At 57.5% G+C, this 60,948-nt stretch overlaps 1 long non-coding RNA gene across 1 annotated transcript; it reads left to right on the plus strand.

The window, feature by feature from the left end:
* Positions 1-43,381: 43,381 nt before the first annotated feature.
* LOC128799315 (uncharacterized) lies at positions 43,382-46,073 on the plus strand. Its single transcript, XR_008434696.1, has 3 exons — positions 43,382-43,510; positions 44,584-44,854; positions 45,921-46,073. It is a non-coding gene; the product is annotated as an uncharacterized LOC128799315 (long non-coding RNA).
* Positions 46,074-60,948: the final 14,875 nt, after the last annotated feature.

The raw sequence follows: 60,948 nt of genomic DNA on the forward strand, positions 1-60,948 counted from the left end.
CAGGAAAGAGCCTCACCTCCATGCCCGACTCTGTGCTCACCTCAGGGCTTCCTCGCTGCCCTGTGGTCTCATCCAGAGGAATGGCTGCAGGTCTGCCAGCAGCCACCTCTCTGCGGCCCTGTTATCTAATACTGCTAAAAATATCCCTTCCTCAGTGCTCCTGCCCTCCCTGCAGCACTCAGAGCTCCCCTGGGCACTCAGAGCCCCGCTGCTCCCAGCCCAGACCTCTCAGAGCCACGGCAGGGCCGGGCTCCTGCAGCCTGCTGCAAATCCTGCTCGTGGCAAACAGCTGGGCTCCTCCAGCAGCCGGGCTGCCCTCGGCTCCTGAACGCCCTGCAGGGCACGCAGGCTGTGCCAGGCATGGGGTACAGGCTGTGCCAGGCATGGGGTGCAGGCTGTGCCAGGCATGGGGTGCAGGCTGTGCCAGGCATGGGGTACAGGCTGTGCCAGGCATGGGGTGCAGGGTGTGCCATGGATGGGGTGCAGAGTGTGCCATGGATTGGGGTACAGGCTGTGCCAGGCATGGGGTACAGGCTGTGCCAGGGATGGGGTGCAGGCTGTGCCAGGCATGGGGTGCAGGCTGTGCCAGGCATGGGGTGCAGGGTGTGCCAGGGATGGGGTGCAGGGTGTGCCAGGGATGGGGTGCAGGGTGTGCCATGGATGGGGTGCAGGGTGTGCCATGGATGGGATATTGGGCTGTGCCAGGCATGGGGTACAGGGTGTGCCATGGATGGGGTGCAGGGTGTGCCATGGATGGGGCACAGGCTGTGCCATGGATGGGATATTGGGTTGTGCCATGGATGGGATACTCAGCTGTGCCATGGATGGGATACTCAGCTGTGCCATGGATGGGGCACAGGGTGCGCCGTGGATTGGGGTGCAGGCTGTGCCAGGGATGGGGTACTCAGCTGTGCCAGGGATGGGATATTGGGCTGTGCCAGGGATGGGGTACTCAGCTGTGCCAGGGATGGGATACTCAGCTGTGCCAGGCATGGGGTAGAGGGTGTGCCATGGATGGGGTGCAGGGTGTGCCATGGATGGGGCGCAGGCTGTGCCATGGATGGGATACTCAGCTGTGCCATGGATGGGGCACAGGGTGCACCATGGATTGGGGTGCAGGCTGTGCCAGGGATGGGGCGCAGGCTGTGCCATGGATGGGATACTCAGCTGTGCCATGGATGGGATATTGGGCTGTGCCAGGGATGGGATACTCAGCTGTGCCATGGATGGGATACTCAGCTGTGCCATGGATGGGATATTGGGCTGTGCCAGGGATGGGATACTCAGCTGTGCCATGGATGGGGTACTCAGCTGTGCCATGGACTGTCGCCACGGCAGCAGCTGGCAGCGGCAGCAGCAGGGTGGGGGCCGGGGGTTTCAGTGCCGGTTTCTGGCGGGGTGACAGCTCTGTGGGCTGGCAGCTCAGCTCAGCTCCTGCCTCTCGGCCCCGGAGCAGAGCCAGAACGCCGCTGTCGCTGGCACGGCCGCGCGTGCTGCAGACAGAGAAGCTCCCCGAGCGCGTCCCGCCCGACGCCCCGCGGGGAATCAGCTGCTGGGGCTGGCTTTGATCCATCCCCCGAGAGCTGCTGCTCCCCACGTCAGACAAAACAGACGGGAAGAAGAGGGAAAAATTCCAGAACTCAATCACTAGAGGCAACTCCCCCTAGAATCATTAACGGTCTCACCAAGAAAGCACCAAAAAAAGCCTTGTAATTCCTGAAGCCTGGACTCCAATTAATTTTTTTTTGAGTTGTCGTAAGCAAGAGGAAAAAAATCTGCACAGGCAGGACAAATGTTCTCCTAATTACCTAAACACTTTATTAACCAACGCTAATTAAAGCATTTCTTGGAGTCTGACAAATGTCTGGAATTACTCAATTTAGAAGTTAGTTTTGTCTCCTGTAATTTATACAGCAATGGAAAGTTGGGAAGGGGGGGAATATCTTTCAACTAATGTTTTTTTATTAAAGCTGACAGCAATAATTAGTTATTTGCTACTAATGGGGTGGCCCCTGGAGGGAAATTTGCTGAGATGGATGGCTTGGGCTCACGCCAGCAGTAATTGGTCTGAGCCTTGGTCAGGCGCTGGCAGGGCGTCCCGAATGCAGCCAGCACCGTGCTCCAGCCCGGCCCCGGAGCCCCAGCTGCTCTGAGGATGGAGCCTGGCAGGGGGGGCAGCAGGAAGAGAGGCTGGAAGTTGGGAATTGCAGCTGGGGTTTACAGGGAGCTCCCATTCCTCTGGGAATAAGGGGTTTGTGTTGTGCCACCCTGGTGGACAGTTGCTGGTAAGTAGATCCACAATAAAAACTACATTTGTTTTCTTCCAGAGAATATCTGGTGGTGTTTTTCAGGGGCCAGTGGGAAAACGCATTGGGCCTGGATGTAAAACTGTGCCTGATAATGAGAGAAGAGAAGAGAAGAGAAGAGAAGAGAAGAGAAGAGAAGAGAAGAGAAGAGAAGAGAAGAGAAGAGAAGAGAAGAGAAGAGAAGAGAAGAGAAGAGAAGAGAAGAGAAGAGAAGAGAAGAGAAGTTTAATGCTGAGCACTTACCACAAGCTTTTACTTCACTGTTTCTCATCACTGAAGTCAACTGACTACAGCTCTTCTTAAAAGTAGGTTTCTGGTTTCCACAGACAAAGAAAAACCCCAATCACAGGAAACTAATGAGCTCTGCAAGTTCAGAAATCAGAATGCAAAGAAAGAGGATCCAGATTTTCTTTTCATCTCCTTTTTTTGAGCTTGACATATAATTTTGAATGCTCACGTTGTCAATACCTTTTGTTTCTCATCCTTCCTATAAACTGCAAATGATCCAATTATAGAGCAAAAGGAACCGAAAAGGGGGGAAGCAAGAGGAATAGAATAATCTGTGGGGGAAAGAAAGTAGCTGAGATGAAAAGCTAATGAAACAACAAATCCAAAGCAGTGTGGACAAAGTAAAGGTGGTTTGGAGTCAGGCAGGGAGGGGAGGGCAAGGCAAGGATCCCTTGGCCGCCTGCATCTCCACCTGCTCCGGGCTCCTGGGCCCCCCCTGGGCTCCATCACACAGAGGGGGCTGCCCTGGCCCCCCCTGGGGAGCAGCTCTGGCCGTGCCCGGGATCCAGGGATGCCCTTCTGTGGGCTCAGCCAGACGTGCCGTGGGCAGCCAGGGACACTCTCTGCAGCCTGCCATGGAAAGATCTATTTTCCTTCTCTTTTTGTCCCCAGGAGGAAGAGGAGAAGCAATTCACAGGCTGAGGAAGGCGCTGAAACTGCGCCGGTGGAGAGGTTAAGTGAGGAGCCTCGACAGGCGCACTGATGGGGCTGCTCCTGCAGGGACTGACAGGAAAAGCCCTGGCTGCGGGCAGAGCTCGGCGCTGGAGCCGTGGGACGAGGTGTTCCACATTGCCCGGCCCTGCTGGAAGCACCGCGGCTCCCAAACGTCCCAGGCGGGTGCCCCGCGGTGCGGCCGTGCTGGCAGCCCTGGCACCCAGAGCCCTGGCACCCAGAGCCCTGGCACCCACAGCCCTGGCACCCACAGCCCTGACACCCAGAGCCCTGGCACCCAGAGCCCTGGCACCCACAGCCCTGACACCCAGAGCCCTGGCACCCAGAGCCCTGGCACCCACAGCCCTGGCACCCAGAGCCCTGGCACCCAGAGCCCCAGCACCCAGAGCCCTGACACCCAGAGCCCTGACACCCAGAGCCCTGGCACCCACAGCCCTGGCACCCAGAGCCCCGGCACCCAGAGCCCTGGCACCCAGAGCCCTGGCACCCAGAGCCCTGGCACCCACAGCCCCGGCACCCACAGCCCTGGCACCCACAGCCCCGGCACCCACAGCCCTGGCAGTCACAGCCCTGGCACCCAGAGCCCCGGCACCCACAGCCCCGGCACCCACAGCCCCGGCACCCAGAGCCCCGGCACCCACAGCCCTGGCACCCACAGCCCCGGCACCCACAGCCCTGGCACCCAGAGCCCCGGCACCCACAGCCCTGGCACCCAGAGCCCCGGCACCCACAGCCCCGGCACCCAGAGTCCTGACACCCAGAGCCCTGGCACCCAGAGCCCCGGCACCCAGAGCCCTGGCACCCAGAGCCCCGGCACCCAGAGCCCTGGCACCCAGAGCCCTGGCACCCACAGCCCTGACACCCAGAGCCCCGGCACCCACAGCCCTGGCACCCAGAGCCCTGGCACCCACAGCCCCGGCACCCAGAGCCCTGGCACCCAGAGCCCCGGCACCCACAGCCCTGGCACCCAGAGCCCTGGCACCCAGAGCCCCGGCACCCAGAGCCCCGGCACCCAGAGCCCTGGCACCCACAGCCCTGGCACCCAGAGCACTGGCACCCAGAGCCCCGGCACCCAGAGCCCTGGCACCCACAGCCCTGGCACCCACAGCCCCGGCACCCACAGCCCCGGCACCCACAGCCCTGGCACCCACAGCCCCGGCACCCACAGCCCTGACACCCACAGCCCCGGCACCCACAGCCCCGGCACCCACAGCCCTGGCACCCACAGCCCTGGCACCCACAGCCCCGGCACCCACAGCCCTGGCACCCACAGCCCTGGCACCCAGAGCCCCGGCACCCAGAGCCCCGGCACCCAGAGCCCTGGCACCCACAGCCCTGGCACCCAGAGCACTGGCACCCAGAGCCCCGGCACCCAGAGCCCTGGCACCCACAGCCCTGGCACCCACAGCCCCGGCACCCACAGCCCCGGCACCCACAGCCCTGGCACCCACAGCCCCGGCACCCACAGCCCTGACACCCACAGCCCCGGCACCCACAGCCCCGGCACCCACAGCCCTGGCACCCACAGCCCTGGCACCCACAGCCCCGGCACCCACAGCCCTGGCACCCACAGCCCTGGCACCCACAGCCCCGGCACCCACAGCCCTGGCACCCAGAGCCCCGGCACCCACAGCCCTGGCACCCACAGCCCTGGCACCCAGAGCCTCAGCACCCAGAGCCCCGGCACCCAGAGCCCTGGCACCCACAGCCCTGGCACCCAGAGCTCCTTTCCCAGCCGTGCCCACGGACGCGGTCTCACCTCCCAAAGCCTCCCCACACCCCGACGCCTCTCAGCCCACACTGAGCCCCAGAGCATCGGCACGGACCAGGGGGACTGTCCCAGCCCTGCCACGTTCCCAGGAAAGGAGCATCCCCCCTCCTGTCCCGGAGCTCCCGAGGCTCTGGGGACTGCTCTGGGTAAAGGCACTCAGGGGAGCCTTGCCTGCAGCAGAGCCCTGGGAGCTCCTGCTTTGGGAACACACTGCTGCATCCCCCCCGGGAGAGCTCCGGCTTCCCGTTCCTGTCTCCCCCCACGGCAGCAGAGTCCGTGTGGGCAGCCCCAGCAAAGCCCTGGCTGCATCCCGGCCTTCCCAGTGGGATCACCACGCTCCAGCTCCCTGCGGGCTCCCCCGTGCTGCAGAGCCCTGGAGACACCAAAAAGGCAACCCGGGAGCCAAAAAAAACCCCACTTTATTTTAAAGCTTTTAAGGGAATATTGTGAAGAATGGAAAGGGGGTTTGATCTTGCTTCTTTCCCCAAACTCAAAAAAAAAAAAAAAAAAGCTTTTAAAATAAATAGCTGACAATGTCTCTTATTTGAGTAATTCTTTGCCAGCAATAAATGTGTCACTCTAAAGTGCTTTATTTAGAAATAAAAAAATGTTTTTCTTTGTAGAGTGCTCCACGTTACAGCAAGTTACAGGCTGGGAACGAAATCTCCTCCTCCCGCCACATCCCCCTCCCTGTGAGATACATTCATATATTCTCCTATAATCTGATCTAGGTTATAAAAATATATAAAAAAAGAGAAAAATAGAGAGACATCTGGCTCTCCCACACATCTGACATTTCCCTTTATGCCTGGTTTAACTTTTTTATGACTGCCTGGGTTCGCTTCATTGGAGAATTTCTCCCTTCAAATGAGTTTCCTGTTTTATGCTGAAATTTTCCTTTAGACAAACCTGGTAATTTTTCAAGTTAAAATGTGTATGTTTTAAGCACTTAGGAAGTTTAAGGATCCGACTGACGGGGACATAAATCCCAGTTTATTCACTCTGGAGTCCCTGAGTCTAACCGATCCTTAAAAAAAAAAAAAAAAAAAAAAGAGGCAAGAATGAGCCTGGCATATTTTTTACTTGTTTTACAGTAGGAAAAAAAAAAAAAGCCTCAAACTGTCAATCCAGGGAGTAATTTATTAGTGCCTGCTCACACTTCCAAGCCTTTATGTGCAAATCCAAGGAAGGCAGCCCTTCCTCAAGCACTCATTTGTCTAATAGGAGATGAAAAGGGGCTGATGGGGTCTCCCTGCTTTGGGGCAGCTCCTCAGGGCATGGATGGGGGTGCCTGGGGAGTTCTGCCTCTGCCCGGCTACCATGGCATTTCTCCCAGCCTCCTCATCCTCCCTCAGCTCCCTGGGGATGTCTCAGGATGTGGGATCATGCCCTGGACACGGGCAGGACCAGCCCTGGGGCTCGGAATGAGGAGGAGGAGGAGGAAAAAGATACAATCAGAAAAGGCAGAAAACCAAATGACCAAAGCGGAGCAGGGAGGAAAACCTGCCATGCCCTGAGGTGGTGTTGAGCAGTGCCTGCAGGTGCCTGGGCCCGCCCTGGGGCTGTGGGAGCGCAGGTGGCACTGCCAGGAGCCTGTGCCATGGCCCCGGGAGCGCTCGGCTGCTCGGGGCCCCGGGGGCACGGAAGGGACGCCGAGGCCGGGGACTCTTCCAGGGCAGCGTTCCCAGAATAAGCCCTCGGAAGCCGGGTAAAGCTCATTTCTGAAAGGCAGAGAGGCAAAACTTCAGGGAAGAGCAAGAAGCCAGATTTGGAGAGATCCCCTCCTCCTCCCCCGAGCATCACCCAGCGCCTCTCTGACCCCAGCACCCGAGCCCCCTCCTCTGCGGCTCCTGAGCCCGACCCCGGCCCTCCCCCTCTCCATCCTGGGCCTGGAGTGGAACATCCATCCTGGCCATGGATGTTGCCAGCCCGTCAGCAGAGGGATCAGGATCCCCTTCCCTCCAGCTAATTCCGCCCCTGGTTCCGGGAGAGGCTCTGTGCCTCAAACGCGCTCCCTCTCATCCCGGTTCCTCCACCGCGGGGGCTGGGAGGGCTCCCGTGTCCCCCTGAGACCTCCCGTGTCCCCCCGAGACCTCCCGTGTCCCCCCGCCCACCGCAAAGTGGCCTTAGGAGAGAGCGGCGGCGGCCAGGGGAACCCAGTTCCAGCACAGGCTCAGCTTTCAGGATCCATCCCATTGCCTAATTAAATTTTCAGAGTGCTAACTGCTCGGGATCCAACACAAATAGCTGCAGAAGCCAGAGGGAAAGCAGGGAAAGGATGGAGGGGGGTCGGGGGCAGAAAGGAGGGAGAAACCTAAAACAAATAAATTAATTAAACAAATAAGCGGGGAGAGAAATAACAAAGGGAAAGTAAACTAAAAGCAGCAGCAGCAGCCCTGGCCGCCAGAGCACTCATTAGCTGCGGGAGAGGAGGGAAGTGTCTCGCTGTCTGAGGCTGTCATCCTTCATCCTGACGAGCACTTAGGGAGTCGCGACCCCTTTCAGCATCGCCATACAGGCAATCAGCCCCTCGCATCGGTCACCGCCGCCGCGCCGCATCCCCGCCTCGCCGCAGGCGCGGCAGGAGGGATATTACACCCGCAAAGCAGGGCCGGGGGAGGCTGCTGCCCACGCCGCCCCCCTGCCTGCAGCTCGTGCCGGGCTGGGCAGGGAAGAGCCGGCAGCGAAGGCAGGAGCTGCCGAGCCGCAGCCCCGGTGCCCGCAGCCCCGCCCGGTGCCCGCAGCCCCGGGGTGCCCCCGGAGAGGCCGGGGAGCGGCGCGTCCCTTCGGGCACACGCCGAGCTGCCAGCAAACGCGGGGTGCGGCTGGGTCTGCAGCGAAAAATCCAGTGTCGTCTGCCAAGGAGGAGCCCGGGAGCGGCTTGTGGCGAGGGCAGGGGCTGGGGGGGCTGTGAGCCCCGGGGGGAAGGGGGAACGCAGGGGATGCGCGGAGCCGGGCGGGGAGCGGGGGCACCGCCGGTGCCTCTGTCCCGCTCCCCTCGGGCGCTGGGCACCGCCGGTGCCTCTGCCCCGCTCCCCTCGGGCGCTGGGCACCGCCGGTGCCTCTGCCCCGCTCCCCTCGGGCGCTGGGCACCGCCGGTGCCTCTGTCCCGCTCCCCTCGGGCGCTGGGAGCATCTGGAGCTCGGCTAGCGCTCAGCGGGGCTGGGCTGCAGCCTGCGAGCGCAGGAGGGGCCGCTGCTCGCTGCCTCTGCCCCGCGCTGACAGCGGCGCGTCCCTGCCTGGAAATGGGAGCAGCCGCCGGCTCGGGCTGCTCGTGGCGAGAGGAGGAGGAGGAGGAGGAGGAGGAGGAGGAGGCGGCGGTCCTGGGCTTGTTCCAGTCAGGCTCACCGTGACACAGAGCCAGCAGGGTCGCGGTTCTCTCTCCATGAAGCCGCAGCTCCGGACGCACCGAAGCACCTCTGGATTTCCTGTGCAAACATTGCTTGTTCTGCTGGACTGTTTGCTCCTCGTCAACACAGGGGAAATTTGTCCGGCTGCTTCAACACCTCGAGAGCAAACAGTGTGTGGTTATTTAAGCAAAAAAAGCAAACACTTCTTCCACCGAAACGTGGAGTTAAGAAAGACAAGGGAAGGAAGGGATGTGCCTGTACCCTGGGAGGGGATGCAGAGCACCAGGACCACCCTGGCAGTGCTGGCACAGTCAGCTCCATGCTGGGGGAGCTGAGGCAAGGGGTGGCACACGGGTTTGCCACACTCGTGCCCCTTTTTGGGAGCCTCTGCTTTTGTCCATGCCCTGCATGGGGTGTCACAGCCTCTGGGCACCACAGGTTTGGAGCCACTGCTGCTACAGCTCAAACCTTTAATTTTAATTTATTTCTTTCTCTACTTTGACTAAAAAGAAACTGAACCACTGTTTCAGTTTCCTCTGATTCCATAAAGGAATATCAGTTACACTGTGAGTCCAATTTATTCTTTTCTATGTATTCATTAAATTCCAGGTTGTTACTGTGCTATTTAATGGAATTGATGGTGTAATTAAGCTACAGGCAGACATTAACCACCAGAACCGTCAGGGAGGTTTAGGATCCTTTACTGCTCTGTTCCTGGTGTTATATGGCTCCTGGTTTCATAACGATGAATCCAGGCAGTTCTATCCAAATATCCCCTGGCCTCCTCAGAATGAGTCCAGACTTACCCCACCAGCCTCAGCTTCAGGTTTCATAACGTGGGAAGGATGAGCTCATCCCGCTGCTGGGGGCTGGAACAAGGGGAGCAGCCTGGGACAGCCTGCAAACCCCTCCGAGGTTCACCAAAGGGGTGATGTGCTGCTCTCAGAGGCATCAGCTGCACAGACATGAGCAGCTCTAACACGTGTGCGAGTGCCTGACCCCATTTTCCCTCCTGTTCAGGGAATGCGGCTGACAGTCCCACCCAGCACTCCATCCTGTGCCAAAATCCTCTTTTCTCCTCCACAATCAGATCTGCTCTGCTCCCTTCCCTCCTCATCGAGGGAAGCACGAACCACAGACGTGGCTGGAGCGCTCACACCTCCCCCGTGGCCGGGACAAAGGCAGCACCGAGAGGCTCAGAACCTCCCCAGCTCTGGGTGCCTCCCTCCTCCTGGGCTCTGAGCATCCCCCGTGCTCCTCCAGGGACGGCGCAAAGCCCCAGCAGATGAATCCTGCCCGCCGGGATTTGCCTGCAGCAGGAGAGGCAGGAGCGGGCTCTGTCAGCCCAGGAGGAGATGCCAGCCCCGGTGGAGGCTGGAGCAGAGGGAAGCTGGTGAGCGGCACGGGCACAGCCAGGGCTCCTCCCCGCTCCCTGCCTGAGGCTGCACCTCGCAGAGGCTTTGGGGATGGAGGTGAGGCCATCATAACAACTGCCATGGCCTCCAGAGATCTCCGGAGCCTTACGTGCCCGGAGATACCAGCACCTGATCACACGGCAATTACCAGGCCAGATTTGCACTAATTGGCTCTCTGGGGTAAAGTTCCGCCCGATCTGCGTGTCCTGGGTGCTCAGCAGGCAGCGGTTTACAGCCCGACAGGTTCCCTGGGATGTTCTAACAGGGATTAGCTGCAGCCCCCAGCCAGGGAGCCGGGGACCCTTGCCAGACACACGTCTGCAAGCTCTAGGACATGGCTTTTTAGGGGAAAAACCGTGTCTGTGGGCTCTGCCAGCACCGTGCACAGCCCGGCTGCCCCCTCAGGCCGCAGCCTCTCTCTCCGGTCTGGCTGCGGGTGGCGTCTGGCTCGTACAATGGCACGATGTGAGAACGCGCTGGCTTTTCCGAGGATGGATCCGCAGCAGGCGTGGCTGTGCTGTGGGAAAGGACGGTTCCCATGCCTGCCCGCAGGACAAGGAGGGCTGGAGGGGGTCTTGGGGAGCACAACCCCATACCCCAGCACTGGGGAAAAGGGTCTTCAGCCTTGGAGGCTCTTTGCCCTCCCTTGGTGGCCAGTTCTGCGCTGCTCCCGCAGCCATCCTGCAGCACCCGCAGATTTTACCCCCACCGAGCTCAGCTGGTTTCTTCTGGTCCTCCCTGGTATCCTTGGAGTGGCCAAATGCCACCTTTCCTTGTCTTTTTTTCCTTGGTTTTCTTCTGTACTACCATCTATTTTGGAGAGCAGGTATCTCAAAGGCACTCCAACACAAACCCCGCTGGTTAAACACGGGAAATGACTCCTTCCTTTCATTGCAGCTTCAGCTGAAAAAATGGAGACTAGGGGAAAGCATGCAGAGCAGCCAAGTTAGGGTTTTTTTTACTATTATTTTATAAATCAGTTTTCTTTACTGAAAACACCTCAGAAAATCTCTGAATCATCACCTGGGCGATGGGAGTTGGTAACAGGGAGAGGGGCCCTTCTCCAGGGCAGGATTTTTAATAACTTCCTCACCACGGGAAGCTGTTAGAGAATCTCAGCTGGAAAATTTTTTTCACCCAGCTGGATCTTGCAGTCTTCTTACATCATTAACTCAGTGAGATAATTTCTGAAGAGGGATTTGTTAGGAGTTGGTTTGATTTCCTTCCTGACAAACCTTCCAGGTAAATCTTGGTGCTTTTTTTGTTTTCCAAGGGAGAACAAAGTCTCTGATGCGACAATCACCGCGTCCCGCCAGACCAGCGCACCCGTCCCAGGGTGGGGAAGGCAGGTGACAAGTTTTGTGGCTCCTTTGGGGCAGCGGGGGCTCTGCCTGCTGGGCTCTGCCTGCTCTGCTGCTGTTCCTGGAACGCTGGAGGGGTCCCGGGGGACGCGGCGCCAGCGAGGCCCCGGTGCTGGGGCGGCAGCAGCAGCTCGGAGCCTCCCGGGCCGTGTCCTGCTCCTCAGCTCACGCTTCAATTGGCAGGTTGGAGGCCGAGAAGAAATGTTTCTTTCACAGCACATTACCAGCAATCACAGTCTTTCTTTCTTCTTTATATCTAAAGAAATCCTCGCTATTGCCAGGGCCAGAGGTCAGCGCTTTCCTTTCTGCTGCTCTCACTGCCACACTCTGCTCTGCTCTGCTCGGCTTCTCCTCTTCCAGAGCTCTGAAGTTTGTAACAGGTTGGGGATTTTTTCCTTATCTTCAGCTGAGCACTTGGGATTCGATTTTTTTCTTTATACTTCCTTTCAGGAGCCCTGCAAACAAGACTCCTGACTCTGGGACCGTTTGGGCACCCATCCATCTCCTGAGCCCTGTGAGTCTGGCCAGGTTCTGCTCCACCAGAAGCAACACAAGGTCATAGTTTAAGTCCACAGCAAATTATTACCGGAAAATGACCCTGCAGCCATGAGTTTCCCAGGTAATCCAACTGCTGCTCTTGCATTGCTTTAATTCTATCAAGCGCTCGCTTGATCTCACAGCACAGGGAAGGATAAATATTGCTCCTACTCCAGGAAACAAAGTGGCTTTGGCTGGGAAAATATGCCTGCGGGAAAAATTGGTCTGGCCTGGCTGTTATGGATGACACAGGTGGAGAGGGAACGGGAAGTCTCTGTCAAGGGCTGCTCCCCTGCACGCCTGGGCCTCTTCTCCCCGTGACTCATCCCTGGCTGAGGGATGGCTTAGGAGTGGCAGGGAAAGCTGATCTCCACCAAACCCAAACCGTTTGTCACTGTGCAAGGAGCAGTGACAAGGAGGACAATTAGTGTGAGCAGGAGGTGATGTTTATGATGTGCAGCCCTGCCCATTAGCCGAGTGTTTATCACTGGGTGTTTGCCCATCCCTGAAGGGCAATGTGGGAGTTTGGTGGGGTCAGGGAAAGGCCTTGCCATCCTTCTCCGGAGCCTCAGCTTTCATTAAAAAGATCATAAAAGAAGAATAATAAAGCAGTTCTCTGCTGTCACTTGTGGCAAAGCCATCCTGAGGCAGCTGATGCCACCTGGGTTTGCAGAGAGCTTGGACCAGGATTCCCCAGGTGAGGAGAGCCAGAGCCTGGGGTGGGCAGGGGATGCCCATTTGTGGGTGGGGGTCAATCCCTGGAGTCTGCAGTTGTAGCCACCAAAGAGCCATGGCACTGCCACTGCTTCTAATGCTCAGGCAGCACGGGGCACAGGAGGGGTTTCATTTCTTTAAGTGCAGTCTCATTTTGCAGATTTGGCTCAGGAAATGGGATTTATCCAAAGCAGAACCACGGGGTCACCACAAGGAAGCACTGTGAGAGCAGCAGCACCTCCTTCCTCCCCAGGAGCCCCGAGCCCCTTGTCCCAGAGAGCGACCGCTGGCCCTCGCCACCTCAGGCAGTCCCTCCCTCCCAGGAGCAGAGGAGCTGCACGTTTGGCTCAAGTCCTGCTCAGCCTGGGTTTCCCAGCGCGGCCCAGGCGCTCCCAGAGACGTGTCCCGTTTTCCGCTTTCTGCTCCGCAGCGCCGGGGAGCCCGGAGAGGACGCGCTCCCTGCCCGGAGCTCGCCTCCGCCGGGCCCTGCCTGTGTTCTCTGTACCTGGGGGTGGATGTGGGAGCCTTTGATCGCCCGGGATTACTGCAGCAGTACGAGCTCAGCTCTCCTACGGCAGCGGCTGCTCCGGATACAAAAGTGGGTCACGCACGGCGCCGTGCCTGCATGGATGCTTTGATGCCAGGGAAAGGGGGAGACCCTGCAGAGGATGGAGGGAGGGGCTGGGGCACGGCTTGTGTGGGGCAGGGTCAGCTTCAGGTCCTGGGAGCTTGGCTGGGTGTGCTGGCAGGGCTGCCCGGGGACTAAAGGCTCTCTGGAAGCGGAGGATTGCTGTTTCCAGAGGGAAGGAGGAGGTGTGTGGGATGGAGGCACGGCCAGGCTTGTCCGTGCCCGGCTCTCAGCTTCCTCCTCTCCCCAGCCCTGCAGAGGCGCACAACGCAGGAGCTGCAGGCAGCTGGGAATCTGCATTCCCTCAGATGTGTTCTCCTGCTAATGAAATAATGTAGGAGACATCGTTCCCCGTCACTTCCAGTTACACCCCCTGTGCCAGAGCCTGCCAGCATTCCCCTCCTGCGCCGGGGTAACAAACCTCTGCTAAAAAGAACAGCCATTAATAATAATTACCACAAAGAAGAAAAAAAAAAAAAAACCCTCTCTCTTTCTCCCTCTCTTTTAATGAGTCCTAAAAAAATAAAAGTTTCTTAATTGAAAAGCTTTCTGCTTTGGAGTCAGCTCCAGGACTTCAGAGCAGCCCAGGCAGCACCAGCAAGAGAAGATGAAACAGAGGGATGGGTCAGACAGCGCCTGATGGGGGCTGAGGGACCGACCTCAAAGCCAGGGGCACACGGACACCATCAGTGCCATTCAAGGAACCACCAACAAAGCACTAATTGGATTGGAAGGAGGCAGCAGGTGGAAAGAACCAAGGGGAAAACAGCTTTGGAGCAAACATCATTAGGAAGAGAAGTTCAGGAGAGGAAGAGGAGCTGGTCCTGAGCGCAGGGTGGCTCTCAGAGATCCCCCAGCCCTGCCTGTGCCCACAGCCAGGATCAGCAGGCTGGGGTCCCTCCTCCTGCCTCTGCCAGGGGCTGCAGGGGCTCGGGGGGATGGTGCCAGAGCAGGGGAGAAGCCCGTCCGTGGCGTGGGAGGATGCAGGTGGCTCCCTGAGCAGGACCTGTCCCCACAGGGTCTTATGCAGAGCCTGTAATTCAATTCTGAGCAAAACTCATCGAGGGCAGGCAGTGATCTGCTCTTGTCTGGAAGGGGCCAGAGGATTTATGAACCCACCTGTCTGGTGGTGAAGTGCCCTCCTGGTAAATGCTTTGCTAAGCGAGCGTTCATCTTCCTCCCTGGCAGCAGCCGTGCAAGGACAGGCAGCGAGAGCAGGAGAGGGAGCGGGGAGGGAGGGACAGCAGGGACATTAACCAGGCTGGATGATCACTGCCCAGGCCTGGCTACTGACCCACAGGATGACAAGGGCCCCGGGACAATTAATTTAAGCCGTTGCCCTGGCGCAGGAAGGCTGAAAGCCACGAGCCATCCGCACGCCTGGCACCAGCTCGTTTCCTGTTTCCAGCTCATAACTAACGAGCTAGAGCTTTGTCAGCCGGCCAGCCAGGCCCCACTGCTGCAGCATCCACCGCCCCCATCCCCACGGCTCGTGGGCAGTGGCCATGGCCACGTCACCTCTGAGCCCCGGGGCTCCTTTCCTGCCGCACCGGTGGCCGGGCGGGGCGGCCGCTCCTCCTGCGGCGCTCACGGCCTGGCAGCAGCCCAGCCCCGGGCACAGAGAGCTTCCACTGAGGCTCGATTGATCGCCTCGCCTTTGGCTACTCACCCGCTGGACTAACGAGCCGTGGGGTCCAGGATGGGCCAGCTCTTCCCAAGGAGTCGGCGTGGCCTCCCTGCCCACGGTGACCCTGAGGGGACACTGCAGCCGGGTGTGCCCGCGGTGCCAGTGCCCTTGGCAGCCCACCCCGCTCCCTGGGTACCGTGCTGGGGGGCTGGCAATGGCTGCAGCCACCCAAGACACCTTCAGTGTTTAGAAGCCAGGGAGATCCAGCACGGGCTCAGCACCTGGACACTCTGGTGCTCCTCTGCCACCCCTTCCCACATTCCCAGGGTTTGTGCCCTTGCTCATTACAGCCCAGACAGAACTACCAGAAGCCCAAAGCGCCCGTTTCATTATCTTTATGCAGGCAAATGTTTTTCTCTGGCAACACCCCCCGCTGCACTGGCCCTCGAAGCAGCTCCACAAGTCAGACATTATCATCATTGGGATAAATGATGGAAGGAAGAAAAGGGATACAACAGTCTGTGGCAAAGTTACCATCAGGCTCTGCCTCCCAAATTGGCTCAGAGAAATTAGCAGGAAGGAAGGAAGGATCAGACAAAATGATAAACCCGCTTACCTGCTCATTAATTTAATCTCTTCTTTTTTCCTCCCCTCTTTCAGCCTTGTGGTTTCTGTAACTGTGGTGAACAGCAAAGTCCTAGATGAAAGGGAGATGACATCTGGAAGCACAAAGATTAAAGGAGAGTTTTTAGGATTAGCCTTTGATTTTTTTTTTTTTTTTTTTTTTTTTTTTTTTTTTTTTTTTTTGTCTTTGGGTTGTGGTGATTATTGCTGCTCCTCTCTGAGCAATCCTTCTGGGTGCATCTGAGGGAACTCACAGGCTCTCCAGCAACTTCTGGGTGTTATTTTGAGGACGAAGCAGCAAATGTGCATCAGCCCCTGCTCCCTTTCCCCCAGCACAGCTGGGAGTGCTCCCCTCGGGCAGGCCATGCAGTGGTGGGCAGTTTGCAGGGGTGGCAAAGCCATTCCTAAATCACTCGGGCTCGGATTTATGAAGCAGGACCTGGCTGGGGAGGGCAGGAGAGTCTGGCCCAGCCAGGCAGCAGCCCTGGGGCAGGAGGGCTCCTTCCTTCAGCGCTGGAATGTTCCTTCATTTGGAAGAGCTTTTTCCTGTTGAATTTCCCGTCTGGAAACCAGGCCGAGCCCCAAAAGGAGGGCTGGGGTTCTGGGGATGCAGGGCCAATGCTGCCTGTGGCTGCTGTGCCCCGGCAGGGCACAGGCAGGATGAGGAGGGTCACTCCCCCCCTGCCCAGCCCCACGGTGGCCAGGCAAAGCCAAGCACGGCCATCCCATCAGCTTTTGTTTCGCCAACATCCTCGGAGCGTTTCCAAAGCCAGCCCCAAAACAAACAAATGAAGCGGCAAACCCTGGTGAATTTCCCTTCTGGAAAAACAAACAATTTCCTTGCTAAGGAAAACAACGGGAGGCAATTGCTGGGAGCCTGGAGCAGCACGGGCCCAGCACAGCTCGCTCGGCTGGGCTCAGCTCGGCTCAGCTCGGCTCAGCTCAGCCAGGCTCAGCTCGGCTGGGCTCAGCTCGGCTGGGCTCAGCTTGGCTCAGCTCGGCTGGGCTCAGCTCGGCTCAGCTCGGCTGGGCTCAGCTTGGCTGGGCTCAGCTCGGCTCAGCTCGGCTAGGCTCAGCTCGGCCGGGCTCAGCTCGGCTGGGCTCAGCTCGGCTGGGCTCAGCTCGGCTGGGCTCAGCTCGGCTCAGCTCGGCTGGGCTCAGCTTGGCTCAGCTCGGCTCAGCTTGGCTCAGCTCGGCTGGGCTCAGCTCGGCTCAGCTCAGCCGGGCTCAGCTCGGCTCAGCTTGGCCGGGCTCAGCTTGGCCGGGCTCAGCTCGGCTAAGCTCGGCTCAGCTCGGCTGGGCTCAGCTTGGCTGGGCTCAGCTCGGCTCAGCTCAGCCAGGCTCAGCTCAGCTCGGCTCAGCTTGGCTCAGCTCGGCTGGGCTCAGCTCAGCTTGGCTCAGCTCGGCTAGGCTCAGCTCGGCTGGGCTCATCTCGGCTCAGCTCGGCTGGGCTCAGCTCAGCTCAGCTCAGCCTGGCTCCCGTGTCCCCGGCATTCTCCTGCTCGCTGGTGTGCAGGAGCCAGGGCAGCGATGGATGGAGCAGGGGGGGCTGTGCAGGGCTCAGAATGTGATTTATGAGCTCCAGCCAGGCTCCAGTGCTGCGGTTGGGCTCCGGCTGCGCTGGCACTCGCTGAGCAGCCTGCAATCAGGTGACCCCCCAGGTCTCCCTGTTGATCTGGGGGGAAGGTGTACTTTTCTCATTACACCTCTGGCAGCAGTGCCAGCAGGGCTGGGGCGGGAGGCCCTGGCAGGGGAGCAGCTCTGGAGTGCTGTTCGGGGGTCTCTGGTGGCCTGGCAGGGTGGGGGGTGCACACAGGACGCTCACCAGGCATCGCCCGCCTCTCCCAGGGCTGGGGCAGATGGGCACCCATGGGTTCCCGTCCCCTCTCACCACCTCGAGGTGTCCCCAGCTGCTCAGGGCCAGACCAGGCTGTGGTGTCACCTCTGCTTCCACAGCAAGTCTCCCTCTTTGAGCCTGGGAGTGAAAAGTTCATTTCTCAAGCAATGCTGCCTCCCCCTCACTCATTAAACTAAGGAGGGGGGAGAGCCTGAGCAGACAGAGTTCCTAAATTAAGCAGCACAGTTTCCTAACGAATGCCCTTTATGTTTTACATAATAATATAAAGCTTTTTTCAGAGACAAGAGCCTCCTACATCAAAGATCCCTCTCTCCCATTCTGAACTTTTGAGCCCTTCTCCTTGGAATTAATGTGGAAATACCTAAATAGAGTTTGAGAGCAGCTCAAGAACATGCATGGAGCCAGGAACGGAGCTGACCCTGCCCAGGAGGAGCCTGCCTTTGGCTGTGGGTGCTCACAGAGAGAGGTGGAATTGCTGGAGCAGCCAGGGAGACCAGGGACAGGGAGCTCTGAGTCCCTCCGAGGTGGCTCAGGGGAGGAGGTTTCATTTGATTCTGCAGTCTCCAAGCCTGTGCCTGGTGCTGTGCACTGTGGGCTGTGCAAACACGGCGGGACAGGCTCCAGTGCCCGTATCTACCCTGCTCCCAGGCCAGCCTGGAGCGCCTGGGGGAGCTTAAAGCAGGATAATGCCAGAGGGCAGAGGATCAAGGGCAGCCACAGCAGCCCTGCCAGCCCTTCCTTGGCTGCTGTGGGTCCAGAGCTTTGCAGTCAAGCCTGACATTTCCCTTCGGAGGAGCACGTGCAGGGGGGCTGAGAGCTCAGGAGCAAGATCGCCACGGTTTAGTGGAGAGGGTGGTGCTCAGTCAGAGCTTGGACCCGATGAGGTCTTTTACAACCTGAATGATTTTGTGGCTCTGTGATCTCTCCCTCCAGCCAAGATGAAGACTCTCGCTCCTTCCCCTTCTTCCTTCTCACCACGTGGCATCCTTTGGGAGAGCCTGGCCAGCCCCAGCTCCTGGGGAGCGCGGCTGTGCCGAGCTCCTGAGCCCACTCTGCCCCATGCCGGGATCTCAGTGCCTCGTTCCGGCCGGATGAGCTCCGCCACCGCTGCTCCCAGATCTCTGCAAAATGCAAATTGCTGCGCTTGACCTCCCCGGGATAACGAGGGGAAACCTCCCCTAATTAGCACTGCAGTCTGTGGGTGAGAGAAACCAAATGTTGACTGTAGAGCGGCTGCACTTACTGTAAATTCCAACATATGCTGTGGAAAAACGCCGCCCAAATAAGGCTTGGGAAGCACGGGTGTTTAAATAATAATGAACACTCACTGCTGTTTATCGCAGAACACAACGTAATCAAGGCAAAGCTGCGGTGCTGCGCCCTCCTCCCTGCCAGGACGCCGTGAAGGCCAGCAGTGGAGGCACGGGAATCCCCGGGACACAGAGAGGCTGCAGCAGGAATTCCAGGGGTGCGCACAGGATTTACAGGCATTTGCCACCAGACCCGTGGTGTCCTTTGAGGGGACCCTGCGGGACGGCTGCAGCAAGGGCTTGCAGCTGGTGAGGAGTTCTCCACCACTTAGACGCTTCTGCTGGTCACTTGCAGTAGTCCAAAGCATATAAAATATTTATTTGCTCCTAATTAGGTGTAATTACCACTTAACCTGGAGGAGGGATGTACCCAGCGTGCCCGGCAGCTCGATGCACTCGCAGCGGAGCAGCCTCCATCGCTGCAGATAATTAAAAGAGAAGGGCTCCTGCCTGCCTGGCCTCGCAGCCAAGTGTTTGTTTTGGTGAGAACCTCGTGTGCCTGAGCTCATCCCAGGGCTGCCGAAAGCCAAGCCGGCCTCATCTCACCTGCAATTTCCATGTGATTATCCCCTCCTCTTCTCGGTAATTCCGCTCCGGCTCAGGCTGTCCTTCCCTTGCGCGTTTCCTGCCTCCAAGGAGACCTGGAGACCCACGGCTCCATCCCTGGGATCGGGCTCATGGCTGCTCCTCGCTCACTCCTGGCCTCATCCCTCCGCTGCTCCTGGGAGAGCCGGGAGGATGAGAACAAACTGTTTAAAAGATGCCCAATTAACATTTCTTCCATCAGAATCATGTCAGGGAGAAGACACAGGCTCACTCACAGGGCCACTGCTTCCCTGCTGTCCCTGCGTCCTGCACAGAGCCACCAGGGATGGCTTCTGTCCACCCGAGCTCTGCCCGAGCCGCAGCTCCAAGGGACAGCAGGGTCACCCCCGCTGCTCCCTTTCCCACCGCCCTCCTCAATGACAGCAGCAGCAGCCGCCGGGGTTCCAAGGACTTGGGCACGTCTGGGCAGAGCTGTGCAAAACCCGCTCCTTTAGAGCAAGGTGCGCTCAGCGGCTCGGGGAATGCAGCTCGCCCTGCAGCAACAGGCTCAGAGCCCTGCGGAGGGCTCAGCCAGCTCCCGGGCACAGGGAGGAGGCTGTGCCAGCACGTTCCAGCCCTGTGCCACGCCAGCTGCCAGCCCCCTCCCGTGGGATGTCACACAGGGTGGAGGGTGCGGCGTCACGTCTCGCTCCGGGACAGCCCTGCAGGACAAAGCCAGCCCGGCTGCTCCAGGACCAGCTGCTGCCGACAGACAGAGGGTTTGCGACCTTGCTGGACCCAATAAACAGCTGTTCTTCCCCGCTCCCAGCCATCAATCACGGCTGACAGCCCTCCCCCCACGGTCAAGAGTGTGCTTCTCACCTTAATTTCTTAGAAGGGCTTTTTCACCAGTTGGAAACTCATAAATACCACTTTGCAAGCCCAGGTAGGGCTAATGATGGATGGCTGCTTCACAGATATGCCAGAGGCTGTGACCTAATTGTCACTGAAATACTTCCTGATTAACTAATAGATAAAACCCAATTAAAACTTCTGCTCTTCCCAAAGTCCCTGGCACCTACTATTTCTCCTCTTCTCAAACTCTGTCTTAAATTAGATCCAGCCTGACTGGACTGATCTGAACAGATGAGGAAGCTCTGTCCACCACCTTCCCTGCAGCCATGGGGGCTTCCGTGGGAGTCCCAGTGGGCCTAAAGAGGGATTTGCAGCCAGTCACAGGTTTAAAATCCCTCGGGAGAGATCCTTGAGACTAGAGGATAGTGACAGCAGGAAGGGCACACTTTATTCCCCCTATTTTACTGGTTCTTTCTCCACTGAATAGAACTGCTGCATAGAAAAGCTGCTTTAGCACATTTGCTTTGATGTGCAACAAGTTAATTACTGTAATAGGTTCATCCTTCTCCCACAGTATTGAATTGTGTAGAACATCCATATCAATTGTCATGGAGTTCCTCATTTTGACTCCATTTATTCTTTAAGCAGCCCTAGCATGAGTGTGCCTGCAGAAGGATTTGCTCCAAATCCCACGTACCAGGTGTATCCACTATTATTTGCTTTCCCGATACTCATCTCAATCCACCTTTGTGGAGAGGGGGCTCGTGGGTGCCTCCTCCTGCAACTGCCGGGCTAGGGAGCAATTCCAGGGAGCACGAGGCTCCCAAGCCCACCTGGCTGCTGGCCTGGGACCCTCTTCCAGCTGCAAAGGAAACGCAACTGCTCATGTGGTGTTTTCAGCAGCAACCCCTCTGCCAGGGCGTGGATCCTTGGTCCAGCCCAGCGGCTCGAGCAGAGCTGCATCCCCGTGGCCAGGCAGCTCCCGGCTCACCCAGCGCTGCCCCCCCAGCTGCCCTGGCACCCTGGGACCGCAGCCCGGGGCCCCCCACCCCTCCCGAGGCGGAGCAGGGCACGTTGCTGAGCCCAGGACAATAACTGCCGTGTTTTCTCCAATTTCCTGCTCTTGATCCAGCTCCGCAGGCGGGATCGGCTTGACCGGGCTCATCGCAGCGGTGTAACCTCGGCAGCGCCGCTCCGGCGGTGGCACCGCGGGGGGAAATCGGGAGGAAAACGCCGGGGCAGGGACGCTGCGCAGCTGCCGGGCAGCGGCTGCACATCAGCTCGGTGCGAGACGGCGTGGCGGCCCCGGTGACCTTCCCGGCAGCGCCGCAGGAGCCGGCGGGTCAGACCGTGCCCTTGCGCTGCTCTCGGTGCCAAATGAGCCGCGGGCTCCCGGCGGGTTCCTCCGGCTGCCGGGCACCGGCTCCCCCCGCAGCCCCGCGCTCGGCCCCAGCCCGGCTCGGCGGCGCGGCCAGCGAGGCTGTTTGCTGCTTTACACAGGCTATCATGTGCTGTGCCACAGCGGGGGACCGAAAATGACTTTATAGTTATTGTTCCTCAAATTGGACACCCCCTTGGAGCTTAGATAATATGAGATGAAACAGCCTGCGGGAGGCTGCAGTCAAGTGGAACAGTGATGGAGGCTTTTTTTTTCCCCTTCCCAAGAAGAAACATTCCACCTATTTACTTCTCCCGCACCCCTCCTCCTCCTCCCTGCCAGCCTGTTGAGCACAGGCACACCTGGCAGAGCCAGGGGACCGGGATGACATCCCCCGGGACCCGGGCCGCCCACATCTGCCGGGGGGAAGGCATCCCACCCGCTGGGCTCGGGGGAAGGCAGCGAGCCCTGCGGAGGGAAGGCGAGGGCGAGCGGGGCTGCCGCAGCTCCTCACTCCATTTCCCGGGCAGCGGGCTGTGCGAGCGAGAGAGGAAGCGCTATCAGTGGCACAGCAGAGCCATCATCTCGTGTCATTTGGCTTCACGGAGCCGGGGTAGCCATGCGAGGGGTGCAGCGGGGAGATGCTGCAGGGAGGAGGCTGCGAGGTGAGAGTGCAGGGAGGAGGCAGAAATAATGAGGGATTCAGGGAAGGAGGATGGCAGAGCTTACAGCTGTGCACAGGGAAGGCAGCTTGTTACGGAGAAAGGGGGAGCAGGGGCCTGGAAAGAAGGGAAAGAGCATCCACGGGTGGAGAAGCTCACAGGAGGCTGCGTGCCTCTGGCAGGCAGGGAGAGGGAGCAGGAGAGGGACGGGCCTGGGTGGAGGTGCTCAGCCTGGAAGAGAGAGCTGGGGACGGGCGGGAGGGGACAGCGGCACGACGGGAAGCACTGGGAGTTTGTAAGGACCCCGAGCCTCCAGGCACATGCCCTAAAATCACAGAGTGGAAGGAAGACATAAAAATATAATTCCAAGAGTGGCATTTCATAGGTTTCCCGCCAGGCTGGGCATTGGAGGGGGGTGCTCCTGCCTGGCAGGGAACAGTTCTGGGAGGCCCACAGGAGCACAGACATCCGAGCACATCCATCACCCCTTTCTTGCAGGGCACGTGGAATTTTTTGTGTTTTACAGGCACGTTGGAGGTCAGGAAGAGCCAGCAGCTGCTGCTGACTGCTCTCTGTGCTCCTGCAGCCCTGCGAGGGGAGTGCCTGGTGATGGAGGCAGCAGAGGGAGAGCTCCAGCTCTGTTTGCCTTTTCCACAGCAGATCTGATGATTTAAATTAGGTCTCGATTCTTGTTTAAATTATAGTTTACTGTTCTGCGCCCCGCTCAGAAGTGAATTACCTTAAGCAGCAGTATTAATAACACGGTTATAATTAAGCTTCATTACTGTAGGCAGTTTGCTGAAACAAATTGCTGCTTCATTATTATTATGGCACCTTTGGTAAAAAGACATTTCCCCAGAATGCGACCTTGATGCTTTATATAGCAAAAGCCAGGAGATGATAGAGATGTAAGGATGAATTAGCATCTTTTACTTTCTAGATCAAGCTCATTAAAAGGAAAGCAACTCAAGTCAAAACCAAGCAGCCTTGATGGAAATTTTAATCGGAGTGAAATGGGTAATGAATAGGTTTGAACTTTCCCTGACATTTTTATGGCCGTGCTTTATTTGTATTGTGCTTCTGCTCAAACATAAATAAATAAAGCAGGGGTAGGGTCGAGGCTGGACGGGGGAGCCACTTCAGAGCCCACACGGAGCTGCTCCTGCTGCCACCAGCGCCGTGTCCCTGCTGGAGCAACGCTGCTGTGGGAGGTGCAGGTTGTGAAAGCACCTCCCCATCCCTGCTGCCCACCTGCCAGGGGCACGAGTGAGCCGAGGGAGAGCTGCTCCTGAGCAGAGGAGCGCTGGCTCTGCCATGGCTGCAGAGCTCCTGTCACCCTGCAGCACCAGCAGCCCCTGGCAAAGGCAGGGAGCCCCAGGAGAGCTGCAGCAGCCTCCCACCTCCCACCATCCCTGCCGCTCTCACAGCTCAGGGACATTAATTCCTGCACTGTAAGCGCTCAGCAGCTGAAACAGGACGTTACAGAGGGATGCAAATAGATATTTAGAGCCTGGAAAAGTAAAGGCAAAGCAGTTTTGGAGGAGATGAGATTAAGAGAGCACAGAGAGGAAACATCAGCGTCAGTACATCCGAGGGGTGGCTGGAGGAGGGGGCACCCCGAGGCAGAAACTCTCCTGAAGCACACTCAGAGCTGGGGGTGTTGCTTAGCTCAGCCAAAGGAAGAGAGGAGACAAGTTGGGCTAAAAATCTGAACTTTTCTCATTGTTCCTGCATGCAAAAGAGGTCCTGAGGCCCAACAATTCTGGCCTTCCAGTACCTGAAGGGAGACTGCAATAAAGTGGGAGAGAGAGCCCGGGGAGCCAGGCCAGGGAATGGCTTCAAGCTGAAGCAGAGGGAGCCCATTCCTTGGCCGACACCCCTGCACCCTGGGGTGCTGCCCATGAAGAGCTGGCCCTGCCCTGTGCCCTGCAGCTCTGGCATTTTGCATGCACAAAGGCTCCTGCACTGCCAAGGAAAACCAAGAACACCCCAAAGCCTCGCCCCAAAAGCCATCAGTCCCCCCCGGAAACCTTGGCACAGCTGCCCTGGCAGCACCTGCATCAGCTGGGGCTGGTACCCGGGGGAAGCAGGGCTGGCGCTGGTGGCAGTGGCACGGGGAACGCGCCGTGTGAGACCTGGGGAAGCGCAGAGCCCAGCCCTGACAGCCCTTCAAACCTGTCACTGCTTCCCTCGAGCAGCCCCGGCACCGCCTGCGATTAATCCCGTTCTCCAAAGGTCACCGCAGCCTTCTCCCTGCCGCTGTTAAATGGGCGTTGCCTGGCACCTTCGGTGCCTGCAGGAGCGCTGGCTCTGCCGGGCAGCGCCGCCCGGGGAGACCCAGACCCCCGGGGGCAGTGCCACACCCAAAATGCCTCAGTGTCCCTCAAGTTTCCCGGAGCAGCTCATGGAGCGCATCCCCAAGGCAGCCGGGATCCTCCTGGCCCTGCTCTTGTACCAGTCTGCCCAGTCCTGCAGCCACAGCACTGTGGGATCCTCTGCTGCGGCTGCCAAGCAATCCTTAAAAAATAGATTTGAGTCCCCACCATCTCCTGGGAGGCTCTCAGCAGCCCGAGCTGCCAGCTCCCTGTTACATAAGAGCCACCCTCTCTGGGATGGCACCCGGAATCGCTCCCCTCCCCACACACGTGTGTACACACACACTCATTAAACAAATGCTGGCTATCAATTTCTCTGAGTGCTCCCTCTGATAATAGCTGTATTTATCATTTAGCATCTCTGGAAGCGGTTCAAGTTTAAAATCTATTATGGGTATTATGATATTTAATAACTGTGGTTTATTTTTAAATGCAATAAAAAATAAAGATAAGGAGATGCTTTTTAAAGCCCCCTCCTGGGCTCTGAATCCGTCTCTGTCACCAGCACGCTGGGTGACCTTGGAGAGGTCGCTGATTCACTCCAAGCTGGAGCTTCTGGATTGTACAATGGGGATAATCACAGGATCAGCTGCCCAGGGTGGGTGTGAAGCCTCTTCTTAATTAGTGTTCATCGAGTGATGCCAGCTCCTGGGATGGAAGGGGTGAGCTCTGGCTGTGGGGGGCAGCTGACCCCTCTGCGGTGCCACAGCCAGTGCCAGGATGGGTCTGGTCCCCATGTTGTCACTCAGCTGTGCCTGAACACGAGAACAGCACCCCTAAATCACCTCCTGCGCTGGCCACACAGAGCCCGAGCCTGCCCTAAGCTCTGGGATGTGGAGAGGCAGCCCCTGCTGCTCCACAGCAGCCCAGCCTTCCCTCCTGAGCCCGCAGGGGCCGCGAGGCTCCCCTGCCATCCATCACCACGCCTTTGTTTAATAATTTATTGTTGCCAGCAGTGCCCCTTTCTGCTGACTGCCCCCGTCCAGCAGCCTCACACCCTCCCAGCACAGAGTGGGCAGGCAATCTGCAGCCCTTAATTCAATTTACAGCAGCGTCCCCGCAGTCAGCCTGCGAGGGCCGGTGACTGCACGGTCCTGGAGCAAATCACCGCTGCTGATGGAGGAGCCCATTCCAGTTAAGCAAATTATGAGGAGGCGGGTGATGTCCTCGGTAAAATAATTCCATGTGAATTATTTATACGGAGTCTGCAATTACACTGAGCAAAACAGTGCATAAAGCACACTTAATTATCCAACCACCTGTTAGGAGCGGCAGCGCAGCCGATGGCAGCCTCCCCCGTGAATTCCCCCGCGGAATCCTGCGGGAAGGGCGAGCCAGGGACCCTGCCGGGAGCAGCCGGGGCCGGGAGCAGCCGGGAGGGGCTCTGCTCCCAGGGGATGTTCCCAGGGAACTCGGGGATGTTCCCAGGAACAGCTCCATCGCAGGCCAATTCCTAATGTTTCTGCTGGAAAGGTCCTGTTTGGTTTTTGAACGTGGTTGGAGGTTGTTTTTCCAAGCTAATGCCGAGCAGAGCTTTCAGTGAGAGGATTAGCTGCTGCTGTTAGTCCCTGGAGACTCTCACAGGGCAAACAAACTCTCCTCAGCAGGAATCCCAGGCAGGAGTCAGCCTCAGGGAAGGAAAATCCCCTCTGCTCCCGCCTGCTCCCACTTCACTCCTGGACAGAGCTTTTCTGGGTGATAACTCTGCTCTTTTGGCAGTCCCTGACCCAGCAGCACATGAGCTTTGGGCCCCCAGAGGCTGGGCCACTCCTGAGTGGTTAATGGAAAAGAAACGAGTGCTTTTTCTTTAAAGATTTACCACGTATAAATGTATGAGAGTATTAAAGGCAACAATTAACTTTATTGGAAACTTTATATTCTCCAGCCTCATTAGAACTGCCAACAAGATCTATTATTAGTATTACTATGCAGATAATGTAATAAAAAGGGTATTTAAAGTGGATACTTTTGCACTGAAATAAAATAGCTTTTCTCTGGTGTTCTTTCTGCCTCTCTCCCTTTTGCCCTGCGCTGCATCAGAGACCTGGACCGAGACCCAAATCCTTTTTAATCTCTTTTCCCAAACTCCCAGCCAGCTCACTGCCCCAGGAAGGAGCCAGGGAGCTGCAGCCCCGCTCCATCCTGCCTTTTCTGCTGGAATCAGTCAGTGCAGCCACCTCTGGCCGTGCAGGTGAGTGTCACCGAGCTGGAGGAGGAGGAAGAAGAAGAGGAAGAAGATGAGCTGCTGAAATTATGCTGCACAGCGACCTCACAGCACAGGTTCAGGTCCAGAAACTGTCAGGTTTCTTTAAATAGCCCCAAGAACTCATTAAAACTGCAGGGACAGAACAAAGGACTGACATGTTTTTTGCCAAAGATGACCCTGATAACCCAAAAATATTGTCCGTGGGCAGTTGGAAGGGGAGTGATGGAGGTTAAGAAAGCCCTCGGTGGCGTTTGGCTTTTTGCAGCAAATCTGGGAGCTTTGGAGGGGAAAAGACACATTTCATCAGCCTATTTATTTAATGAATCCCCTGGTTCTGTAGGGAAAGGTGTCAATAGAGAATTCCTCCTGGCCAAAGTGGGTTCAGAGCCTGGTCTGCCTGCCCAGAGGGAGGGTTAACGATGCTGATTTCCCCCCCATATTTTAGGACTCATCTCTCACCTCTCCCACACGTTGGAAAAATCCCAGGGAGCAGAGGGTGGTGCCTTGCTCAGCACCCAGCTGGGGCCCCAAAGAATCCATCAGAGCTGGCTGGAAGGGAGAGCTGCAGTGAACAGCAACATTTCAGCTGCCATCAGTGTCCAAGGAACCCCAGCACGGAGCGAGAGGTGCTGGGGGGCCTGGACCATGGATTCCATCATCATCAAAGAGAATCTGTTTCATTTGTGGGTTTAAATTTTCAATAACTGTTGGAGCAGAGCTGCTCTCGGCTCTCAGCCACTCTATTCACACCCTGCTTCAGCACGAGTCCCTGGGGCAGGGGATCCAAATGTCATTTAAACAAGCTCATTTCCACTTCCTTTCCTGATATTTGTGCAGGGCAGGGGCAGGACAGCTCTGCCTCAGGCCCGGCTTCCAGATGTGCTCAGCATCCTCCATCCCTGCAGGCAGCGAGCCCTGGGGGTGCCCTGGGATGCCAGGCTGGCAGGGCACGGGGCAGTGGGTTTGGGATCCAGGATGGGCTGTTCAGCCCAGAGGGTCTCTCTGCCCTCGTGCCCCGTGCCAAGGCTGGATGTGGCAGCTCCTCCATGCCCTCCCTGAGCAGCTCCAGCTCCCTCCGCTTTCCATCACCTTTATTACACCCTGCAGCCTAATTAACAGAGAGGAGCCAAAGGACCTGAAAGCAATGATTGTAATAAATAATCACTTGGCCACCGTGGAGCTAATATTCCACCAGGGTCTCCTCCTGGCCTCCGGAAGGAATGGCAGAGAGGGAAGGGAAATGAAGCCTTGCAGTGAGGTGTGGAGCAGTGCCTGGGGAGCAGCTCTCCTCCAACAGCTCCCTGCCCCTTCCTGCCTCGCTGCCTCCCCAAAACCTTGGCAGCACTTTGGCTCAACATCCAGGGGCTGGGATTTAGGGATGGTCCCGAAACTGAAATGTTGTGAAAGTCAATGAGTGCCAGCTCATCTCTTCCAAAGGGATTGCTCCAGAGGGAACAGGACTGCCACATCTTGGACTGCCACAGCTCTCCGCTTCTCATGGCAGACTGCAGCTCCCAGCACAGCGGGGTCCTGTTCCCACATTCGTGGGAACATCCACAGCTCAGAGAAGGAGCAGCGTACGGGGGCACTGGGATCACGGTTCTGCTGAGGACAAGTGGTCTGTGAGACGCCATCCTCCTCCTCCTCCTCCTCCTCCTCCTCCTCCTCCTCCTCCTCCTCCTCCTCCTCCTCCTGCTCCTCCTCCTCCTCGGGAAGTGGCAGAGGACAGTCTGGACACTTCTCTAATCCCTGTACATCCCTCTTTCCTGCGGAGCTCTGGCTGCTTTCCCGGGAGAACCCGCGCTCCCCGCGAGGCTCTGAGGCTGCCGTGGGACCCCGCGCCAGCCCCGAGCAATTATCCACGGAGAGCTGGGCTGTGCTGATCATTTGTTAGCTCCGCACATATCCCTCCTAATTATAAATCTCAGCTGAGATTTGCATTTTTATGAAATGCTTGTGCTGGAAATCTTTATGGAAAAACGCACATATTAATTCCATCTAATCTCGGTCATTTCGGGTTCCGTGAGGAAGCGTTTGCAGGGAGCTCCAAAGCCAACAGCTCTAATTTTGCCGCTTCACCAGAGCATTCCTCCAGCTGAAGTCGGACATTTATCTCCCGAGTCGGAGCCGATGGAGCCCTGCAGAGCCTCCAGCCTGCTCCTGGGACACTGAGCCACGGCCAAGCCCTTCCAGGGATGCTCGGGGCTCTGTTTGCTGCAGGTGTGGGATGGAGGTTCAGGAGTTCAGGAGCCACCCCAGCCCCATCAGTGTCACTGCATGAGCCATGTCCCACTCTCCAGTTATTTTCTGTTTTATCCACAGCAGTGCCCAGAAATGCTGAAACCCAGCGTGTGAGGCCTCAGCATCTTGTGCAAATGACCTTCTCCCCTCTGCTGGGGACTCCTTAAGTGGCCCTGTCCCACCTGGGGCTCAGAGACAGTAATCCATCAGCAATTTGTATCCCCTTCCAAATGCCTTTGTCTGGAGCCAGAGGGGAAGCAGATTAACTTCTCCTCCCTGAAATATGGCTGCGGGATGCAGGGGAAGGGAGAAGGCAAACGAGCACAGCAAAGTTAAGCTGTCTGCCCAGAGCCGGAGGCTTAGCGGCGCAGATTACAGCAGCAGGTGAGGAGCAGCCCTGCCTCGCCGTGTAGGCTGCAGAAATCCTGTTAAACTGCAGAGGAGGGTTAGGCACAGCTCCCGGCCTGGAAGGGCTGAGCTGGGAGGCACAGCGGGCTGAGGCACGGCGCAGGAGGAGAGAGGCTGGGGGCAAGCTCAGGGAAAGGTCAAGAGCTTTACTTCTTGCCTTTAATAATTTATGAGGTGCCCATCTTCAAAGGAAGTGGTGTCAAGGACAAAACCACGTCCACGGAGGTGTCACCAACCGGGCAGTGGGTGGGTGCTCCTGGGAGCAGCGTCCCTGTGCCCTCCCTCAGCACCCACCCAACCTGCCTGCTGGGGCCACAGGGGCCCGTGAAGTTTCTGGCCATTAAGAGGAAGCTAACTAGCTAATTAGTTAATATTTGATCCTGTGTGTCCTGAGGTCTGGCTGAAGGCAGTGCCATCACCACCACTGACCTTCGAGGGGGGGGGGGACACTGCCTTTGCTGCCTCCCTGGTGTGTGGCCACGGTGATCCCGGGGTGACACCTCCGCAGGTGGCCCCTGCACCCAGCACAGACCTCGGGGGGCAGTGGGTTTGCCACAGCACCCTCTGCCCTGGCCATGCCACAGCTGCCAGGGTGGCAGAGGATGCTCTCAGACAAGAAAACTCTCACCATCCTCATCCTCCTGTCGGCGGCACATCCCCGGAGCCCAGCCCAGGCTGCGCCGGTGCTCCCGTTCCCTTTCCTGCAGAGCCCAGCCAAATGTTCACTTTTTTCCCAAAGAAAACCACACCGGAGGGCCCCCTCAATTTCCCCCTGGGCCACACGGGGCCAGGAACAAATGTGAGAGCTTTCCAAGGCCGGGAAGTGCTGCCCAGCTCCGGATGCACAGGATTGCCAGATGAGCTTTAGAAAAGCAGCAGAAGTTTTCCAGCTTATCCACAGTGAATCTCCGGTCCCTGCGAGGTTTGTCCTTCACTAGGAATTAGAGACGAGTTTCCAGTGCTTTCCTGCACCATCTGCCCCAGCCGTAGTTGGAATGCAGGGTTTTACTCCGGCAATCAGTAGGTAATCCTGTCAGCATCGCTTAGAGAGCCCGGCTCTGTCCTGCCCATCTGATGCTCAGTGCAGCAGAGGGAAAATCACCGCTCCCTCTTGAAAGGAGGGGAGAAATTAAGGTTGACTTTGGCACAGGAAAACAAGCAATCCAGAGATGACAGTGTGCCACAGGAGCTTAAAATAAGCATCAACTAATTCAAACAAAAACAAATCTGCATTGAAAACAGCCTCTTCCCCAGACCACATTCCCGCTTTAAAGTGCCTTTGAAATCTCCCCGGCGCATTTACAGCACGCTCCCCCTCCGCCGCTCCCGCTCGAGCTGCCTTGCTGTCTGCTGGCAGGCAAATGAGGGCTGAAGCCTGGAATGATGTTTTCTTATTAGTGCACATGCAAATACTAATAAATAGCTCCCCACGCTGCGCTGGCTCCCGTGCCCCGAGCTCTGCCCCCGCTCCCGCTGCCCCCTGCTCCGTCCCAGCTCCTGGCACCCCGGGCTCTGCCCAGTCCCCCTCCCGCAGGCAGGCCAGGGCAAAGTGACTTTCAAAAAACCCCTCAGCACATTTATTAGCTGAGGGCAGAACCCAGCTCCGCTCTGCAAGGGGCATGACCCAGGCTGAGCTCCAGCCCTGACCCTCCTCATCGCAGCTCTGCCGAGGTGAGGGGCTGCCAGCCCCGCCAGAGCAGCTTCTCCAGCAGCAGCAGCAAAGGGAAGCAGCAGGAAATCAGGCAGCCATCCTCTGGTGGAGCTGATGGACCTGAAAACTGCCTGCAAGTGGGGATATTTGGGCCTCCTGGCTCTTTGGTCCGTACGGGCTGCAGGGCCCGAGCTGGTGCTGCTGTTTGCCAGGCTCTGAAGGAGCCAAGGCTGGCACAAGCCACCAGCACAGGGCTTGGAGCAGCCTGGTCTAGTGGAAGGTGTCCCTGCCTATGGCAGGGGGGCTGGAATGAGATATCTGTAAAGTCTCTCTGACCCAAAGCGTCACGTGATTCTGTGGTTCTGTGATTTTCCTTGCTAGCTCCAGGTTTTGGAGCAGATTATGAATTGTTTGATATGGAATTTCAAATGATCACTTAAGTAGCTAATTAGCTCGTAGCAACTTTGAGCAACCTGGGTGTAGTGTGTATTTAAGTGTTTAATGCCTTTTTTTCCCTCTCTCTCTTCCTTTCTAATTGGCATTTAATTAAAAGAATAAATAAAAAGAAGAAAAGCAGCTTTGCCTGGGCTGCTTGGGTTTAAATATTAAACTGCTTGGGTTTAAATATTAAACAGTTTGGGCCCTGCAGCTGAGGGGAGGCAGAGGGGGGTAGCACTGGTCCCCAGAGGGTCAGACCATGTCCCCTGCTCCTGGGTGGCCAGGCAGCACCTCTGGAAGCATCAGTCCCAGCCCTGCCTGTGTTTGCCACAGTGGGTGAAGAGCTGCCAGGAAAAGGCAATGTCCCCAGGTTTAACTTTGCACATCTCCACCGGAGTTTGGGGGGATTTGCTGCCAAAGCCCAGCCAAAGTGCCTGCCCGTGCATCCGGAGAGCCTTGATGGGGCTAAGCAAACCCAAAGTAACATTTGAAAGCTGGAAGATGAAAGTAGATCACAGGGCAAAGATCAAACAATCTAGAACCTCTTCTGAGCCTTTTAGTGCTGTGGATTATTAGCATTTGAAAGTGAAGAGCATTAGTGGAAGCAGAGGATGGGGGGCCAGGGCAGGAATTTCTGTTGTGCAGAGAAGTGAAGCAAGTGACAGCAAGGGGAAGGATGCAGATGATCCGGATTAGGGAGGGTCCCAGCCAGGGCAGGCTGAGCTCGGCAGTGGGGCAGTGGCCCGTGGCCAGGAGGAAGGGGACTCGTGAGCCACGGGCTCCCTTCCCTGGCTCCTTGGCACGGTCCTGCCCTCCTGCCCACTGCCCGCGGCGGTAATTGAGCGCGATTCGGCCGGAGGAGCCCCCGGGCAGGGCACCGTGGGCACCCCAGCAGCCCCGGTACAGCCCCGTGACCCAGATTTCAGGTGCTGGGTTCCGAGGGAGGCAGAGGTGTGTCTGTAACAAACAGCAAAGCTGTTCCCAGAGGGATTTGCTAATCCAGGAGATTGCTCAGCGCGGTGTAACCACCCAAGGGCTCTACACTCAGCTCTGACTAAATGCCCCATAAAATCAATCCAGCTTTTTCACCACTTTTGACAGGGTGTTCTAATATTAATCTACTCCCCTTGTCAGTCAGCTCTGCTAACAAAGGCTCCAATGATCTTTAACCAGGCACAAGAAACCCTACACAGGTGGGTGGACAGCTCCTGCATTCTTCCAGATGGAAAAAAATCCCACCCTTTGCATTGGTGAAGAGTTTGCATTGCTGCCAAAAATAATCATGCTGTAATTATTATTGACAATAAAGCGATGAAGACGCGAAGAGCAGCGGGGCAAGGCTGGGCCCAGGCAATGAACACATTTCACCCCTCACATGCCGCGGGGAGGGGCGAGCAAAGCCAGGGCCGGCCTGGGGAAGATGCTGGGGAGGAGAAGGTGCAGGGCCGGGCGGTGCCAGTGACCGACAGTGCCCGGAGGCACGGCAGGCTGATGAGCGCCCTGCTCTGCATAGCCCCGGGGGAAACTGAGTCCTCTCGGAGAACGTGTGCAGCGCCTGCCCCTCTGATCAAGACTATTCCCTTCCTCCTGCAGTTTCCACGTCTCTGCCTCTGACTCAGGGCGAGCTCATCCTCCTGACAGTTCGACAGACACCTCGGCAGACACCTCTCCTCTCTCTCGCTGTAATTAGGCAGGTCCAGAGGCTGTGGGTCCTGGCAGGATGGAACTGCTGTGCGGCCAGAGGGGCTGGGAATGCTCCGTCCCCCTGCCCGAGTGCCCACTGCCCTCACACCCAGCCCAAACCCAGCCCTCCACCAGCTCCACGCAGAGATTCGGGTACCGCTGCCTTCCCCCAAATCGATTCCTCCCAGCGAGGTGTGACCCCCATGGGGCGGGGGCTGCCAGACCTCATTTGGAGGTGTCAAACAGGCTTGGTTTGGTGCTAGATGTGTCTTGAAGTCTAATCACAGACTGTGGCCAGATTTTTCCAAGCAGAAATAGGTGTTTTCTCGCGTCTGCCCTTCCCTCATGCAGTCGCAGGCAGCTGCATGCCCCCAGCTTCACGGAGCATCCCTCACCTCAAACAAAACATCACAATGGACACAGGGCAGAGCTGGGCTGATTCCAGCCCCGGGCAGTGTTTATCTATTTATTTTAATGCATTTTTTACCAAGGAACCTCCCGTGTTTGTGCCAAGTGCGTGACGGCGAGGCAACTGCCTGGGGCTGGAGTCAGGTCCGCAGCCTCTCCCGCCCTGCCGTGGTTTTGCTGATGTTTTGATGACTGTGCTGCAGCCAGGGCTCGGCTGCCGGGGCTGCTGGCTCTGCTGACTCAGCGCCAGCACCGGGGACTGCAGAGGTGGCTCTGGTGAGGGGGACATTTGGCCAGTGCCTGGGACATCAGCAGAAAATCCAGCTCGCCATGCTCCCACCTCAAGCCCTCCCGCTCCCATCCCAACCTCGGGCAAGGCTAGGGCAGATTTTCCAGCAGCTCGAACACTGCTGAGCCCTGCGGGGCCGAGCACTCGCGCCTTGCCTCTGCTTCAGCCAGGCAGAGCAGATCTTTAAAGGGAGATGCTGGAAACTGGAGAAGGAAAAGGGATCGTGATCTGATCTGGCGGTTAACGAACCCCAAACTCGGCCAGATCCTTCCCTGGGATTCATTATGCAGCAAATGGAATCACAAATACTTAGTCATAATTAACGTCTCGCAGGCATTGTTGGGAAGTCACAGCGACGTGGCCCGAGGAACACCCTGATGCTGCAAGAGGGGGTCCTTCAAAACTAAATGGTATGAGCAGCACTGAGCATAATATTTTGGAGTGTCCTGAAGAGGGTCCTGCTGTAATATTAATCTCTCATTTTTTCCTGGATTGTTCTTTGAAGTACTTTTCACTTCCTTCTTTCTTTTCCTCCTCTTCAGTGTTTCGGGCTACAAAGGGATTTCTTAAAAATATTCTTATATTCGTCTACAATATAAAAGCATATTTTACCATAACTTTAATTTGATGAACATGCCTTATTATCACAAATAAATGCCAAACATATATATTAACATGCATTACAATAATTTCAAATAGTGATATGGAATTCTTAAAGTTAGAGAAATTTGGAAGAAACATGGCATATAGTTTAATAAATGTGGCTAAAATGTTGAAGACATTGTATTAGAGTTATATGCGTTTCAGATGCTCTGACCCATCATAGTACCTCACTGTAAATCTGTAAAAACCTCTTTGAAGACTTTTTATTTCTGTTAGACATATCCTGGAATGGCTGATCCAATAAGGAATTAGGCAACAATATCTCATGCAAAGTCAGGAGATAGCCAGGATGTTCCAAACAGGTGCAGTGCTTTGTTTCGCATCCCCCCTCGACACAACTCCTGATTCCGTACCTTGTGACATGTGAACGCTCTTGGAAAATGGATTATCCCCACAGCTGCTCACCGCCATGGCACAGCCTGCCCCAGCGCCTCTGTGCCCGCTGCAAAGCCTCATCACCCCCCTTCCCCTTCCAGGAACGCCGTGGGGAAAGCGTCACTCCGGGCAGCGGGGAGATGAGCTGGGCTTTGAGAGCAGCTGGGCAGAGTTCTGCCAGGGCCAGCCCAGCTCAGGGGATCCCGTGGATTGAGCAAGGCTGAACGACACTGCAGCTTGCCTTATCCAGCGGCAGGATGGCAGGAGGGAGCTTGGGAGAGCTGCAAACCCAAAGAGAGGACACATTCAAGGGATTTATCCCGGCCTGGGGGGACCTGCTCCTGCAAACCCCCGGGAGCTGACAGCCCCAAGGCACAGCCCCAGCCAGCCCAGCCCAGCACAGCGTTGGTTACTCAGCAGCAGAGGAGCCACGTTGTGTGTCCTGTCTTTTTCCAGCACTTGGCACCACTCGGACCACGCCATCCCTGCTGGGACCCGGGCAGGAGCGACCCCACGAGCGTGGCACGGCCCTTCCCCTGGCCCGGTGTCGCAGGGACGTCCTTCCTTCTTTCAGGATTTTTCACAGAGTAACACAGAGGAAAGAAAGAGAAAACAATTTCTATTTCTGTGGAATGTGTGTTTGGAGAATTGCTTACCTGGGGTGATTGCTTGATTGGATCCAGGTGAGGATTGTTTGAGCTGGTGACCAATCCAATCCAATCCAATCCAATCCAATCCAACCCAATCCAATCCAATCCAACCCAATCCAATCCAACCCACCCCAATCCAATCAAATCCAACCCAATCCAGTCCAACCCACCTGGATTGTGGCTGGACTCTCGCGAGAGGGTCGCGAGTTGTGGGTTAGTTAGATATGGTAGTTAGAAAAGTAGGTTTGTAGTTTTAGTGTCTCCTTTAAACAGTAAATTAATGTATTATGGCATCGTTACAATAAAGAAATCATTCAGCCTCCTGCACTGGAGTCACACATCAGCATTTCTCCCCACCGGCTTCGCCTGCGTTTACAAGAGCCCGGGCCGTGGGACAGGCAGCGCTCAGTGCCCCAGCTGCTGTGCCCTGCTGTGCCCTGCTGTGCCATGGGCCCCCAGCCCCCCGGTGGGCTCCCAAGGACCCCCTTAGCAAAGCACCACTCACCTCCCCCCGTGGTGGGCAGCGCGCCGTAATGGAAGTTTCAGCTCAGGCAGCAATGACTTTGACGTGCAGAATTACATTCTATTCTGGCCAAATTAACTAGGTAATGCCTTGCATTAGTGTAAAATCCTCCATCAAAGCATGAAGGCTGCCGTTAAAACCACCCAAGGCCAAAATGTGTGCTGGTGAGGGAAGAGGCCCGCTCAGTTCGAAGGCCAAGAGGAGGATTTTTCCGCTGCTTTGCACCTGGTGCTTTGCACCTCGCTTTTTTGGGCAAAGCAGGGCTGGGGATTCAAGCAGCTGGGCTGGGGGGTCACGGCCCTGCCTGGCCCTGCTGGTTCTGGGGGTCCCACTCCCTCTTTGCTGTGCCCCAGTGAGGAGCCATGGGACACACAGCAGTGGGCAGGAGCAGGCCCCGCCAGTAACCTCTGGCAACATCCCCTCAGCAAAGGGAAAGGGAAGAAACTGCAGAAGAACCTATTTGTTTAGCAATTATGGCTGAAAGAAAAAAATGACTTGGTCTAATTAGGCCTCTCTGAGTACGAGAGGCCTGCAAAATAAACCCCACTTCACTACTGAGGCCTGTGCGAGTCCCTCTTGCACTTTATGTGCTTAAGGGGAAGTGTGGAAGGTCAATATACTATGTAAATTTTCACAAATTTCGCTAAGCTAAAATGATTACTCTAATGTGTATGCAAATTAGCTTAATTGATAATGACTTCTCTGGTAATTTTAAAGGGGGGGGGAATTATTCCAATTGTGACAACCCTCTAAAGCGTTTCTTCGCTCAAGAAAGAAATGATATCTTGACAAATTAAAGAGAATATAATGAAATCAGATTAATTAATGCTAAGACCAATTAGGAGGCACAAAGAGAGAGGGAGAGATTTACAGAAGCAAAATTCGCTAGAGAAAGGCTACGAGAATTCATCACCTTTCAAGATGTTTATATCCCTTCATTTTCTTTGGAGCAATGAGTTCCTGGCCAAGACGAACGCTTGGCTTTGCCCAGGGAGGGTTTGGACAAAGGAGGGGGAAGGAACAAGTCTGGAGGTGAGGGTGCAGGCAGCAGACTGGCACCACCAGACCTCTGAGAGCCTCTCCTGGCGCCAGCCCAGCGCCCACCACAGCCCCTGAGCCTGGCACACCCCACCCACGGGGCACAGGGAACATTAATTACCCCGAAATGGGAGGTGGCACCTCCAAACGCGCCGAGCCACCGCCATAAACCTCGCGCGGAGCCATAAAAATAATTACCAGCAACACCGTGTGTAATATCCTTCTGTGTCATCTCTCTCCTGTTGGTAATAAAGCTCCCTACCACATTAACTGCGAGGGAGGGCCCGTTATTCACCCTGTAATTAGAGCGTGCTGGAAAACTCTTCCTGTGGAAGGTGCTGTGGAGGGGGACACTGGGAGCACTGGGGTGTGGCGGGGTCCCTCAGCAGGTGCTGGGGAGCTGGAGGGGTTGGCAAGGGGCACCCAGGGATCCCACAGTGGGAAACCCCCCAAAGCCTGTCCTGGGACCCCACAGAGGATCCCCCTGGATCCATGCTCTGGGATCCCTCAGGGGGCTGCATTCCCCAGCCCGGCTCCATCCCCACCACCCCCTGGGCACACACGGAGCCTGGCTCACACGCTGAGGTTGGGGCTGGGGGCCCCACTGTTTGTAGAAGAACTCCACATGGCTTTTACAGGCTGCAAACTGTATGAAAGTAAATTAACTTTACTTTTAAATCCAATTCACAGCCCTCATCTCGCAGCCCTGCTGATCCCCTGCTACCCACAAACACAGTGGTCCCATAAACACCCCGCCTGTCTTTCCACTGGGGTTTGTTGGCCACCCCCTTTTCTCTCTTTCTCTTTTGTTGTCATTTTGTCACCTGCAAAGACAAGCGGCAAGATGAGGGAGAAGCTGTGCCGTGATCTCTCCTCGCTCCATTTTCCTGGGCGATTTGTTCAACTTTAAAACATTAAAGGCAGGCTGGGGGGGCTGATGTGTTTTTTTCAACTTTGTCTCTCATTTGTTAATTGTGCTCATCAGTGAAAATCATTCGTGGCAGAGCCGGGGGAGAGAACAAACCCGAGGAAGGAGCTGATCATATGCAGAGGAAATAACTCAGATGTGAAAATACTTCAGCCGGGGAGATTGCGCTATTTATTCACACAAGTGTCCCGCTGTGCTTCAGAAACGCCGTGATTTAATGAGGTGCTGCCAAGGTGTTTGTTATTATGGAATCCCATCCCTGGGTCCTCTCCCCACGCGCTGAGGAGAGGCCTGGCAGAAGTTCTGACTCGGTGCCTTATTGAGGACTAGAGAACCACAGGACCACCAAAAGACCTCCATAGAGCCCAAGCTGTGACTGATCCCCACCTTGTCACCCAGCCCAGAGCACTGAGTGCCACCTCCAGTCCTTTGGACACCTCCCTGGGCAGCCCCTGCCAAGGCCTGACTGCCCTTTCCATGGAGAAATTCCTGCTGATGTCCAGCTTGAACCTCCCCTGGCACAACTTGAAGCCATTTCCTCTTGCCCTGTCCCTGTTCCCTGGGAGCAGAGCCCGACCCCTCCAGTTGTCCCCTCCTGTCAGGAGTTGTGCAGAGCCAGAAGGGCCCCCCCGAGCCTCCTTTTCTCCAGGCTGAGCCCCCTGAGCTGCTCCTTATGGCACTGGCTCTCTAGACCCTTCCTCAGCTTCACTGCCCCTCTCTGGACCCACTCCAGCACTTCAGTGTCTTTCCTGGAGTGAGGAAGGAAAGTGAGATTTGGAGGCTCTTCCGTGCGCCTCTTGAACCCACTCCAGAGCTCCACTGCACGAGCCAAGCAGGGCTCGTTCAGCGCAGATGCCGAGCGCGAGGCACGCAGAGCTTCGGGAGGCGTTCTGGGAGCAGATGTTCCTGCTCCCTGCCTCGCATGGAGCAGCCTGGCGAGGGGGGCACGGGGCAGCCAGGGCTGCCGGGCTCTGCCCAGACCCTGCGCGGTGCCTGTGGAGGGGACTGGGGGCTGAGCAGCCCCTTGTGCTGCCCCAAATCCCCCCTCGAGCCCGGCAGGAGGATGCACATCCCCAGCGCGGCTCCCCGGGACGAGCAGCGCTCCTCTCCGCCTGCCAGAGCACCACGATTACTCCGAGGCCGAGCGGCGCTCACCGAGAACGTCTTCCAAGTTTCATTTTCCTCTGTAATGGAAAATGCAAGAGCGAGATTTCAGCCTGTGAGCCCTTCTCTGAAAAAACAAATATCTTTCCAGCGCTGGACAGCCTGCCAATCAGGCACAAAATTGCTGGCTTCTCTTTCTCCCCTGAAGGAATGCCTCTGCATACAAAGATACCAGGAAAACTTCAGGGCCGAAGGATAAAAGGCCCTTCTCTGCCTTTCAGAGAGTGATTTGCAATGCATTGCTTCAGCATAATTTCCCATCTTCAGCACTCACAAAGGAAGCTCTGTTGCTATCTGAGAGTTTAATAATTTCTCTCCCCTCCACCTTGCATTTGGAATGCATCTTCCAACACCTCGACTCCTGCTCTCCAGCTGGGCTGCAGCTCTGCCCACACTCTCCCTCTTAGGTAGAGCTAAAGTAATAAACCCACAGCCTTAACATTCAAAGGACATCCTAAACCCGGGGGCGGGCAGGATGCTCGGCTGGAGCAGGGACACGGCACGGGCAGCCCGGGGCCACCAGCGCTGGCACTGGAACGAGCCCCCAGGAGCTCCATCCTTTGGTCCCACCACAGGTCCCTCTGTGGTCAGAGCACGCATCCCCCATCCCAGGGCAGCACTGGGCCCATCCCCACGGCATCTCCCACATCCCTGCTGCACCAGCCAGGACCAAGCTGGCTGCAAGGTTTGTCCTCCTGGGCTTTGGGTGACGCCAAGCAGTTCTGAGTGTCCTGAGAGGGAACTCATCACCACCTGCGCTCAGCCCGGAGAATTTGCATAAGTTATTCCCCAAAGCCTGCAGTCCCCACAGGACATATTCTTTATCCATTTAGCCAGGAATGCAGCTATTAAGAGCCTGCAGACATACAGCATTTGCAAAATTAGCACAAGAGGCTCCAAATAATCCATAAATCCATCTGTTACACGAGCCACGTCTGATCATCTCTTTTCCCTGTAGCTTTCCAAGGGGAAACGCTACAATTCCTCCAGCAATGGTAGCAACCATTTTGTGTGTTCATGCACAAACCCCCATTCCCCAGGCTGGGAGAGGTGAACCAGGAGACACCACGCTGAAATCTGTGCTGCTCCTCAGCCAGGGCCCGCGCAGGGACCTCTGCATTCCAGCATGAAACAAATGTCTCTTGGCTCTCACTCACCGGTGCCTGACCCTTTTATATCCAAACGCATGCAAAGGCTTCTCCCGTGCCAGGCAGGACTATTTCCACAGCCACGGGGGGAAGAAGCTGCTCCATTATTTATCAGCACAGTCCTACAAAGTTTGGCCCCAGCCCCTGGGGAAGCACGGTGATTGTGCCACGTCGGGCACCCCTGGCAGCCAACCAGGGGATGGAGTGTTCATTATCCCTGGCACAGACGAAGGGACAGCCAGGAACAGGAGTAGGAAGGGCTGGTGCCCCCCTCCAGGCCCCCACCTCACCACCAACCCCCATCCCTCGGAGCCCCCGTGCCCAACGCAGACCCCAGCGGCATTTATTTTATTTTGGGCACAGTTTGGCTCATAGCACAACTGTACACACATAAATAATTCAGGCCACTAAAGGCTGCTGCGGCAGCGACTTTCCAGGGGATTTCGTGTTCCCATCCCTCACGTTCCTGCCACAGCAGAACAGAGGAATTACAACCGGATGGGAGGGAGCAGGTTCCCCTCTCCAGCTCCTGGGCTGGGCTCACCCTGGGAGCTGTGGGCACCTGACAGGCAGCCAGCCATGCCAGAGGCTGCTCCCCACTCCCGCCCGCTCCTGGGGCCTCTCCTGCAGTCCTTGACATTTCCCTTCTCAAGGGGCAAGTCCCTGGTGCATCCTCCCAGAGTAATTGTGAAATTATTATGGTTGGTGTTTTAATTTAAATTGGATGGAGAAATGTTGTACTGCGGCTGCCTCATTTGCTATGGATTTTCACTTAACCAAATTGATTAGTCAACCAACTAGACTTACCTTGGAAGTTGTAATCATTCATTATTAGATCTAATTTTCGTGTCGCTCCCAGACTGTGCTCAGAAATGGAAGTGCAAGGACTTTAACGGAGTCAGGGCACCCTCGGAGCTGTCACCCGCCGGCTGCCTGGCCAGGGCACGGTGCCAGGGCCAATGTGCATCCCATCCCCTTCCTGGGATTGTCCAGGCTGCTGAGGAATGACCATGAATACAGCAACAAAGGCGTCCCTCCCGTGGCTTATGGTGCAAATTAATCAGTGCAAGGAAGGAAACACATCTTTCACCCAAAACATCTTTCAGCAAAAATGTGTTTTCCTGACATTCCAGCTCTCCTGCTTGCAGCAGGTCTCGCTCACAGCACGCTCTGGGTGCTCGCTGGGTGCACAGAGGGGCCGGGGGAGATCAGGGACAGCAGGGACAGATCCATCCCTGTGGGATTCCTTGGGCTGCCAGCACCAGCACTGTCCTTGCCGGGGATGGGGACAGAAGTGCCTCACAAACTCTGCTCTCCGCGTGCCCGGCTCTCCGGGCACCTCTAATTGCTGCCAGCACCGCAGAGGCCACTGCCTCTTTAAATAAACAGGCTGCGTGCCAATTAATACCTTTAATTAACAGAGAGGACTTGCCGGAGGCGCTCGGACTGGCTCTCCCAGATGGGCTCTCTGCCTGTTGGTCTGGACGGTGCAGCTCTGCCAGGTCAGGCTGCCCGCGACCCGCTGCCCAGGCACTGCCCTGCCCTGCCAATTAAAATGCCGGCGAGGAGGAAATACTGTGGGTGGACAGACAGAAGGACAGCGAGGGACAGCGAGGGACAGGTGGCCCAGCCCGGCCTCCTGCGGGGAACGCTCCAGGACAGGCGTGAGCTCCGCACCTCCCGCACCTCGGAGCGGGCGGAGGCAGATCTTTATTCAAAGCGATGTATTAACGTCTCCAAAAGCTTTTAGCGGAGGCCATTATCCCCTGCCCCGAGGATCGATGCGTTTTAATTCCCTCCGAGCTATTTGTTTGCCTTTGCTCCTGTTTTTCAGATGAAGGAGCCACCTCTAACGAAACGAGGGAGCCCTGCGAGAGAGACACCGCTGGCTGCTTCTTCCCTTGAAACCACTGGAAGTTCATTTTCAAAGCAGGGCAGTTTTCCTAGAATCGATGCATATCAACCAAAATCAATAGTTACTTTACGCAGATGGGCCGAGACACCTCAGCGATAGCACTCGGTGCCATCGGTATCCAAATCTGTGTGGTTTTCAACAAGTCAATGCATTTAAGCAGCTGCTACTGTCTTTTCACTTTAAAATAATCTGTTTGTAGATGAGGCAGTTCCTGGCCATGGAGCCCACGAATATCCCTGGCAATTTGGGGACCGCAGCTCCCCACCTAGGGAGCTGTGCCCGTGCCAAGCAGGCCACGGATGCTCCTCCCAACCCTGGATTTGGCCCACACCAAGGTGCCCAGCCCCGCTCAGCATCCCACAGGGCACCCGGCGAGCTGCTCATGCCACGGGCTGCCGCCGCTGGGCGTCCCTTCCCTTCCTCCAGACCCCGAGGGGCTCTGCTGGAGCCCCCTGAAGGCCTCGCTGCTGGTGCTGCCCGTGGGATGCCCAGTCCCGGTCTGGAAGAGCATCCCAGCAGGCCACGTCCTGCCCGCCGCTGTGTTGCCATGGAGAAGGTTTCTGTGCCACCGGCGACACAAAGGAAGTGGCGCATCCCGGGGCTCGCCTGGGATGCAGCGCTAACGACGAGGAGGAGGAGGAGGAGGAAGAGGAGGAGAAGAGCGGGACCAGGGCTCGCCTCCTGCCTTCCTTCCTCGTGGGGAAGGGACAGAACACACGTGTGGACAGCTCGCACAGCTCATCCCTCGTCCCTTCTCTCACCCTCTGCAGCCACCACTCCTCGTGCCAGGGACAGGCGAGCGCGGGGAGCGAGCAGCAGCTCGGGTGACACCCGGCACTGCACGGCTGCCCCCGCCGTCACTGCAGCCCGCGCGGGTTCGCAAATTCTCATTTGCTCTATAGCGTTTGATTTTTGAGCGTCTCCCAGACACTTCCTCACTTTACTACAATTGATGGGATCATGTGTAATTTGTAAATGATGTTAAGTGAGGTAATAACACTCTGGGAACCGAGTGAAACTCATAAATTATTAAAAATTACTGCCCTGAAATGTTACTACTTTGCTTTTGCACCTGACTGATGGCTCAAGCGCTGTCTTCTCTGCCCCCAAGACCTTCAATCCCACTCTTCTCCATCCATTACACCTGCACGGAAAGCCGGCGGGGGAAGCGCGGGGTGAGCCAGAGGAGCAGCTTAGCCAGCACTTTCCTCTGCTGAACTTCGGGAGCAGCACTCCAGAACTCTCCTCTTCCCCGAGACCTGCCCGGGAGGCTCCTGCTGGGTTAACAAATCCTCTCTGTGGTGTGCCCGGAGCTTTTATGACGGTACAGCTGGACTGGCACTTCCAGCTGCCCTGTCCCCAGCCAGCCAAGAGGGAGGGGTGCTGGATGCCAGCACTGGAGACCCCCACAACAGCTGCTGAGGGTTTGGGTCCCCTCCCTGCACAACGGCAATGCCACCGCAGCATCACACCCCGGGCGTGGCAGCGTCCCTCTGCCCGCCACCCAGGGCAAGCTGGCACTGCAGGTGGGCAGTGCCAGGGCTTCTCAGGATAATTTCTTGGGGTGAAACAGGATTTTTCTGGAAACTGCAGTGAGGAACTGGTGCCAGCTGCAGCAAGAGCAGCAGTGGGAGGGTTTGCTCTCCCATGCAGGCAGAGCACGGCTCCACTGCTGCTCCCGGGCCATAGAGGACGCTGAGGAGGAGGCTGAAGGCTGAGCTGCCTGTTCCTGAGCCATGAGGATGCCGAGGAGGAGGCTGAAGGCTGAGCTGCTCCGCTCCCAGGGAAGGAGCAGGCTCATGCATTTTTCAGGCCACAGCCATAGTGACTGCACTGGCCTGGATGCAGAGCTGGGCTGCGGGAGCATCTCCTGCACTGGCAGAACAGACAGAGCCCGGTGAGAGCTGAGCATTACTTATAACTTAACTTATAATTTGCCACTCAAACCCAGTGGTTAAAAGTGGTTAGATGCCAGCATGCCTTTGGAGGAAGGAGCAGGACAGGAGAGAGGAGAGCTCGGTGCTTCCCATTTCCCAATCCAGGGCACCTGGAAAACCCTTTGCTCAGGTTCTGACCTACTTTGCATGGCAGAAGCCACCTCCATCATTGACAAAAGGAGGCAAAATGGCAAAATACAACCCAGCAGGCTGTGAAAACAGAGAGCTCGTTGCTCTGCACGGCAGCCAGAGGCAATTTGGGAGCACCACCGTGGGTTCCGATCACAGACCCTCCGCAACGCGAGGGGCAACCAGGCTGGGGCAGCTTCTGCCTCATGCTCCAGCACCCCAGCGGTGCTGCCCCATCCTCACCCTGTGCCTGGCTGCAAAATCCTCCTCAAAATGAAATCCTCAGCACAACGGCTGCTGAGGGGAAGTGCTCGAATGAGAGGAGAAAGCGACTTCCAGAGCCGGCGGCGAGACAGGGCCCAGGCTACTATAAAAACGTTTTGTCAAAACTTTTTCCCTCCCACAGAAAACAAGGTTTTCAATCAAACCCTTTCTGGTTGAAAGCAATCTGCTTCCTCTGAGCAGCGTTCCAGACCCAGCAGCTTGGGCCAAAAACGTGTCACTTCTAAGCCAGCACTTTTCTCATCTTTCAGCAGATGATTTTTCACTTTCAACAAAGTCACGAACCATCCCCTGACTGGCACCAGGCAGGCTACAGAGTGCAGGCATCCAATGGGATGTGATAAGGGAGTGGAGAGATCCCTCTGGATCTTCTCCTCTGCCTTTCCCTCCTCTTTCCTCCACGCCTCACCCAAAAACCCCCAGCACTGCAGAGCAAGAAGAGCTCACCTGCCTTTGAGGGGCAAGCCAAGATGGGAAAGGCAGGACAGAGCTCTCTGCCTGTCCCCAAAATCGTCCTGCCAGGTGTGTGACAAGTCAAGCAAACACCTCAGAGCGAAGGCCTGGGCACCATGGGGGGGTCAGGGTGGGGGCTGCATCCTGCCCACTTCACCTGTCAGATCCATGCAGCAGCACCCCATGGGCTGACAAATCTCATTTTAGAAGCAAATTGCTTTTTAAATTAATTTCATTATTATTACAGCGCCAAGTTTTTGTATTGGCTTAATAAACATAATCAGGTTTTGCCCTCAGCCTTCTTCCCTACTCCTGCTTCTTTCCCTGAGTTGAGCAATTTGGGGAGGGGGAAACTCAGGAGCAGACTGAGTAATTAAAGTTTCAGTTGTTGTTTGTTAATGATACACGTTTTAATTACCTGCTGACTGTGCCCAAGCACTCGTGTGGGCCGTGGCTGGTGGAGGAGGAACCAGCCCCAGCCCAGGCTCGCGGCAGCAGAGCAGCTCCTGCCAGGGCTGCTCCCTCCTCCCTCAGCCGGGAATTGTGCGTTGCCGTGGAAACGGGCGGATGGGGCAGCTCACCATCTCCTTGTGCCACGGCTGTGGGAAGAGCTGTCACCTGCCCCAGCCGGTGCCCCCCAGCCCAGAGGGGACCCCAAGCCTCCATCCCAAACCTTTGGGGCCCAACTGGGCCATGTCCCGGAGCCGAGGGGCGCCTCATCAGCCCTGATGCCTTTATCAGGCAAGCTTGCAATCGAACCCAAAAGATCCCAGCTCAGCCTGGCAAGGGCCGTGCTCCACACCCCGTGCTGGTCGGCATTTGTTGGATCACCTGCTTTAAATTTTTATTAATGAGGTCCCACGTCAGCTCTTCCATCACATTGCCCAGGACTGATGCCCGCCTGACAGGGCTGTAATTACCCACAATTATCCCATTGACTCCTTGGGAATGCTGCCACCACGGCACGAGGCTTCCTGGAGCCTCCCTGGACGGGACACCCGGCGAGCGCCGTGCCCGCTCCCGGGGCCGCCGTGCCAGCGCCGTGCCCGCTCCCCCACCGGCAGCTCTCTGCCAGACGCAGCCAGCGGGGCTCTCTGGCCTGTCATCTTATTAATTCCTAATTTCCAATTTGCAGGAGGAGAGAACCTTAGCCCTCCATCTCGCCAGCCCAGCAATCACAGCGATGAGCCAAGTATCTCTGGACAGTCTTTAATTTATTTCCCGGCGCACACGGACACTGCTGAGAGACTTGATGGCACCAGCTTAAACATAATAAATTACTCAAGTATCAGAGATTAGTTAATAAAGTGTCAACCGCTTGTAAAGTGCTGCTTTGTCAAAGATACAAAATATTCCTCTGTTTCTCGCAAGACAAACAGCTCCGGCGGCGGGAGGAGCGCCCATCTCCCCGGGCACGGCTGCCTCGGGAGTGGGCGCTCCGGGCACGCAGCATCCCTGCCCCGGGAATGGGCACTGCACCTGTCCCACCCCGAGGAAGTGGTTATGGCAGTCTGTCCCCGTCCTTGGCCCAGCTCCGGCACCTGCCCTCCCACCAGCACGGCCGCCTGCGCTGCCAGCACCCTCCGGCCCACAGGACACGCACCACAGCCCCTGCCCGAGCTGCTGGAGTCCCCCGGCAGCACGGGAAACCTTCTGCTGCCTCCAGGACGGAGCCAAATCACCGTTCAGGCTGAAAATTCCCTGCGACTGGACGCGGTTTGGAGCACATCCCAGGCAAGCAGAGCGGAACCCGGGCCAGGCGCCCGCGGCACGGGCTGCTGGGAGCTGCCAGCCTGCGCACCGTGACCCGCCCGGGGCTGCGGCTCCAGGGGAGGGGAGCACGGCACTGAGCCCCCAGCCCTGCCCCCTGGCTCCCGCTACTCCAGAGTGCTGTGGGAACCCTTGGGCAGAGCCAGCACCTCGCTCCCGGGGCAGCATCCCCTCGCACAGCCTGGGCACAGGGTCCCAGAGGCGCCGAGAGATGGGCAATGAGATTAAACAGTCTGTTCCCAATGAGCGGCGTGGAGGCTGTGCAGGAAAACTGAGGCATTGGCAGCTTCGAGGTGTTGATGTAATGCCAGAGTGGAGCTCATGTGGCATTTCTGCCCTTGTGCTGCTTGATTTAATTACCAGAGAACAGAAAATGTGGCTAGAGAAGGGTAATTACAGAGTGGGGGTGGATTACTTGGGGGTAAAAATATAAAATATTCTCCAGGGAGCTCTGGGGAGCCCTGTGTGATGCCCAGCACTGCCCAGGGCTGCTCCCACCGGGCTGGGCTGGGGGATGCTCAGGCCTCGAGCTCTCCCTCGCTTCATTGCACCCCAGCAGCCGTACCCAGAGAAGATAAAATCCTCAATGAGGCTTTCAGATCCCCCGTGTTGTGGCGGAGAGTCTGCAGGTTGTGTTTTGGCTTTTTCAGCGCTGTGGAGCTCTGAATTCAATCCAAACGCACGAGCGATTTCCCAGCGCCGGAACCGCGGATCCGCCGCCGTCCGCCTCCCCTCTCCCCGCACAAATCCACAAATCCCCCTGGCTCCCGGCCACGCCGGGAGGAGCCCGGGCGGCTCCTTCCCTCCGTGTCCCTCGGGGAGCGCCAGCGCTGCCGCTCCCTGTCACAGCGCTCTGCTCATCCCATTGGTGCCGAGCCCGCCGCCGCTGCTGACTCACAGCCGGGGAGCCGTCCTGCTCCTTGGAAATAGCTCATCAGACGCCGGGTTTCGAGGGAAGTTTCCTTGACAGGCCAGGCTCAGCTGGAATCGCTTCCCTCACCTTTTGGCTGCTGCAGGGACAGAGCCCAGCCCGCGGGTTCCCACGGGACAGCATTCCCATGAAGTGGCTCATGACAGGGCTGCCCACCCCACACCGTGCTCTGCTGCCTACGTACCGTTAGCGGGGACTGCCCCAACCTGGGCGGGACATTCCAGGTGCCAGCACTCCACCTGGCCAAGCGGCCAGCTCAGGATATCCCAAACTGCTTCCAGCAGCGCCCACCCACCACGGCAGAGCACAAACCACCCAATCCATACAGACCGGAATAAACAGCGGAATAAACACGGCCTGAGAGTCCCGCAGAGCTCAGTTCCATCACCAGCCCACGCCAGAGGCCGGGATGGGGACAGGGACAGCACTCTGACGCTGCTGGGACCGAGCACAGCCAAAGCCCAGTTCAGCCCCCTGTGGTTCTCCCCTTCCTCTCCGGCTCCGCCGGCCCTGCCGTGTTGCTAAGCAATGGGAAGAGCAAACCCAACCTGACCTGATGCAGAGAAACCCTGCTGGGCTGGGCAGCGCTGCCTCAGCACACGGATGGTGAGTCCTGCATCTCCCCGCGCCCTCGGAGCCGTGCCAGGTGTCCCCCTGGCCGTGGAACAGGGCCCCGTGCCCGGGCAGTGCCATCCCTGCCGGCCCTGCTCCCACCCACGCAGCCCGATGTGCCCGGGGCTCGGATCAATTGGGAGCACCGACACGGCCGCGCTGCAGATCAAACCTGCCAGCCCTGTTTACACGGCGTGTGACTCCCGGTCAATAATCCTCGTTGGAAAGATCTGGTGTGTTTGTTCGATGTAACCTTTGGGGCTGAGGAAACCACCAAGGCTCAGAGAAAAAAAAAAAAAAAAAACATTTTACACAGGCTTTCCTTATTTAAGCCTCGGCACAATAACAGCGGCTTTTCCTGCTGCTGTTTCCTGCCTGGCACAGAGGGGGAGCGGGGCTGGCTCTCAGGGAGAGTCCTGCTCCTCAGGAGCATTAATCACCTGTTACACAGCAGTGCCTGGGGACCAGGGATATGAGGGGAGCCGGGCTCGCCGCCATCCCACGAGGGAAGGCAGAGGGTGGTGAGTGGAAAAATGCTGCTTTAAGTGCTTTACACAAGGCCCTGACTGGGCGGGTGAGGCAGCACCGCCGGGAGCCCGGCTGGGATCCTGCACTGGGCTCAGCAGCCCTGTGCCAAACGAGGGCAGAGCTGTGCCAGGGAATTCCTGTGCCAGGAATCCCTGTGTGGGATGGGGAGCTCGGGGTCAACCCCTCGGGAATGGGGAGCCCTGCCTTCCAGGGACCACCAGGCTCCGGAGAAGCTGGGACAGAACTTTCTGTGTGCACAGCACCTGCAGGGATAGAGGGGTTGTTCAGGAGCAAAGGAACATTCCCTGGCTGCTCCGGAGCTCCTGGGAAAATCTGGTTCCACATATCCAATATGAGATCAGAACAAACCAGGTGAGTTGACTGGCAATAACTCATGGAGTTGTTCTGGTAGGAAATCTCTCTTTCCAAGCATTCCTGTGCAGGGGCTGACCCTCAGGAAACGCCAGGTGGGGATTGCTTCCTGCAGCTATAATCCCAATCAGATTAACAAAGCCCCAGATCGGATTAGCACCAAAACATCCTCCCGTGAAATCCGGAGAATTCCAATCACATTTTTGAGTAAACTCCAGCCAGTTAGGCGAGGATCTGTAATTCCCTTGTGTACATCTTTGCATGCTTCAGTAGAGTTTGTGGAGTCTATTTACCACATCTAAGACCAATTTCCTTCCCTTCAGTTGCTTTGAAGATAATTGAAGGTCCTTGCATCGTCTGCTTTCGAATGTAAAAGCCGGCTAATGTCGAAATCGATGCCTCCCAGTTAATGCTGCCTCTCCGGCGGCATCGAGCGCTGTGTAACAGCCCTGGCTGACTGGATCAGCAGATCCTGCCTGCCCAGGTGCTTTGTTAATCAGAGCAGGCTGGCAGCGAGCCCCCGACCCTCCGGTAGCACCGACTCTATTGACTTGTTAAGCTGAATTAAATATTTAATAGCGCACTTTGCAGCTCTCGGGGCTGTGCTGCTGAGCCGGGGCTGTCCCTCTGCCCACGGGGCATGCTGAGGGCACCAGGTCAGTGCCACAGCCTGCCACCACCCCCCGGGCCCACAGGAACACGGAGTCAGGTTCTCCAAAGGCTGGGGTGAATTTCATGGGAAGGATTCACCAGGAACTGTTGTGACAGGGCACAGGGAATGGCTTCCCACTGCCAGAGGGCAGGGTCGGATGGGATATTGGGAAGGAATTCTTCCTTGTGAGGGTGGGCAGGGCCTGGCACAGGGTGCCCAGAGCAGCTGTGAGTGCCCCGTCCCTGGAAGTGTCCAAGGCCAGCTTGGACAGGGCTTGGAGCAGCCTGGGACAGTGGAAGGTGTCCCTGCTCGTGGCAGGGGTTTGGAACAGGATGAGCTTTAAGCATAAGCAGGGAAAGAAATCCTCTGGAGGTTTGGAAAAGCACCAGGAGAAAAAAAGCTGCCTTTGGGGAACTGAGCTGTCGTAAAAACGAAGCTTTGAGGTGGAGGAAGGACCTGAAATGCCAGGCTGGAAGAGATGGAACGGTGCCACAGTCAATAAAACGTGTGACCCACGTGTGCAGCTGAAACAGGGCTGGGCTGGGCTTTAATTCAGGGACTCTCCCCGTACGTGTCCCTGTCCCTCCCGGCCCCGCACAGCCCCACAGAGCCCCCGAGCCCTCCTGCCCCAGCCAGGGGAACCCTGCTCAGCACCAATTACTCCATTGTCCCAATTAATCACTCCGGGGGTGCCCGAAGCCCCCTGTCCCCCCCTGCACTTCCCAGGGGCTGGCACACACCGGCACGGAGCTCCATTCCTTTACAACTTCCATAAAGTTTATGGCACGGCAATGAAAACTCATTATTTCACCTGAGCCTGCGGGTCATAACGAGCCGGCGGGCACTTTTATGAGGGGCTGTAACGAGGCCCCCCCGCAGCACCCTGCAGAGCCAGAGGGATGCACGGCAGGGCTTAGGGTGGGCTGGCTCTGGGGATTCACACACCGCAGGAAAACCAGCCCTGTGAGAGATTTGGGGAGGAAATTCCCAAATTCAGGTGTCACTTGGGAGATATCCTGCAGAGCAGGTGTCTGGATCCCTGTTTTCACGCTCACCACCAGCAGGGCAGCCAGATCCTGGTATCCCTCCCTCTGAGCCACCCCAGCAGGCTGCTGCTCTTCCCTGCCTTCCTCCAGAGGATGAGGATCATCACCCAGGAGCTCAGTGAGGGGAGGAAATCCTGGGAAATGCTCCGTGTTGCTGACAGGCTCTCCCATCCAGCTGGCTTTTCCCCACATTGGGAAATGGGGCTCATGAGTTCACAGTGTGGCTTCTGCTGGTCCAGGGCAGGCATTGGTGGTGGCATCTGCTTGTGAGTAACATGGTGCTTTCTGGGGCACCCTTGGAGGGCATTAGGAGTGGCACCAAGCTTTTCCTGTTTAGTGTTCCGGGCTCTCTGGAACGTGGCTGCTGCAGCCTCACCTGTGCAGGGTTCTCCAGCCTGGCACAGAAAGCTCCTCACAGGAGCAGGCAGCCCTCTCCCCTCTCCCTGCCAGGGCCCTTGGGATTGCAGCTGCAGGCAGAGCAGTGTGCAGGAAAGCTCCTGAACGCAGGGAATGCATCTTTAATTGTGCCCAGGCCTGACCTGGATCCCCCTGCATTTCTGGTACCTGTTCTCATCAGGAGCACCCTTGTCCTTGTATGGCTAAATCAGGGTTGGAAAGTGTGAATGCGATGTGGAAGTTAATTGTATTCTAAAAGACACTCGGAATAAGAGGGGTGCAGCTTCCTTTTAACTAGGGAGAGGATCCTGCTGGAGCTCCCTGGAAGCTGTTAATGTTTTAACAGGAAAGCCGGGGCTGCCGGAGCCTGCCCCGGGCTCTGCCGCTCACCCAGGAGCATTCCCAGTGCTTGCTGTTTGTAACCCAGGACTCGGAGGATGCAAATGGGAGGATGTAAATGTCTCCCAACCCTTATTTACACCGTGCTGAGGGCAGCCTGCCCCAAACCCCGGCACTGAGTGTCCAGAGCGGGCACGGGGAGCAGGACAAGGCGAGGGAAGGGAATCCACGCCAAGGAACACTGATCAGCAAGGAAGTGAAACATAAAAGGTGCTCCTTCTGCTGCTCCATCCCTTCCTGAGCTGTGGCAGAGCCAGGCAGGCACCAAAAAGCAGGGAATTACCAGAGGCTCACAGCTGGAGAGGGCGCAGAGGGACAGGCTGGCCTCAGGGCTGGATTTGATTCCCTCCTGGAGCTTGGGGTCCCTGGGGGAGCAATCCCAACTCAGCCGAGGAGCCTGGGCTCACACTGTCCCCTTGCCTCCCCTGGGATCAGCCTCCTCATGGCTTTGGGGTTCCTGAGTGTCTCCAGAAAAATAAAAACATTTTAACCTCCATCTTCTCCTCCTCGGGCCAGCGAACAGCTGCTTAACAAAATGGATCTGCACACGGCAATAATTTTGCTGCATTACTTAATATAGCTCTCGGCTAAAGACATAATTGAGTTGGTTCACTAATCAATCTCTCCATAAGCAGAGATTTCATTTTGGGGCCCATTTATAAGTAAAAATAATAAAAATAGAAAGCCATGCTAAAAAGCTGTGGCAACAGGGCCTGGAGTCCAGAGAGTCTGAGCCTTTACTGGGAAGGTACTTGAAGAATTACCTGGGTGGGGTGCAGCTCTGGGAAGCAGCAGCAGCGCTCACTGCTGAGCCTCCTGGTGTGTTTTCCAGGACAGAGGAAGAGGGGGAAATGTCAGGGATGTTTTTTTTGGCAAGGCTGGCGCATAGAGTTGCAGTTGTCTGGCTTTATCCAGGATCGTGCACTTTCCCAGGACACAAAGCACCCAGGCTGGGGCAGTTCTGCAGGACCAGGGGAGTCAGAAACGCTCCCTGCCTGCCCCAGGGATGGGTCCCGTGTTCGCAGCCCCAGGTGGGGACTGGAGCCCGCAGGAGCGAAGCTGCCGCAGCCCAGCCTGCTCTTGCCAGCTCCGCATCTCCCTGCTCCCCTTCCCGCGGCACTCCCCGCTCCCAGCCCGGTGCCAGGGAAAGGCGAGGCAGGCAGAGGCAGCACAGCTCCTGCCGCGACCGCCCGGTGTCCCGCCGCGAGTGCCGGGTGCTGCGGGAGCCGCTGTCGCACGCGGAGCCGACAGCGACAGCCCTGCCAGAGCCGGTGCTAAAAGCTTCCAAAAATAACCCCCGAAGCATCTCTGACTCAAGCGTCTAATTCAGGCGAAGGATTGATCCTCCTCCAACTGTTGTTTCACGGTGTTAAAAGCAAGATTGATTGTAAATTTATGTTGTAAAAGTGCATCATTATTTCGGCGCATTAATGCAGCGCCTTTCTGTGCAAATTGATGTTATTTTTATGATGTTGTTTATGGGCTTGAATAATCGGATTGATTCTTAATTTCTGAGGCGCTGTTGGGAACACAAGAGGAGACTCCAAAGGCAGACTCCATCCCGGCGAGGCCACCAGGACTGTGGGGACACTGGGGTGCCTCCCGCTGCTGCTCCCTCGGTCGCCATCGGGGATGCTGGACCGCTGGACCGCAGGAGAGGTTGCCATGGCAAGAGCATCCCTCGGGGCCAAAATGCAGATGTTGGATGTGCAGGGCTGGGAGCACCCGTGGGGATGGGCTCCTCCTCACAGCCCTTTGGGAGGCCTGGGCTGGCTTTGGCCGGAGCAGGTCCGGGATTGCTCCCGGGGAGTCGGCAGGAGAGGGGCAGCAAACGGCTGGAGGCAGCAACGGCTTCCAAAGGCACCAGTGCTTGCAGAGCCAGCCCTTCCTGCAGCCAAAATCCCAGCCTTCAGATATTCCCGAATCTTCTGGTGCTGGCAGGGATCCTCCCAGCCACGGATCCCAGCCAGGTCTGGAGAGAGGGAGCACAGCGCTGCTCCCCGCCTGTGCCAGCCCCAGGGGAGGGGGCAGAGGGGTCATCAAGAGCCTCCCCTCGACGCCATCGATTTCCAGGTGTACAAACAAATCCTGCCGGGCTGCTGCCCATGGATAATCCATTCCACCTGCCCACACCCAGATCTCCTGGCTGGGGGGCTGCTCCCCTCCATTTCCTACCATCTTTTCCCTCCACCACCACTCCCGGCCCAGACGTGACAGATACAGAGGGTGAGAAGCCTCTGCTTCTGCGGAAGAACTTTGTTATGAGGCCATTTAAATCATTCTAATTACTCCAGAAACACACCATTAACTTTGCCAATGAGGTCTGCAGAGGGGAGGAAGGGAAAAAAAATAACATATATATATATATATATATATATATATATATATATATATATATATGTGTGTGTGTGTGTGTGTGTGTGTGTATGTGTGTATGCATGGAATATGTGTTCTGCAGCTCACAGGAATAACGCAGAGGAAAAAGAAGGGCAGGGAGAAAACAAGCAGCAGCACAATGTCCTGACATCAGGAATTCAGACTTCATTAGAAAAGCATTGATTGCCACAGACTGATTTAGCACAGAGCGTGATTCCGGGGATACAGTAGAGCCTGCAGAAGCACATTGTAATTCAGAATTAAAAACCAACAAGAAATATCTCACTGCAAGCAGATACCCAAAGCACTGCTCCCACTCCTGTCTCCATCCTGGCAGGATTTTGCCCTGCTCAGAGGCATGAGATGGGCAGATATCAGATGGGACTGCCCCGGCTAGGGAAAAATCGGCTTCTGCTTCCCAGGATCAGCCCAGATCCCGCTCTGTTGGAGGCAAACACCCCTCCAGGGTCCCTGTGTCCCCATTCCGGAGGAGCCATCCCTCCAGGGAGCCCTCGGCACCCAGCAGGGCAATACTGGCAGGAATGAGGTGGATTCAGGACCGATGCTGCTCCCTGGACTTCAATTCCCGGGCTTGAAACGAGATTCCAGCCACTCCTCTGCTTTCATTTGTGCGATGCTGGCGCAAAATGAAACCGAAACAGAAACGTCCCAGTTCACCAGTCATTTTTGAGGCATTTCAGTTGAGGCCGGCCCCTGTGTGGGTCATTATTTCCGCGGAATGCCCCCACATCCAGGAGGCAGCTCCAGGCTGTCCCTCAGAGCAGGGCAGGAGATGAGGCTGTCACCAGAGAGGGGACACTGCGTCAGCACCGCTCTTACTGGCACGGCTCAGCCACCTCCGGGTGATCTCCACACGCTCCGACGGGTGACACCAGCTTCCTGTCCCAGTCCGCGGTGCAGCATCCCCGGGCTGGGGCTGCCAGGACGTGGCGAAGGGAGGGGAGGTGGCGAGCCCCTTCCCCGTGCCCCCACGCCCCACAGAGCCCGGCACTCCTTGGCTCTGGCACCGTGTCCGATCCAGCCTCACACCCTCACATCCCGTTTCCAGCCCGCGATCGTGGGCTGTGCTAATGAGCATCATTTTTCCATGCATTCCTCAGCTGTTAATTACCTCTCCACTCCGTTCAGCGCCCCACGGTTAATTACAGCGCAGCTTGGCACCAGCCCGCCCCGGGGCTGGGCTGGGCTGGGCTGGGCTGGGGGACGGAGCACATCCCGGGCACATCCCGGGCACATCCCGGGGCACATCCCGGGCACATCCCGGGGCACATCCCGGGCACATCCCGGGGCACATCCCGGGCACACTCCGGGCACATCCCGGGGCACATCCCGGGCACATCCCGGGCACATCCCGGGGCACATCCGGGGCACATCCCGGGGCACATCCCGGGGCACATCCCGGGGCACATCCCGGGGCACATCCCGGGCACATCCCGGGGCACATCCCGGGCACATCCCGGGCACATCCCGGGGCACATCCCGGGCACATCCCGGGGCACATCCCGGGGCACATCCGGGGCACATCCCGGGGAACATCCCGGGCACATCCCGGGCACATCCCGGGCACATCCCGGGGCACATCCCGGGCACATCCCGGGGAACATCCCGGGCACATCCCGGGCACATCCCGGGCACATCCCGGGGCACATCCCGGGCACATCCCGGGGAACATCCCGGGCACATCCCGGGGAACATCCCGGGCACATCCCGGGCACATCTCGGGCACATCCCGGGGCACATCCCGGGCACATCCCGGGGCACATCCCGGGCACATCCCGGGGCACATCCCGGGCACATCCCGGGGCACATCCCGGGCACACTCCGGGCACATCCCGGGGCACATCCCGGGCACATCCCGGGCACATCCCGGGGCACATCCGGGGCACATCCCGGGGCACATCCCGGGGCACATCCCGGGGCACATCCCGGGGCACATCCCGGGCACATCCCGGGGCACATCCCGGGCACATCCCGGGCACATCCCGGGGCACATCCCGGGCACATCCCGGGGCACATCCCGGGGCACATCCGGGGCACATCCCGGGGAACATCCCGGGCACATCCCGGGCACATCCCGGGCACATCCCGGGGCACATCCCGGGCACATCCCGGGGAACATCCCGGGCACATCCCGGGCACATCTCGGGCACATCCCGGGGCACATCCCGGGCACATCCCGGGGCACATCCCGGGCACATCCCGGGGCACATCCCGGGCACATCCCGGGGCACATCCCGGGCACACTCCGGGCACATCCCGGGGCACATCCCGGGCACATCCCGGGCACATCCCGGGGCACATCCGGGGCACATCCCGGGCACATCCCGGGCACATCCCGGGCACATCCCGGGGCACATCCCGGGCACATCCCGGGGCACATCCCGGGGCACATCCGGGGCACATCCCGGGGAACATCGCGGGCACATCCCGGGCACATCCCGGGCACATCCCGGGGCACATCCCGGGCACATCCCGGGGAACATCCCGGGCACATCCCGGGCACATCCCGGGCACATCCCGGGGCACATCCCGGGCACATCCCGGGCACATCCCGGGGCACATCCCGGGCACATCCCGGGGCACATCCCGGGGCACATCCGGGGCACATCCCGGGGAACATCCCGGGCACATCCCGGGCACATCCCGGGCACATCCCGGGGCACATCCCGGGCACATCCCGGGGAACATCCCGGGCACATCCCGGGGAACATCCCGGGCACATCCCGGGCACATCCCGGGCACATCCCGGGGCACATCCCGGGCACATCCCGGGGAACATCCCGGGCACATCCGGGGAACATCCCGGGCACATCCCGGGCACATCCCGGGCACATCCCGGGGCACATCCCGGGCACATCCCGGGGAACATCCCGGGCACATCCCGGGCACATCCCGGGCACATCTCGGGCACATCCCGGGGCACATCCCGGGCACATCCCGGGGAACATCCCGGGCACATCCCGGGGCATATCCCGGGCACATCCCGGGGAACATCCCGGGCACATCCCGGGCACATCCCGGGGCACATCCTGGGGCACATCCTGGGCATATCCCGGGGCACATCCCGGGCACATCCCGGGCACATCCCGGGCACACCCCGGGGCACATCCCGGGCACACTCCGGGCACATCCCGGGCACATCCCGGGCACATCCCGGGCACATCCTGGGGCACATCCCGGGCACATCCCGGGGCACATCCCGGGGCACATCCTGGGGCACATCCCGGGCACATCCCGGGGCATATCCCGGGCACATCTCGGGCACATCCCGGGGCACATCCTGGGGCACATCCCGGGCACATCCCGGGGCACATCCTGGGGCACATCCCGGGCACATCCCGGGCACATCCCGGGCACATCCCGGGCACATCCCGGGGCACATCCTGGGGCACATCCCGGGCACATCCCGGGCACATCCCGGGGCACATCCCGGGCACATCCCGGGCACATCCCGGGGCACATCCCGGGCACATCCCGGGCACATCCCGGGGCACATCCGGGGCACATCCCGGGGAACATCCCGGGCACATCCCGGGGCATATCCCGGGGCACATCCCGGGGCACATCCCGGGCACATCCCGGGGCACATCCGGGGCACATCCCGGGGAACATCCCGGGCACATCCCGGGGCATATCCCGGGGCACATCCCGGGGCACATCCCGGGGCACATCCCGGGCACATCCCGGGGCACATCCGGGGCACATCCCGGGGAACATCCCGGGCACATCCCGGGGCATATCCCGGGGCACATCCCGGGGCACATCCCGGGGCACATCCCGGGCACATCCCGGGGCACATCCCGGGCACATCCCGGGCACATCCTGGGGCACATCCCGGGGCACATCCCGGGCACATCCCGGGGCATATCCCGGGGCACATCCCGGGCACATCCCAGGCACATCCCGGGCACATCCCGCCTCTGCCCGGGCAGGGAGGGATGGGGAGCACCGAGACCGAACCTCAGCACCCGGCCAGGACCAGCATTAGCATTGAACACCTCGCTCCGACAGTTAATTGTGACTTTAATCAAGCAAAAGATGAATCACTGGGGTTTTTAAAAGTGATAAAAAATATAGAGTTGTTAAAATAATAGTTTCAATTCCATAAAATGCTTTTCTTTTTAAGGAGGGCAGAGCAAGCTCCCTTTGATGGCCCACGTGAGGAGGGTGGAAGGGGACAGCCAAGGGCAGGGCTGTGGGACAGTGACGCTGGCCTCTAATGGACCAGGAAAATAAAGGGGACAATATTCCAGGGAAATGGACAAAATTCCAGGGAGATTCGCTGCCCACTCCTCCAAACAGCCCAGCGAGTCCAACCAGAGCACGTGGCCACGGGGTTCTCCGTTCCCTCCTGCCTCCCATCGGCCCCTCTGCATAATCCTGAATAAACCAATCTTTTGCTAAATGGAAAACCGGGAGATCTTGGATGTGAAGCGACACTTATTTATCCTTTTACCAGACGGTCTAATGAATAATTTCATGTTTGCAAAAGCTCATGTTGAAATTTGAAGACAAGAGATATATTGCCAAGGCGGCTGGGAGACTGCGACATTCATTTTGTGCTGAAAGATTTACTTAAAAATTAGATTTTACAATTTTAATGCCTCCATTCTTTTCTTTAAATAAGCTGTGAAATGCAGTTAATTAGACTTAAACCCTAGAAGCTCAGACATTTGGGCTGCAGCATCAGCTACAAAAGAAAACACTCTTTTTCACTTGCAAATTAAATCTAAATTTATTAGGTGGCGAAACCTTCCTTCTCCCACATGGAGCTCTGAAACTGCTGGGATGGGGGGCCAGGAGCAGGCCCAGGGGTTCCCCCAGCAAAGCCCATGGGGTTCCCCCAGATGTGCACAGGGGAGGAGGAAAAGAGGGAGAGAGGCAGAGCAGGCTCATCCACTGGACGCTCAGCTCCAGAGCTGGGAGCTGAGGGAAGGGTGACTGACGGGCTGGAGGACGATGGGGAGCAGGGGGATTTCTGCCCCAGCAAGGACAGAGGCTCCTGGCAGCCCCACAGTGGAGTGAGGCTCTCCCAGAGCATCCCCACCTCAGAAGGGCCGGAAGCACCAAGGACCCAAAATGACGAGAGGACCGTTCATGAGCCCTCCCCTGGGATCTGCCTTTTGTCCACCTGCAGCCACCTGCCATTCCAGGCACACTCATTCATTTTCCAGGAAAAGCAGGTGAATGGCAAAGACCCCAATAAATTCATGCCTGGCACTCCAAAACCGAGCTGGGCCCCAGGAGGGAGGGCTGGTGCCAGCCTGGCTGCTCTGAGCCGGGAAGGAGCGAGCACGGCTCACACCCAGGTTTGTTTTCCCCTTTCACAGGGCACCACCTTTCACACCCCCTGTGGGGAATAAATGACAGCAGCTGCCTGCCACAATTTGCTTAGTCCTGGCTAAATTAATTTTTCACATTTTTTTAATGGGGGGCAACAAGGTGCAGGTTTGGGGGGGGGGTAGCCCCCAGTGAGAGAAGAGGGGACATGAGAGCTCTGCTCTGCCAAGGCCCTCGAAGGAGGAGAGAGGCTCCGTGGCCACACTGATGAACCTATGTACATTTATATTTTTATATATTTATATACACAGAGGAGAGCATACACCCAGGCAGCAGCACCGGTGAATTCCCACCAGGGCCAGGGTTCAAGGCTCTCGTGAAGGGGACAGGAGAAGGGCCCCGGGTGACAGCGCAGTGTCTGTGGCTCAGCCCCAGCAGCCCTGCGTGTGTTTAGGCAGCAGGCAGCTCTGGAGGGGCGCAGCGGGTAATTGGGAATAGCCTCAAATAAAAAAGGCATCTCGGGGCCCCAGGGGAAGTCTGTTAAAACACGGAATTATGAATGGTGTTAAACCGTAGAAGACAAAACGATGTCTCTGTTTAGATGCTGAATTTACAGTAAATACCAAGCTCTCCCTGTGGCTGCTGCTGTATTTATTAACGTTATTTGAACACTCCATCATGCCCGTGTTCAAAGGGGCCGCCAAGAGCAGCGACAGACTCTTGGTGCCTCCAGGAAGGGGCTGCCCAAGCCCCAAGGGCTCCACCCTGCCCAGAGGCCGAGGGGCAGCTCTTCCCCAAGCCCTGCCTTGGACAGGAGAGCCCTGGCTCCTGTCACCTCCTGCCCACACAGCAGCCACCTCCCTCTGGGGTTTCACCAGAGATGGCAAAACACGGACTGCCAGGAGCGCCGCGTGCCCGGGCCGGGCGTCAGAAGGATCTCAGGATAACGGGAGCCTCTTCATCTTCCATGGGGCTGGGTGGGAGCAACTGCCTGTCTGCAGCATCCCCAGGGGTCTGCACATCGCCCGTCACGCTGCCACCAGCAGCCAGAGCCTCCGAGTGACGCGGGGCGTGCACCTCCAGGAGGGATAGCCCAGAGCTGCTGAGGTAGCTGCTGATAACCCTCAGCTGCCCGGGCACAGCTGAGGCACCCAAAAAGCCTCCCCAGACCATGGAGGGACCCCACCTCAAGGACGAGGCCAGATCCGTCATCAGCAATGCCACCAGGGCTGATTAACCAATGATTGCCTTTGGTCCCGAGCCAGAGAGCAACTGGTTAATGAGAGCACTGCCAGGGCTGCCACGCTCCGAGGGAAACACGGGTTATGTGCCATCTGCCTCCCAAGCCCAAATGGTTAACCAGGAATATTCATTCTCTTCCTATTAAGTATAATTACCCCCTAATCTGTAGGAGCCTTTTATTTCTCTATAATTACAGGATATTTAACAAATAGGGCAGGGGAGGGTGGAACTGGGGGGATGGGGCTGGGTGCAGGGCTGGGGCTGGGAGCAGATGCCAAAGGCACAGGGACCAGGGAGTCGCTGCTGGCTCAGAGCTGCCCAGGGATGGCTTCTCCCAAGGAGGAGCCCGGGTGGGAACACCCCTGCCCAGGACAAACCCTGCCTGGCCCTGCAGAGCTGGCCTCCTGCCCCAGGGCACGTTAGCCTGGTCATATTTATGCAGCTGAGTTCCTGGGATCAGAAGATTATCCCTGCCTAATTTACAGCCCTGATTTCCCTCTTGAAGAGCCCAGCTATTCATTTAGCTTATTTATTTGCT

The sequence above is a fragment of the Vidua chalybeata genome, chromosome 23, assembly GCF_026979565.1.
Source record: "Vidua chalybeata isolate OUT-0048 chromosome 23, bVidCha1 merged haplotype, whole genome shotgun sequence".
Taxonomy (NCBI): domain Eukaryota; kingdom Metazoa; phylum Chordata; class Aves; order Passeriformes; family Viduidae; genus Vidua; species Vidua chalybeata.